This window comes from Astatotilapia calliptera, chromosome 23 (assembly GCF_900246225.1).
Source record: "Astatotilapia calliptera chromosome 23, fAstCal1.2, whole genome shotgun sequence".
Lineage (NCBI taxonomy): Eukaryota > Metazoa > Chordata > Actinopteri > Cichliformes > Cichlidae > Astatotilapia > Astatotilapia calliptera.
In genome coordinates, this window is record NC_039323.1 from 34625452 (window position 1) to 34697540 (window position 72089).

The window sequence follows — 72089 nt, forward strand, 5'->3', positions numbered from 1 at the left end:
CTAATTACCGAGAGTTATAATAGAGAAATGTCACCAATGACAACTTAAGGGTTTAAAATGATTTCTACCCTTTTTTGTCTTCTGCAATCCCTATGTGTTACAGCTTGTATGATTCATAGAAGAGGCATGGGTTTTTTCTCTTTTTCAAGGGAGTGAGGTATGCTGTGGGTATTTGAAAAAAATTTCTTAAATAGAAGAAACTTAATGTGCTGTGAGACGGTTACATACGCACCCAGATTATGGAAGAAATATAGTATCATCAGAATTCAACTATTTTTAGACATTGAATTTATAACACTGAATTTTTATCCTCCAAATTTCCCGGCAAAAATATTCACCTGCAAAAATTCACCTGCAAAAAATTCACCTGCAAAAATTCACCTGCAAAAATTCAACTGCAAAAGTGATGAACTTGAATGACCCAAGCCAGAGCAATCAGCACTAAATCGAGTCGAGCGGCTCTCAGCCAATTAAATTACTCTTCTTGATCACATGACACCGTTAGCAGGCAGTGTGTCTCCTAAAAGAGAGCTGTTTAAAGGTGAGTGATTTTTTCTCTTAAATAGAAATCATTACAGAACGCCTAGTCCTACTTAAAACCCCATTCATTTTTCTTTTATTTTATCATCTACTCGAACTAAGGAAAACGTTTGACTAACTCAAAGACAATTTCCATGCCTCCCCTGCCTGTCTGCAGAGGCAGTTTTGAATTTAGGAGCGGCAAGATGGCAGCGGCAAACCCTGGCGGTTCTCCGGTAAGTATATTGTTTTTTATCTTCAAGTTTGTCTTTTGAAACGTTAATTTTATTTAAATCCGTTGCTCACGTATAAAGTACACAGATGGGGTCTTTGCTCAACTCGTCTGAGGCGTGTCTCACTAAGCGCTACATGCTAGCATCTTGCTAACCGAGCTACCCTTTACATGCTGTGCTTTAGAAAATAGGATACTCGGTACAAAACCATACTCCGCAGATTTTGATAGATAGACGAACACTGCAAATATAATGTTGGAAATGAGAACGGCCTTTGGTGAAGGGGTAAAATACACCATGAATAAAGCCATAGAGTGAATGGCTGTCATGGTTGCAGAACGGCCTGATTTAATGACAAGAATGGGGAAGAGTGAGGTGAAGTGAACCGAACCAAAGCCACAAAACACGGTCAGACAAGGCGGGAAAAGGGCAGTGATCTGTCCGTCAGTATGAAGTTGGTGTGTGCTTTGGTGAACAAAAACTCGAGACCGGTAGCAGGAAGATGGGAGACTCGTGTTTCACTGGAATAGTGGTGAATTAAAACATCCTTTGTTGGGTGTAAATGCATCCATACAGGCGAGACAGAGGCAGACCAGACAGTGAAGAAAACAAGGCAAACATTAGAAATATTAAAACGGAAATATAGGATTAATATAACATACAATTAGGAATAAATGTAAGGAACACAATGTAAATTATATTGTAAAGTCATTAAAACAGCATACTCTGATTAAAAGAAACATAATTGAGTAGGATAATAATAATAATAATAATAATAATAATAATAATAATAATAATAATAATAATAATAATAATAATAATAAACATGTACAAGATGGGTATGTATACTTGTACCCAGAATTTAACAACTATAAAGTTGTAGCATGTCAGTACCTTACCCCATCCATTATATCCACACTTTCAGAAAAGGATATGGTCAATATCTTTAGAAATACTATCTAAACTTAAACGGGATATTCCCTCTACCTCTTGTATACACCCTCAGGGTTTGTGATCAGCCAGCGGCTGATATGATAATTAATCCTGTAAAATAATATTCTTTCGGTTTATGAATCTGTTTGTGTAACCCGTTCATGTGTTACGCCTGTTGTTCTTGCGTTGTGTTCTGGCGTGAAAGTAAGAGGCAGGAGACAGTACTGGGTGTTTGGCTCTTTACTGCACATCTGCAACACAGAAATATGTGTCTGATCTGTGTGTGTCACACACCTGCCAGTACACCTCTCCTGACGAAGGAAAAAAGAGTGCATGCTGTTAAAAAGCGAGTACGTTCTCAAGCCGCTAGCGATCAGGCTAACTTAGCATGCTAGCATTTCAGCTGCGTTCTCAGCTAAAACTCATTATAAGCGTATATTAGTGAACTCCGCCCTCCACAAAACTTATCCCGAATGAGTCTCTTAATGACAAACAAAAACGCGGCGGTTCAGCTGTATTCACATTGCAGCTTGGGGTCTGAACAAACTTTAATTCGCAGAGAGCAACGTGGCAGTGACTTACCTCCGGCCATGCTGAAAGGAGCTGTGACCGGGGCACACATGCACGCGCCTACGTCACCACGCAGCGCACACACACACGAACGCACACAGACTCAGATCACACAGGTAGGAGATTAAGATGCAAAATGACATATTTAATTTAAAAAAGGGTGTTTTGGGTGAAATTCAAAAGTATTTAACACATATGTTACATTTGCATGGATTTCTTAATCCGTTTCCACTGTTAGCAGAAGTTGTGCATGCAGTTTTGGCGTGCTGCTCTCCAAGACTACAAGCTGCGTTAAAGTTGGAAGTAACTGGGTGATGTTCCACTGTTGAAGATCAGCTGTGCCCATTTGTTGCACATTGTTGGAATGGAGAAGTTGAGGCCCTTGCAGGCTACCCACAATTTCCCCAAACTGAGCGATTATATATCTTGCTTCCATATTTGTATCTTGTTTAATTTTATACATTGATTAATGACCTGCAGAATCTCCTCATATTAAGTGATTCATAATTGTCACTTTATGCTTTCTCCATCTCTAAAGTGATGACATCCTTGCATTACATACTTTAGGTTCATTTTCTGCAGGCAGGTTTCTGACAGAGAACAGGCAGATTTACACTATAACATGCAGCATTTTATAGATGGACACATAAAGAAATGAAAAATTACATGTAACTTTCTAAAACACTTTGTTACATTTATGATGAAGTAGATTAAACACATTTATGTCGGCCTTGGCTGATAGTTCTTGTCTTTAAATGAACTTTGTGTGTGTTTCAGGTACTGCACTCTCAAAGACTGAATGAACCAGCATTGCAGCCATGGGTCACTGTGAGCATTACAGGGAAGGTTGAAGCCGCCCACTGCACCTGTAAGGCCGGAGTCGCGGAGACCTGCACCAACGTCACTGTTCTTCTGTTTAATGTAGAAGCAACAGTGTTGATGAACGGATGGTCTTTCAGGGTTGACCAAGCTGGTACCCTGGCCACCTGGACTCTGTTCTCTGCAAGATGTTGCAAAAAACAAAATCATATGGAGACAATATTGGACACAAAAAATATATATATAACATTTTAGTTAAATGTAGCATTAACTCATAAACCCATCCCTCTTCTCAGCTGTTTCTCTTTCCCTCTTTCTTTCTCCCCTTCTTTACCCCAGTCAAGTCTGTCCCGTATTCAGTAAGTGAAAATAAAATAAACAATAAAAGGTGAATCAAATGGACCATTACGGCAAGGCTGGGATGGTCAATTTGGTAAAGTAAATCCGTTGGGCATCTTTGTTTGCCTTTAGACAACAATTCTGATGGCAAAAGAGCAAAACGGGACAGGCAAAAAAAAAAAAAAAAAAAAAGCATTAACTCATAAGTCTTGCTAAAGTACCTTGTATTCTGATTCATCACAGCAGCAGTTCGATTGGATGATGTCAGCAACTGCAGCAAGTGTCTTGCTGACTGAATAATTTCATCTTACATAATCTGAAAGAAACACATAAAGACAGAAACAATTTATAAATTAACGTTCGATAAAATCTAAGAATTAATCATTTATTAGCAGTGTTGGGACTAACGCGTTATTAAGTAACGCGTTACAGTAACTACGTTATTATTGTGGTAACGAGCACGGTAACTAGTTATTATGCCAAAACCGGGAACGCGTTAATCGTTACTGGGATTTAGATAGGCTCGTTATTCGTTACTTCGTGTGGTAGCTATCGCAGAGCTTCCACAGATTCAATAACATTAGCAAGTGGTGGAAGCCAGCAGGTGCATGAAGGATAAGGGAGGCAAGAGGAGAGACCCGAAGCAGCCGCCGGTCCGAGTATCAGGTGAACTGAACTTCAGGTAAGAAGTTATGACCTGCAGTGTATCTGAGTCACATATAAATCAAGTTTAGGTGGAGTTTATTTTCGTTATGCTGACTTTTTCATACTGCGTGCTAGCTAGCATGACTGAGTTTCTATACAGCTGGGTGGGTGCTATGTTACTGATGTTGAACTTTATTTTGTTCATACGGTTAATTATTAGAGTTGCCAACTGTCCCGTAAAAAACAGAATCATCTCGTATTCAGAGAAAATATTACGGGTTTCGTATTGAGGTGAAAATAAACATTTTGTCCCGGACTTCAGCTACAATGAAAAAGACACAAAGTTATTCTGTGTTTACGCCGCACAGCTGCCTCTTCTTCTCTCATTCTCTCTCCTGTTTCTACTTCAGTCATGAAACTGATCAATGATCAGCTGATCGGCTTTTCTCTCTTGTTTATTTATCGCTCACTTTGCGCCAGAAAGAGGAAACCAGCGGATGTCGCGCTAAACAACAGCAGCACGTTTAAGCTTGATCAGCTGTTGTTAGAATTTATTTAATATTAATTTCTACTCTGGGCAACTTTGGGCTGACTCAGCATGTAACAGAGGCCACACATAATAGAGGACACACTCTCGACCTACTGATCTCCAAGAGCCTGAGCATTTCAAACATTACTGTGTCTGATGTGGGCTTATCTGATCATTACTGTGTTTTCTTTGAAAGTAAAATCTCAGCCCACACAAATATATCAACAGCAGTGATCACAAAACAGTGTATAACTGAAGACAGTAGTGAGATCTTTAACCAGGTCTTCCCATTAACACCTGACCTGTCCAAAGGTTCAGTCAATGAGCTCGTCAATAGCTTTAATGCAAAAATGTTAAATGTAATGGATACTATTGCCCCCATTAAGGTGAAGGTTATTTCTGGAAGGAAAAAGTCTCCATGGAGAAACTCCACACTAGTGAAAAATGAAAAAAGAGAGTGTAGGAAAGCTGAGCGCAGATGGAGAAAAACAAACCTCCAGGTTCATTATGACATCTATAAAGAGAAACTTCACAATTATAATTTACAACTGAGGAGTGCAAGAAGGTCCTCTGACATCATCACTAAAAACAGCCATAATGCTCGGGTCTTATTTTCTACAGTTGACAGGCTAACAAACCCTCCTGTGCCAGTGGCAGCTGAACTTCATTCAACCATGGCCTGCAATGACTTTGCCAAATTCTTCACAGACAAAATCCAAAAGATTAGACAAGCAGTTGGTACATCAACAGCAGATCCAGGATATGTACTGTGTCCACCGAAAAACTGTTTAAACACCATCAAACAGTTTCACCCGATTAACAGCAAAGACCTGGAGGACATCTTAGGTCAACTGAACTCCTCCTCTTGCTGTTTAGATGTCCTGCCAACAAGTTTTTTCAAAAAGGTCTCAAAGACTTTAGAGTCAGACCTGTTACAGATCGTCAACTTTTCCTTAATGTCAGGTGTGTTTCCAGAACCACTAAAAACTGCTGTAATCAAACCTATACTGAAAAAGGACAATCTTGACAAGACACAAATGAAAAACTACAGGCCGATCTCAAATCTCCCATTTTTAAGTAAGATCATTGAAAAAGCAGTTTCTCAACAGCTCAATTACTTCTTAAAACAGAATAACTGCTACGATGCCTTCCAGTCAGGTTTTAGACAGAACCACAGCACTGAAACCGCTCTGACAAAAGTGTTTAATGACATATGTCTGAACACAGACAGGGGAAAAATGTCAGTCCTAGTTTTACTGGATCTCAGTGCAGCATTTGATACAGTTGACCACAACATATTACTCAAACGACTGGAGAACTGGGCAGGTCTTTCAGGAACTGTACTAAACTGGTTCAAAACATACTTAGAAAACAGGAAATACTTTGTATCAATAGGTAACTTCACATCCGAGCAGACAAGTATCACATGTGGAGTTCCCCAAGGTTCCATCTTGGGACCCCCTCTGTTTAACATTTACATGCTCCCACTGGCACAGATTATAAAGAACAACAAAATAAACTACCACAGCTATGCAGATGACACACAAATATATATCACAATGTCACCAGGAGACCGAGGCCCTGTACAGGCTCTTGGTAAATGCATTGAGGAAATTAATGACTGGTTGTGCCACAATTTTCTCCAACTAAACAAAAACAAAACTGAAGTAATAGTCTTTGGCGCCAAAGAAAAACGATTACAGGTCACCAGAGAACTTCAATCTATACATCTAAAAACCACAAACCAGGCGAGAAATTTGGGTTTAGTGATGGATGCAGACCTAAACTTAGAAAAACACATTAAGACAATAACAAAATCAGCTTACTATCACCTCAAGAATATTTCAAGGATAAAAGATCTGATGTCTCAACAGGACCTGGAAAAACTAGTCCATGCATTCATTTTTAGTAGGCTTGATTACTGTAACAGCATCTTTACAGGTCTACCTAAAAAATCAGTCAGACAACTACAGCTCATTCAGAACTCTGCTGCTCGAGTCCTCACTAAGACCAAAAAAGTGGACCACATCAGTCCAGCTCTGAGGTCTTTACACTGGCTGCCTGTCCGTCAGAGGATAGACTTTAAAGTTCTGATGCTGGCCTATAAAGCTCTGAATGGTTTAGGACCAAAATACATCAGTGACCTCCTGACCCAGTATGAACCTTCCAGATCCCTCAGGTCATCTGGATCCGGTCTTTTATCAGTTCCCAGAGTCAGAACCAGACACGGAGAAGCTGCATTCAGCTTTTATGCTCCTTATATCTGGAACAAACTCCCAGAAAGCCTCAGATCAGCTGAAACACTCAGTTTATTTAAATCCAGGTTGAAGACTCACCTATTCTCAGCTGCATTTGAATAAAGCACCAAATCCACACTTTTAAGCTTAAATTTCAAAACTTACACTAACTACTGATCTTATCTATTTCTGATTTTATCCGTTTTGATTTTATATACTGTTTTGTTTGTTTGTTAAGCTTAAATTTCAAAACTGATTTTATCTACTGTTCTGATTTTATCTGTTTTGATTTTATATACTGTTTTGTTTGTTTGTTTGTTTGTTTGTTAAGTGGGTTTAGAGCTCTGGGTAGCTCCCCAGCTGGGTCTAGACTGGGTCTAGAGAGTATTTTAAATTCAGGGAATTTAAAATAGAAAGTAGCTCGTCCACAGAAGGACTGGTAGCTCCCCTTACGATAAGGGTTCAGATCGCGCGAACAGGTGTGGGATTAGAGCTCTGGGTAGCTCCCCAACTGGGTCTAGACTGGGTCTAGAGAGTATTTTAAATTCAGGGAATTTAAAATAGAAAGTAGCTCGTCCACAGAAGGACTGGTAGCTCCCCTTACGATAAGGGTTCAGATCGCGCGAACAGGTGTGAAATGTGTGTTTAGTTAGTTTGTTTGTTTGCTTGTTTTAATCAATTTTAAATCATGCTTTTTATTTTTTTTTTGTTTCTAATGTCTCTGTAAAGCACTTTGAATCACCTTGTTGTTGAATTGTGCTATACAAATAAATTTGCCTTGCCTTGCCTTGCCTAGTATCAGCTGATGTTTGCTGGAGCCACAGCTGTAAAGCTGCTGGTCAGGATGTCGGTTTGGATATGTGGTGAGATGGAAACATGAAGATGAAACCAGGAGATGTCCTTACTGGATCATCAGAGCTGAACAGGTGATGGAGAAACAGGTTTACCTTTTAGGTGACATGAATGAGTTGAAGGGAAGTTATGAACTGTTTCTGAGAGACAAATAACACCAGGATCCTTTTTTTACTTAGCTGACAGCTGGTAACTGTGCAGGGGCGGGTCTAGCAAAGTGTTGCCAGGGGGGCAGGTAGGGCATTAACAGGGAGAGGGGGGCACAAGGAAATACTTTTCTTTCTTATTCTCATTTAAAATGTCTCGCTTTTAAAAAAAATAATTATCTGAGAATTTCCGAGTTCTGAGTACAATCGAAAGCACCACTACTGCAGTTTTTGTGTTGGATGTAAAAAGCAGGGTAGAATCATGCGGCGGTCAACGACGATCCAGGCGTGGGATTTCTCTCATGGAACTGTGCACATTGTTTTTGTCCTTTCTATTGGTAGGTGGCACAGTGCACTTGTGGCAAGTAAGCAAGCTAGAAGACTGGCAGTCTGGCTGGGTAACCAGTTACGGAAGCAACACATTAACAAGAGAATTCTGAGTAAAACCAAAGTTACTTTCCCTAGTAACTAGTTACTCTGAAAAGTAACAAGTAACTTGAAGTAACTGAGTTACTTTTGATAGAAGTAAATAGTAATGTAAATAAGTTACTAATTTAAAGTAACTTACCACACACTGTTTATTAGATACCAATATGAATATGTCTACCATAAAACCTGTGTGGAGCGAAGTTATATTCAATCAAGATGGTCTGGCCATTCTCGTTTCCAACATTATATTTGCAGTGTTCGTCTATCTATCAATATCTGCGTAGTATGGTTTTGCACCAAGTATCCTATTTTCTAAAGCACAGCATGTAAAGGGTAGCTCGGTTAGCAAGATGCTAGCATGTAGCGCTTAGTGAGACACGCCTCAGACGAGTTGAGCAAAGACCCCATCTGTGTACTTTATACGTGAGCAACGGATTTAAATAAAATTAACGTTTCAAAAGACAAACTTGAAGATAAAAAACAATATACTTACCAGAGAACCGCCAGGGTTTGCCGCTGCCATCTTGCCGCTCCTAAATTCAAAACTGCCTCTGCAGACAGGCAGGGGAGGCATGGAAATTGTCTTTGAGTTAGTCAAACGTTTTCCTTAGTTCGAGTAGATGATAAAATAAAAGAAAAATGAATGGGATTTTAAGTAGGACTAGGCGTTCTGTAATGATTTCTATTTAAGAGAAAAAATCACTCACCTTTAAACAGCTCTCTTTTAGGAGACACACTGCCTGCTAACGGTGTCATGTGATCAAGAAGAGTAATTTAATTGGCTGAGAGCCGCTCGACTCGATTTAGTGCTGATTGCTCTGGCTTGGGTCATTCAAGTTCATCACTTTTGCAGTTGAATTTTTGCAGTTGAATTTTTGCAGGTGAATTTTTGCAGGTGAATTTTTTGCAGGTGAATTTTTGCAGGTGAATATTTTTGCAGGGAAATTTGGAGGATAAAAATTCAGTGTTATAAATTCAGTGTCTACAAATAGTTGAATTCTGATGGTACTATATTTCTTCCATACCAGATGCTCACTAGTGCAACATGCAAATGTCACTTTATATTGAGACCCACTGTTTGCAATTCATTTCCATTCTGGTTTTAAAGTAATTTAGCAAATCGTGTCTGTTGCAAAGTACATACAATAATAACTAGCATAATATTATAGACTTGAGTTTAAAGTACAACAAAAAACTTGGTAAACAACTACACAAAGTCTAAGTTATTATTTACCTATTTAACCCTGTGAGGTCATCATTGTATGTCATAACCTTAATCCTAACCATCGGCGTAACTTTGTGCTGAACATTGGAGGAGGGGGTGTCAAGATCTCTAAATAAATAACTAAATAAATCTGGGTAACTTCCCAGATGATCGAACATGCAGCTATTTTGCTGGTAATAACTAAAATGAATAAAGAAAACAGCCTATTTATATAAGATAATTCATAATTTTATTTGGGGGGTTTTATTGATTGGGTCAGATTATTTGGGGGGGGGGGGGCATTTTAATAAAAAAAATATTATGATTGTCGGGTTAGAATTAAAGTTAAAGTTACGGTTGGGGTCATCACTAATAATGACATCAATGATACATGATGAAATACATCATTCTGTTTAACAATGTTTATATTACACACCTTGCTAGGTGAGGAAGAAGAGGCATGCTGCCATCATGCTGCTTCAACAAGATGTGCCATGAGCAAATTGTAAATGGTGCGTCAGTTTCATTTGTCAGCATAAATCTGATTATTGAACAACATTGCTAACAAGCTCCAATGTTTCCTTAAAAACCTTTAAACCTTTACTAAATTTCATTTACTTTATCTGCTTTTTTTTTTTTTTCTTTACCTCAGTCCAGTGTTGGTGAGCTTGTGAAGTGGGAGGTGTTTTAGCAGTTTAATGTACCAGTTTAATGTAAGTTCTCTAAAAGATTTTAAATCAGTTGTGACTAATGTGCTCAGTTGTTTTTATCTGAGACTGGTGTTTGCATATGTGCCTATTTAATGTGTTTTTCATTGTAATGCCTGCTTTGATGAAGCTATTCTTCAACCCCAAGATAAGCTTCTCGTATGGGAGACAATAAGTAATCTTAACGTTAATTAAGCATTCTGCTCTGTGCTTCTAGAATTGTCTTCATTGTGTGCCCACTTGTAGTGAGAGCAGCCTCAGTCCTAATTCATCTCCATTAATGGATAAATGCTAGTACGCACAGATAAATTTGCAATCAATATATGTTTTGTGATTATTTGTAGTTCTAATAGGCCTAATACAAATCAGCATCTTCATTTTTCGTTGGTTTTTTTTGTTTGTTTTTCCGCAAGCCACGGTTCACATTAGCAAAGGCTTCTGTGAATAGCAAAATGTTTGAATTTTTAAGTCCAATTAGCATTTGATAGAACATCCAGAAGGTGGTGTGTTCCATCCAAACTACAGGCAATCATGTCAATCTGCTAATGATCAAAGCAACTCAACGAGGGAAAAATTTCCCTCAACAAATTTCCAGCAAGCAACTTCTCTCAACCACATGATAAATACATCACTGGAAGTACAAATTTTTCCCGAGCAAACAACAGTTGCCAGTGGGTCACTAGCCTTGACTTTCTCAGCAGTTGCGAACACCAATTGGGGAATACTCACTTTCCCCTGGCGTTTGGTGTTTGCCAGGTAGCTGCCAACCGGTCTGTAGGCCTATGTGACTGAGGGCTTATTAGACCGCCACAAATAAATAATTGAAAACGTGACAACAAAGGACTACTTAAGAATGGGAAAAATAACAACATTTTATGATCTACTTACATGCTAAGTTAAATCTTTAAAATATAAAAAAAACCATTAATGGCTTGTTTACAAAATGTAAAGAACTTAAAGGGAAACACTTTTCACTGTGTTTGAAAGTTTAAGACATTTGGGGAAAAACTCTATATGATATGACAACGTTAGGCTAAAAAATATCCCACTTGACCCAAAGTTGTTCATGCTTGATTAGTCTCCAGAAGAATACAATTATTATAATAATAGGAGTAAAGGAGGTGTTTTGTTTTCATCCAATTTTGCTTCAACAATGCAAATCTCTCTGGGGTGGTATCAAACAATGATAGATTTTTTTGGCATAATACAATAAAATTATAGGTGACAGCTTATCTTACATTCAGTCAGGACCACTGAAAGAAAAAGCTGCAGTGATTTATATATGCCAGCTGTCTGAGCACATCTCCCTACCCAAATGTGTGGATACATGGAAGCCTAAAGCAGAAGCAAAAACCTCCCACCCAAAGTTTAAAAACCATTTTCATGAAACAGCAGTGTTTTTTGTAAAGCATGTTTAACCATATATTATATACAGGTTTTTAAGCTGTAAATAAACAATGCCCGGAAAAGTCTTGTTTCAGCAAGAAAATGCTAAACCACATATTTCTCATATTATAAAAGCAGGACTTTGTAATAAAAATCCTATATCCAGCAAGAAGAGGAACAAATTTTGCTTTCAGAATTACAGCAGCTCCCAAGATAGTAGAGTGGTGTTGAAACAAAAGGCAATGCACCTTATTCCTTTGCATTTGTATTCTTAGTTTTAACATTTAGAAAGTCAACAGTACAGTATTCATTTGAATTAATGATTTAAATTTGGAATGTCAAAGCCACTTTAAAGTGATAGTGAAAAGAAACTACACCCTCTGTCAGTTCAGGACATAACAGAAGTCATCTGGTTTTTAGCAGATTTTAAAATTAGGTAAATATAGCCTCACGTGAATGGCACAACATATTCCACATTTCTTTATTTAATGAACAAAAACTAAGCCGAAATGCAGAATAGTGTGTGAAATACTAAGAACAGAATTACTGCTTCTATAGACAGCAGCCAGGTTCTGTTCACTTGATTAACTGATCAGTCGATTGATTAATTCACAAGGAAGTGTGAAGATCTCTATAAAAGCACAGGTTTTGTCAGTTTGTTGGTCTGGAGCATTCAGGTATGTGTTAACACAATGCCCAGGAGGAAAGACATCAGACATGGTGTGAGAGAAGCAATTGTTGCTCTCCATCAATCTCAGAAGGGTCGTGAGGCCATTTCCAAAAAATCAGAAGTCCATTATTCCACAGTGAAAAAGATTCACAAGTGGAAAAGATTCAAAAGAGTTACCAGTCTTCCCAAGAGTTGATGTCCATACTAACTTATCCCAAGGTCAGACCATACATTGCTCAGGGAAAAAACCCAAGAGCTTCTTCTCTACTCGAGTTTGACTCTACAGGCTTCCCTTAGCATGCTAATTGTTAAAGTTCATGACAGTGCAATTAGAAAAAGGCTGAACAAGGATGGCTTGTTTGGAAAGTCTCCTCTTTCTAAAAAGAAGAGGGCAGCTCAGCTTGGGTTTGTAAAGTTGCGTCTGAGCAAATCACAAGATGTTTGGACAGATGAGACCAAAGTGGAGATACTTGGCTGTGATACTGTGGTATTATCGTAAGATAGCTGTGTATGAACAAATGGCTGAAAACCTCAGTGAACTGAAGAAATGTTGAAAAGAAGACTTGCTCAAAATTCCTCAACAGCGATGTGAGAGACTGATTAAAGTCGTACATAAAACTATTACTGCAAGTTACTTCCAGTTACCGATGATAAAGGTAGCTCTACAAGCTTAGTTTTTAATGTAGTATGTCAGTCCGGATATGAATTATCTTTTCTTTTTACCATCAATTTACATCTTGGGCCACAAGCAGCCTAAGTGGGTTTCAACTGCTCCCATTTCTTTTAGTGTAATGAAGTTTAACTTGCAAACTGAATCACTGACGTGTCTTAAGAAAAGAAAAAAGAAGTGAAATAAAATGTATCAGTTCTTCTACTTTATTAAAAATGCTGGTGTAGTAAATCAAAAAAACCTGTCAGCACAGCTCACTGGACTTAAGCAATGCAGTCAGCAGACTGGACCTTTCGGGAAACTGATTCTTGCCCACAGGCCATATATTTGACACCCTCATGTTTAAATCAGTTGTAGCATTCCTGTTTTAATGTACATTCCAAACAGTATCTCAACCTTATTGGAAATTCTGCTGCACTACGACATTACAAAAAAGCATCCAATTGTCTGCAATGAAAACCTACTTGTACAAATGCATAGGTATACTTACTTACTTACCCAATTGTTATTCATGCCACAATGAATGCATTGAAGTGAACCAATGTGGCTCTTGCTCATTATGCAGTGACATGATCCAGACCACACAAAGGCTCTGCAGATTTAAACATATTCAAACAGAGTCACAATGAAAAGTTGTAAATGTGCTGCAAGGCTGTGTGAGTTAGATAGTGTCATGCAGACATCCTCAGTCCATCTGTGGTAACTAATTATGTCAGCATCAGCAGCTAATTAGAAAGGGAAAAATGTGGAAATGCCAGATGTTGAATGCCCAGATCAATCAGGCTGGAATATAAAAGTTGCTGCTGCAACTTAGTTTCAGTACTGGGTTGGTTTATTCTCTCTAGCACCCATGAGCTCATGTGGATGTGAGAGTGAGAGCTGCCTTTAGAAAATGTTTGTGCTTTAATAGAATACGAAAAAAAAATGGAGAGGGGTTTCTACATTTCTCTTCTTTTTTTTTACCCCCCTTTGGATCAATTGTGCTGAAAAGAGCGACAAGTAAGATTGCTTTTTTTTTTTTTGACTTACTACCATTATCCGAATGGAATGAGCACTGAAAGTTTCTCCCATTAATCATTACAGCAACCAAGTCGCTCTCACTTTTTTCCTGTACACGAGTGGTATGTCCTGCACACACACAACTAAAGGTGGAACGCAAACAGTGGAAAAGCTACCTAAAAATAATATGAGATCATATTGCACTCAGACACCCAGACAGGCTCAGGGACAAATAAATACACACATACTGTATAAAAGATCCCAACACTGGCATTGAATTCCCGGCCTGATCTCAGCAGGGTCGGTGCAGTTGAAAAGCTAATCCAGAGGTGTGTAGGTGGTGCAGGGACACATAAAGGAAAGGGCTGGCACGCACAGCAACACAAGTCTGTCATTAAGTAGAGATACAAAAACAAAGTGGAGCAATTTGTTGGAGATGTGAAGCTGTCCAAATTATAGACGTTCGATTAAAACGGTCAATAAAGCTGTTATTGCAGCAATATGTCAGCAAAGTCTTTTAAGAATATTTGGCTTTTATCTGTGAAGGCTTTAACGAGGTAACCCTTCTTATAGTTGTATACAGACTATATGAGAAAATGAGAATGAATACCATGCAAATGACAAGTCATTTTTGTTACTGCAGCACTTTGTTTTTTTGTTTTTCCATTTTGTTCCATGTAGTGATTATCACACAGCAACACTCAACACTCAAGCTTTTATATATACAGAACTAGATATAGATTTAGGGTTAGTATATACAGAGTATATCTATGAATATGTATGTGTATCTATATCATATATAGAGCGACACCCATTTTTTTTGGTATTTTAAGTGGTTTTGAGCAATAGTAGTTCAGAATCAGAATCAGAATACTTTATTGATCCCTGGGGGAAATTATTTTTTGTTACAGTGCTCCATTTTAAACCAACATTAAGACAAGACAGACAATACGCTAACTAAGAATAGTACAATATATACATATACATACATACATACATACATAAGTCACTCATAAATAAATAGTTGGAAAAGAAACGTGTAGTTGTAGCAGCAAACAGTGTGTTAAGTGGATGCGTTGTACAAGTTAAGGCTTTTTGAAGAACTTTCAAAGTTTTTTTCTTTCCAGTCTTTGTACCTGAACATTTTAAGGAAGGTTTTGTATGTGTGTGTGTGTCTCTGTGTTAGGAGCCTTTTTTTTTATGATTCATAGGTCAGTATTAAGTGGCCTAACTCCTAAGGTGATTCAGAAAGAGCTATTTACTGGAAATCATAGTTCATCAGTTTCCACCGACACAGTGGAAAACTGTTAGTCAGGTGTAGCCCAGATGGAAAAAAATCATACTTATTCTCTTTACATTAACTGTCCACATCAACAAGCGTCGTATTTCCTATGACCATTGAATGCACCTCTCAGTGAGGGCACCTAGCTCAGCAACCAATCAGAGCCTACCCAGGCCGCATTGACCCTGTCAGCCAGGAAGTGAAGTGGAGGTGCATGGTGCTCCCGGGTTTTTTCTCATCTCAGCAAGAGGAGTGGAGGCATCTACTACTCAAACCGAGAAATCCACGGACAAAAGAGAGGAAAACTCAGGATTGAGAGGAAGGAAAGCCAGCGCACTTACCTGCTGGAAGTCCAGAGTCGAGTGGCTGGATGAAGGAGAGAGGCAACGTTGATAAGACGAGTGTTATTCTGATGGAAAAAACTTGTAGAGACTTACCGTCGCGATCATGCTAATGCTAGCTCGGTGTCTCACAGGCTAACCACTCACCTTTCATCCGGAGAGCTGCTGCAATTCCAACGCCAGTGTGTGTTGGGCTTTTGTGAAACAGAGCAACGGTGAGCAACATGTTCTTAGCTGCTCTAAAGCTAATTTTTGTCAGTTCACTGTGAGTTTAAAGTAATCTAGAGGGTAATTTTTAGTGCATTTCTCTCTCACGAATAGGCCTATAGTGTGGAGAAATTAAGCACACTGCTTTAATGCCTCTGAACTGAACTCACATGTATATTTTGTTGCTTATTTGCACATAGTTCTGAATTTGTTATGGTGTATTGTATTTTGAGTGTCAATGGTTACTTACCATAAGTATTGTTTAATTAATGTTTACATGAATAGAGAAATATTTGAGCAACTTAGATGTTTAGTTCTCATATTTGATATGCTTGAAAATTGAATGTTGTACAATAGAACTGTGAGATTTGATAAGATTTAAGATGTTGATGCAATGAATATGAGGTGATGCAATATTTTGATTTTGTATTTTAACCTTAAACAGTGCATCTGAAACAGACTGATTAGAATGTACATTTTATGACCTGGATTATAGGTCAGGTTTTTTGGAGAGGACGGAAAAGTCCAAGGACCAGGACGATATTCTGGTTGTGATAGATGGCGAGCCAACCACTTTGAGGACGATCTACCCCAAAGAAGATACACACCACACACTCATACATTCCAGTTACATTCACAAGGACCTTTGAAGTTGGCTATCGCCAGCTTAACTCTAAATTCTTAAAGGGCCCCAACGAGTACTTTTATTTTGTTGAGTGTGCACACTATTTATTTTATTTTATACTTTATCTGTACAAATTGGACAAATACCTGTTATACTTTGTAACAATACAAGAGTGGCTACTCAAAAGTTAACATTGTGTCCAGGTCATTATTGCTGCTCAATACTTTGGCTCCATACGAATTTGGTGTCTTCTGATTCTGGCCAGGGTCTTATTACGAGCCCAAGTAATTATTGCGCTGTAATTCACCTTTATACCTTAAAGTTGGTTACACATGGATTGGCCTCCAAAGAGTCTGGTCACACCAAATACTGACTTTCAAGTTTGTTAGAATTGCACAAACTCTCTTTTTGCCTTACAATACTGTATTTGCATTAACTGTCAAATAAATTGTTCAATAAATTGCTGCACTTTCCCTCCTTATTTGTGTATCAAAATATAAAGAAATCAGATGTAACTTTAGACTTTGTGCGTTATGCATGCATACATTCGCAAATGTAGAATATAGTTTGTGGCAGTATGTAGTAGTCAGTTAGCATTTCCCTGCTGTAAGCGTCACTCCATGCTGATTAAAACAAACACCTCTAATTATCTGGAAATTGTATTTGAACTGGTACAGAGATGGAACACGATGACAAACAGGCAGGAGAAACAAAAAAGCTTTAGTGTACAAACGAAATCTTTGCAAGCAACTTTGGCATTCAGCATGACAACAGGCAAAAAAACACCCAAAACAGTGCCAAATCAGTATACAAACCTAAAACAAAGCAGTTCCATTAATAGCGCTTGTCAGATACTTTCTATTTCAAGAGCAAGTTCTAGACCCCACGCAAAGGTGTCTAGGGACAAAATTGGACACATCCTCTCCTAGGTGTTGAGCAAACTACTGATGCTAACATTTTGTGAAGCTCGACTGACACATGCACGTACACACATATACAAGCGCACCCCCTGTGGGATGGCAGGCTGGAAGGGCTTATCCAATCTGTCAGTGTGCTGCCAGCATGCTCTACTCTCCCTCCGCTTCATGACCTGCACGCAAAGAGGCATTTACCCAATAATCTCACTGTAACACTTTTCTATGTCATATACTAAAAAGAGTTCAAAGGTTTCAGTGTGCTTATTTTTTTATTTTATGCTTTATTGATTGACTTTTTGTAGTAAATAGTGAAATAAGCATATTAAATAAAGAAAAAGGTATTTCTATTGTAAGTAAAGGGTGTGAATCAAATCAAATCACTTTTATTGTCACATCACATGTGCAGGTACATTGGTACAGCACATGTGAGTGAAATTCTTGTGTGCGAGCTTCATAAGCAACAGAGTTGTGCAAAATACAATAATGTAAACAAGCAAAATACAAGAATCGCTACATCTGAAACTAATAAATATATGTACAATATATAATAGTATATGCATTTCTGGATGTGTATACTAAATATTTTTCTATGTGTGCGTGTGTGTGTGTGTGTACACATATTTTACAAATTAAATAGAGTAAACAATAAATAAAATATATAAAAATATACAGAGTTGAGACATGTGCAAAACAGTGGCATTACTGTACAGTATGGAGTGCATAATGTTAAAGTTCCAGTAGTGAAGCTGAGGTGTCTATGACGTGTTCAGCAGTCTGATGGCCTGGTGGAAGAAGCTGTCTCTCAGTCTGAATATCTTTATTCATACACCAAATACTATTTCCAATTCCAGTTAAACATATATATTACACACAGTTGAATGTAATAAGTTACTGAGTGATGCAGTGCATATTCAAAATGGACTTCCCTCTCTACTGCCTGCTGGAAATGGGGTGTCTCCATAATTATGAGGCTGGAGGACAACCTGCTGGTTAATCGGGTTTTCTCCTGAACCACCAAGCCTGAATAAATTGCTCATGAGGCCATACCTGTCGAGGATACTTAACCTCCATTTTGTCCTGGGCACCATTTGCTTCTAAAGTTATAAAGGGCCCTTCATACATTTGTCTCTGTTTTTTTTTTTTTGTAGCAAAGGCCTGACTCACTGGATTCTCATTTCACACTAATTTAACATAATTCCACAGTGAAACACACAAATATAGCTTGTCATCTATTTGCATTACATGGTGGTCTGCTTTATCAGTTTTTTATTATTTTTTTCACAGATTTTCTATTAAAATGCTTGGGCAGCTACTCAAAACAATACCAAAGTGTCATTCATATTTTATTAGCTTGAGAACCCAAATTTCACACATGCTCTTCTACTTCTATAATGCACGGAAAGACACACACACATTAATATGGCTTAGGTAAGAAATTTAGATGGTTTTGCAGTGTTTTGTTTTATCATGGTTTATCTTTTACTCGACCATGCAAGGGCGACAAATTTTAAAAGACAGATAAATTTAGTAGGACTTCATTAGAATAAAGACAGCCCCATCCACACCATAGATACTCCTAGTGATTTTGTAGTAAAGAACATACATCTACGTGTTATGAGCTTATGAGAAAAAAAAGTCTTTCATGACACAAAAGAAGATATTGGCAAGAAAGTGTGAGGGTTCTGCAGGAAGCTGCATCCTGACACTGAATACAGTGTGATGCAAGTGCTAATATTTCGGTTTTAGTCCACTAAAATTGTTTTGGGCTAAAGTATTTTGAGAGCATGCAAATATATAAGAGAGGAATAGGGGAAATTCATTAAACTGTGAGTGTCATTATTTTGTTTGAAACAATTAGCTTGCTAGAAAGCTAATGTTAGCTATGCTTTGCCAAGCTAACTTTCCTAATAGCTAAATTCATTAGCTTACCAAACTAATTGTCCACAGTTGGTTTATCAACACCATACTTCAGACAAAGAACTGTATATTAAGATGTTCATATCCTCTGTGATGTCAGCTATTGAATTTGGAGTTCACATATTGAAGCTTTTCTGTCAACGTTTTAGCTGCCATGGTAGGTCTTTGGAGCCTAAAGCTATCATGTCATACAAGGCAGAGAGTGCTAGATAATGAGCCATTACTAGATGTAGCACAGCAAAGGTTTTTATATTGTCTCTAGTAAATTAAATGGTTTCATGTAGAAGAAATATTTGACTGCAAAACTGGTTAAATTTGAAACAACAGAGATTATTACACTTCATGTGAAATACATAACATGTGCATTGAGCTATAAATGATTGCAGCCTGTTGCTGCGATTACTGCCAGATGAATTCAGACATTGACTGTGAGTGTCTATTGTAGCGACACAAACAAACATATTATTTTAAGTGGTGTCAATAAGCCAACCATTGCTTCTTGTGTTCCGCATGCTCAATTTAGTCATGTTTCCACAAAAAAAAAAAAATCCTGCAGGGCATGTGCTTATTACATGTGCTTATGTATGAATACTGATGTACTTTTCCTTTTGAGATGCTATGATGATGAGTTTGATTAATACGCATTCTGAAAGAAAACTTGTTCTCTGTCTGCCAAATGTAAGCCTTTGCTCCCAGGAGCTGCCTTCCATTAGCATATAATATAATTTCTCCTCCATGCTTCTTTTGATATGCCACTTAGTCTACCAAAAGACTTCTTGCTGGTTTCGTTTCAAAGGGAACTCTGAAAGTTAAGTCAAAATTCATTTGCAGTCAAAGTTCATTTGCAATCTGGTGCCCAAGGAAGCAGCATACCAATGTAAACTCACCATGTATCTTAATTTGTATGTAAATATAAACAGCAAAAGCTTCCAAATTTCAATTTTCACATCTGTGTCTATGCTGCATGATTCTAAATTATCATTGGGTCTATAATATTTTTTGGGGAACTTTTTTTGATACAACTTTCAAGTAACCCTTAAAGCCTATTAAAGCAGCTTTACTTTGTAATCACATTTTCATCAATGGCACCTTCAAAGAGATGCTGGTCTGTGATCACAACACCTACATGAGAATCTGCAGTTACTTTCAACTAATTATAATCACTTTTGTTTTCATATCTCCTTTAATCAACTTTGGTTACAAGAACGTCTGTGATGGTGTGGATGGACTTGGTCTGATGAATTGAGAAATGCACTCTTAGAAAATAGAGTAATCCACCCAAAAAGCTTCAAGGTAATGTTGTACCTTCTACTCAGGGTACTTTCTTACTTTTCTGTGGTTTTACCACACAAACCTTAACCTTGAACCTTGAACCTTGAACATGGTAAAAAATGTAACATTCCAAAAATACTATTTTTTTTAAGTCAAAATTATAATCATTATAATAAATTTGGACAGTTTTTTAAGCCCACATTTAAACGAATAAGAAAATAGTTGTAACTTTAAGTATCAGGAAATTCTGATTTTATTAAAAACAGCTGTGAACGTTTGGCAACTTTATGTACACGGAGAGCACAAGTATCACTAATTTTGCATCAATTTCAGTTTATTGTGGCTTCATTAACCTTCCAGAGTACCAGCACAGCACAAACAGTTTCACTGGTGTGTAGCTTTTAGTTTTTGTTCCATTGTTATTTGTAATTACTGGCTCCCATGTGGTTTATAACTTACACCCTTTTTAAGCTTGTTTTTTCACTTTTATTATTTTTTTTAGTTGTTATGTATTTCTAATGTTTTACTGATTGCTGTTACGGTATTAAATGTGCTGCATAATTCCTTCATGTGGATTTCTGTTTTTACCTCCATCCTGCGCCATAGTATCCCTCTCTTTGGATTTGTGTATATGATATAGCTCTTCTCTCTCAGTTTTTATCATGTATTGTTCAAGCCTCTCTTTTGTTTCCAAATCACCGTAGTCTCTCCAGTTGACTTCCTTGTTTGTGATTTGTTCTTATTTTTGACCTTGTTAGTCTAATAGGCTTCCTGCCATCACTGTGCTGTTTGTTGTTATTTTTCAGCAGTGATTAAAATGTGTCTTTGACTACCTGCCAGCCCGCCTTGGATTCTTCTCAGCATTTCAGTTTTTTCCTATTAACGCTATCACCAGCACGACAGTTTGTGCATGCAGGTGTTCAAAGACCTGGAAGCGTTCCTTGGATATTTTACATTAAAGCTTATTTAATACAAATGTAGCTAACTACAGCGACAGGGCCTTGGTGTCTCTTGAATTTCAGCTCCATTAATAAATAACAAGTTCTTTAATAAGCTTTAAAATGCATATTAAAATAACCTAGTCAAAGGAATAGAAAACATAGCCAACACTCATACAGATTGTGTATCCAGAAAACAACTAACAGGTAAAAGTGTCTCTGAAGTGATGTAATTGTAGACGTGTCTGTTGTCAGCTTCTGTGATGATGTAATGGATGCAGATATGTTAACAGCATGCTGTCTCAAGGTGAAAAATTGCATACTGTCCATATTTTCCTGGCAATCTGCATTTTAAAAGACCAAAGAGTGTGATGCAATATGAGGTGACTGATGGTGTACATGCAAGGGAGAAAAAAGGATTAAAAAAAAAAAAGATCTGCATACTGTAAGTATGCCTGTGTGTTTCTCTTCATGAATTGTGTGTGTGAGAATGAGCAGAGACACATGCAGACACATCCGGTACCGACTCACTTCCTCTGTGCAGTCGTATATATTAAGAAGCAGCCCAGACGGAGATCAAAAAGCAGGATCAGCAGAGTTGATCTCCATTTGACTGTTTCATATTCCGTTTCATCCTCCTCCCCCAACCGCATTCCTCCCTGCTTCCCGCAGACCTGCTCCTTTGCTGTGATCTGAAGACTGTGGCCATGGGAACTCCCCGGGTCTGCTTTGATCATGATTTTTGTTCGTTTTCATGAGTGCGATCAATGGAGATATGAGACCGGACCAGAGCTGACGGGGAGGGACAGCTCTCTGCGTGTCTTGATCAATAAGTTCATGTCATAGTTCCTGGGAGTTTGACTCATTTCCAGTTTCATCATATCTGGAGGTGGCAGAATTATACTACAATAAAGGGAACTTTTGATTTTCTGGAGGTGTCTGCACAAGTCTTCATCTTCTCAGCTAGTGACAGTTTAAAGGTTCAAAAGAATGCGTGGGTAACAATTTACTCGCTGCCTAAAATTGCCATTTTCTTTTAATGTAATCAACATGGCCACTACCCCAATTGAGTCGTTTGACAAATGATTGAAAGGTGAATTGAAAGCACAGTAGAAAATTTAAGCGTGACAGAGCTTTTCATTGCTTGGCTTCAGCTTTTCATTGCTTGGCTTCAGCTAAAGACAAATGGCAACCACTTTTAATTTTTCAAAGAAGGAAACAAAGTCATCAACTGCTTCCCTTCTTTTACATGAGAAGAATGAGGCGTTCAACTAAACATGACATGGAAAACTTTAATGTGATTAACAATAAATAGAAAAAAGTGATGGTGTTTATCCGGGGGGCAAAGCATATTAAGGCCTGGCCTGTATTGTATAGCGCTTTTCTAGTCCCTAAGGACTCCAAAGCGCTTTACACATCCAGTCATCCACCCGTGTGAATGGGTGGGGCGCACTGACAGAAGCGAGGCTGCCGGACACTGGCGCCACCGGGCCCTCTGACCACCACCAGTAGGCAACGGGTGAAGTGTCTCGCCCAAGGACATCACGACCGAGACTGTCCAAGCCGGGGCTCGCACCGGCAACCTTCCGATTATAAGGCGAACTCCCAACTCTTGAGCCACGATATTATAATTTGCTGTTGTGGGTGTCAGTTTAACTCAGCTGGTTGAGCAGATGTCTGTATACTGCAAGGCTCAAAGTCCATGTCTTCCTCACTTTCTTGTCTATTCTACACTGCTCACTATCCCCGACAAGGCAGAGCACTCTCTGGGCAATTTTTACATTTTAAAGAATTGCATGGCATTTTCTATATATACATTCATTTTGTTTTGCTTGTTGTTTTTAGGGCAGTAAAATATTTTCTCTGTTTAAAAACCATTGTAATATATTTAATTTTGAGTATAAATATTTTGTTTATTACATTTTATTTATGTGTAAAGTTCATTTCATTTTTTCGTAAAATCCATCAAAGTGCTTGATGATAAAAAAAAAAACTTAGTTCCGTCTTCCAAAAATAAATAATACTGTACTTAACGTCCGGATGACAGTCACCTGGGAGTGCTGTTTGGAACCCCGTTGACTCGGTCACAGAGTTGTGTGTTGTGTCATTGTAGTGCAGGCTGGAGTATTCACGTGTACCTCTAGCCTTGCCATGTAAATAATTGTAAATAAGTTAACCAGTGGCGGTCACTTTTTTGTTCCTTTGCTGTATAACTTTCACTGTCGCAGCCTAGTAGGCGTGAGAAGCCGTTTTCTTTTGTTGAACAAGTTTTCTCCTGTTTTTCGTTAGATAGTTAGGTAAGTGACTTGTCTTTTGTTTTGGCTTCTTTTTATTTTGGTGTAGGGAAGACTAGGGATTGTTTTATAGGGAGTTTTGTTTATTGTTTTGGCATTGCTCACTGCTGATGAAAATAAATGGCTGCTTAAATACTTAAAAAAGGTGTCGTTGTTGGGGTTTGTGCGTGGGTGGGAAGTGAGTGGGGCAACTATTTGTTACGTTTATTTACTTGCCGGGACCAGAACGTAACATATTGGGGGCTCGTCTCTTTTGTGTTCTTTTTGTGGCTTGTTTTCTTGGTTGGCGGTTTTTTCTTGTGTGGGGTGTGTGTGTGTGTGTGTTAGGATGGAGTTTAAGTTGGAGGACTTCACTCTGAGCCCGTCTGCGGAGAAGTTGGACAGGTGTAAAAAGGCTGACCTCTTGCTTGTGGCTGAATTCTTTGATGTGACTGTGCCGTTGACTGCGAAGAAGAAAGAGCTTAGGGAGCTCCTGTGTGTCCAGTTGACGGACAGGGGGTTGTTTGGTGAGCCGGGTCCTGCAGGGGGGTTGAGCTGGGGGCTGTTGCTGGTGTTTCTGCCCCACTGAAAAATCTCCCTTTTCCACCTAGCCTTTCTGTGGAGGAGCTGCGGTTAACGCTGCGCATTAAGGAGGTGGAGCTAAAGAAACAGCAGTTGGAGGTGGACGCTATGCACTTGAGGATCAGGGCTCTGGAGGTAGAGAGGGGAGCCTCTGTGTCTGCCAGTCCTCCTGTGCCTCGGTTAGCCCCGCAGTCACCATCCCCGCAGGTACCCTCCCCGGAGTCATCATCCCCGCAGTCGCCATCTCCGCAGCCACCGGCCCCGATGCCAGGTGGTGGCTTTGATGTGAGTAAACACATCAAAATGGTGCCGGCGTTTCGGGAAACTGAGGTGGATTCGTATTTCACAGTGTTTGAACGTATCGCAGGTGCGCTGCACTGGCCAAAGGATGTGTGGTCTCTTTTACTCCAATGTAGATTGGTGGGGAAAGCTCAAGAGGTATGCACCGCTCTTTCTCTGGAGGACAGTTTTGACTATGATACGGTGAAGGCTGCTGTCCTGCGCACTTACGAGCTTGTGCCAGAGGCTTACAGGCAGAGATTTAGGGATGGGAAAAAATCCGCCAACCAGACCTATGTGGAGTTTGCCAGAGAAAAGAAAACTCTGTTTGATAAGTGGTGTCATGCTACAGAAGTAAAAACCTTGGAAGACCTGCGTGAGTTGGTGACGTTAGAAGAGTTTAAAAATCAACTACCAGACACTGTGGTAACCTACTTAAACGAACAGAAGGTTACGACTCTCGCCGCTGCTGCTATACGGGCTGATGAGTTTGTGTTGACACATAAAGTGGTGTTTTCGGCTCCTGCTCACAGTTTTCCGTCTTCCGGTGGCCCGCCCCGATGGTCTCCAAGGGGCACCCGCCGTGCCATCCCCTCATCCGTTGAGAACCGCGTGTGTTTTTTTTGCCATGAGCAGGGACACCTTATTGCGGTTTGCCCTGCTCTGAAGAGAAAAGAAATGACCAGGGAGGGTACATCTCCTTCCCCAATAAACCTTCTACAGACAAACTCTCCTACTTGGGGGGAGGTGATGGCACCCGAAAATGATAAAGTAGATAAGGAGTTTAAGCCGTTTGTGTCAAACGGCTTTGTTTCCTTGATAGGAGAAGATCGGCGGACTCCTGTCAGTATTTTGCGAGACACTGGTGCGAAACAGTCGCTCATTCGTGAGGGGGTCTTACCGTTTTCAGCTCAATCCTGTTGTGGGGCGGATGTGTTAGCCTGGGGAGTTAGGATGTGTGTAATACGGGTTCCTTTACACTTGGTGCAGCTTTCGTCTCAGTTTTTGTCTGGTGAGGTTAAGCTTGGGGTGCGACCCCAGTTACCGGTTGCAGGTATTGACATCATCTTGGGAAACGATCTAGCTGGCGGCACAGTTTTTCCGTCGCCAGAAGTAGTCGATATACCACTTACAGATAACAGTGGTTTCGATCGTGCCACATCAAAGGCTGTTCAAACCGTCAGTGTAAAGATATTTAGGCAGAGGAGAGGTGCGAGTGGATCCCAGCAACAGCAGCAGCAGAATAGGAGGCAGCCCAAGGGGACGAGAAGAACAAATATTCAAACCACAAGGGTCGCTGAAGCCACCATGCAATCAGACCCAAGTAGATTCACTTTTCAGGACAGTCAGCAGCAAAATGCTGAAACCAGGCCACCTGCTAGAAAAAGACAAGGACCTCGACGGCATAGGGACCGCAGAAGAGGCCAGCTGATGGTGGCTAATGCTCCATCTCCCACCCTTAAATTTGACACAGACTTTGATTTTGATTCCTCCAACGCGCAATTCATTAAGGAGGCGCTTGAGAAGAAGTTACAGGAGGGGCTGAATCTAAAAGATGGGAATTCTGAGGGAAGGGAAAAGGAGGGGTTGCAGCTGAGTTCAGGGGAGGATCATTTTGGTCCAAAGTGCTACTATGACAAAGCAAAGTTTTTCTTTGACAACATCTCATCTGATAATGGGCTCAGACTGACGTGGGCAGGGGAGCGAAAGCGCAATCTGGAGACTTTTGGTGTCCCTGGGCGGTTCCTGAGGGGCCAAGGATTCAGAGGTGGACGCCAGTGTTTTGGGGGCGGGTGCAGTGCTCGTGCAGGAGGATGAAAATGGCATTGACCACCCAGTCTGTTTCTTTTCTAGAACATTTCTAAAACAGCAACCAGCGCCTCATGCGTTGGTCCTTACTCCTACAGGATTTCAACATTGAGATCCGATATATAAGAGCTTAGAGAATAATATGGCTGATGCCCTCTCTAGGTCGTAAATCAAACATCTTTGTGTGGGGTTGGATGTTTGATTTTTTTTGGGTGGGGGAAACTGTTATGACCCAGTGATGTGTTTGTTGGTGTTGTGCCTCCCACCGGAGGATGGTGGCGGTATTTTCCCTTTTTTCTCTCCTAGGAGGTGGACACCTGGGCGTGGCTGCTAGGTATCTGGGTGGAGTCTCTACACACCTTCCGACTGGATAATTGATGGACCACCTCCAGTACTTAACGTCCGGATGACAGTCACCTGGGAGTGCTGTTTGGAACCCCGTTGACTCGGTCACAGAGTTGTGTGTTGTGTCATTGTAGTGCAGGCTGGAGTATTCACGTGTACCTCTAGCCTTGCCATGTAAATAATTGTAAATAAGTTAACCAGTGGCGGTCACTTTTTTGTTCCTTTGCTGTATAACTTCAGGAACATTGAACATATTTTCAAAATGTTATGTATTTCAATAACAGGGTCATAATATTCATCTAATATCTTTGTTTCTCAATACAAACCAAGGTATTAGAAGTTATGAATAATTTTAAGCAGAGTTTTAAAGATAAAAAGACATTTATGGAGACATAATAGAGGTCACATTTCCAAAGTAATCCCTATATGTTGTCAATACAAACAATGGCAGTGACAAACATAGTTTTAAGTAGTATATTATAGACCATTGTTATTATTTTGACTGTTAGATTAAAGTATTAGAGATTTCAGAGGTTAAATATGACATGACACCTTAAATCCTTATACTGTACTTTCTATATGTTTAAATGTGCACCACACTCGTAAGAATCATAGTTTTGAAGTAATAAGTTTGTTTGTTTTTTGTCAATTTGAACCAATACATCATTACGCTGACCTTGAGGACCTTGGTGGATGCAAGGCAAATCTTAATTGATCTCTAGCATGACCCCCTTTTATCAGAATTCATTCAAAACATGTTTACAGACAGAATGACACGTATACTTACAATTGCTAACAAAAACATAACCTCCTTGGTGATAAACACAGGTAATAGAGGCAAAACGGAAAAAGGTTTAAAAAGAAAAAAAAATGCTAAATGAGTAACCAAAAGGCCTTATTTTATGTCGCTGCTAAGAACTGTACCAAATTGTATGATTTGAGTGGAATTTTTCATTGAATCTAACTATTCTAAAAATTCAAAATTGATTTATCATCAGTAGTTTGCATAGCTGGATATATATAAGTTAAGAAATCAGATGGTGAGATCATCATCATATAATCTCAAAAGACTATTTTTACACTGTGCCTAAAATATGTCCCACCACTGCCCCAAACAACTCAAATGAAAGTTTAAAAACCAAGCACAGGCTCTGACAAAGTTTAAACAGCTACTGAAATGTCGATTATGAAAAAAAGATGGAGTCTTGAGAATACTATGTGCATAATAACAGGCTGTTTAACAACACCCCCTGGGCAGCATGTAGTCAAAACATCCAATGACCACTGGTACAGTGACCAGTCTCTGTGCATTCATTATGCATGGAAATTAAAGTCATAGATTCTGCACACACACATTTTTTTTTACCCCCTTTCTTTTAAATAGCAATCAGCAAGAATAAGGTTGTGTTTACAGACGCTCATTAGTGGGGCCATTTTGTCAAGCAGTTCCAAGTTGTTGTTTCAAGTGAGCTTTTTGGTGTCTCTTGAAGTTGGAGGTCATGTCGGGTTGCTCTCTAATTGGGTGTCAAGAGGATTCTAAATATTTTCACACCCACACACCGGACATATGCACACACAGACACACACCTCAACACACACATGCACATACACATGGCGCAACTACATCCTGGTTTAATTGGTCAAATAGGTTTTCCTGGCAAGTAGTGCAAAATCATAACACCCTCTGCACACACACAGACACACACAAACACACACACTCACACAGACACACACACAAATTGTGGTGGTATACAGTAAAAACCCCTAATAAGGATTTGTCAGACCTGTAGATCTGCAGAGCACTGGAGGAAAGCAAGCCTTGCTGCTCCAGAGACAGGCCGTTGAAGCACTCCAACTTTGACTGTTGTGGTCTCAGTTGTTTCTAAGTACTTAAAGCTAATTAAAATGCACAGCAAAGTGGGACGGATGATCAGATGCACCGAGGCATCCTTCAGCATGCTGTGAAATTTGCGAGACAAGTTTCTCAGTTGTTTCCATAAAAGCTGCAGAGGTGTAATGGATTATTTATTATCGATGTGGAGCAATGAAAAAATGGCACCAAGCCCAGAGTTACTATTCCAAAAGACAAAGATGAAAAAACCAAGACAAAATACCGATCTTTGCCAAGTAAATTCTGACTCATTGAGTGACTTCCTTGATTTTCACTAATTCTGACCCTTTTTTGTCTGCAATGTAAAAAACTACGCAAAGGAAAAAATCCTTTGAGCAGCTGTCCTTGAAGATGAGGACTTTTAATAAGCTACCATGCCATATTCAACAGTTTTTAACTACTTACCATAAATAGTAAAGATTAAATTGTACTGTATAAAGTTTAAAATATCAATTACAGAAAAAGAACAACAAAATCGGTAAAATAAATAAGAAGCTCCTACTGTAATTACTGTATTAGTAATACAACATGAAGTTAAGACACAGTATAACCTAAACAGTCTGTTTTAATTTACAAGAAGTCTTAGCAAAAAGCTAGGTAAAGCTCTGTCCCTCCTAGTCTTTGATCTTCTACGGGGAACAACTAACTAGTTTGGAGCCCTGCTGTTTAGTGCTCTCTATGTAAGTACAAGAATGTTAAAATGCATCATAAAATCTAATGGGATCCAATGAAAGAATATAAAATAGAAGTAATAACAGCTTGCCTAGTAGGACTGGCCACAGGATTTTGTATTGCTTGGAGGCATGAAAGACATGATTTATCTAAGCCAGCAAACAGGCCATTACAGAAATCTAAGCACGATAATAATAATAACAATGGATTGCATTTATATAGCGCCTTTCAGGACACCTCAAAGCACTTTACAATACCACTGTTCATTCACGATCGCCCCGATGACACCATGCATGAATAATGTTCTCCTCTTAAGTCATGGAGAACATATGTTGCAAGACTTTGAGTGTTGACTTAGCAACTGAACAAAACAAAGAAAAAGACTGACTGATAAAAAGCCAGTCACTAATCTGGGTTAAACAGTGGAATAGAGTGCACAACTGATGAGGCTTAAAAAACATATTGGACTGAATGTCATCAGCATAAAAATTATCAAAACTATCACTAATTCCACCATCAGGCCGGGGTCTTTCTGTGTGGAGTTTGCATGTTCTCCCATGTTCTCCCCGTGTTTGCGTGGGTTCTCTCCGGGTACTCCGGCTTCCTCCCACCGTCCAAAGACATGCAGCTTGTGGGGATAGGTTAATCGGATAATCCAAATTGCCACTAGGTGTGAATGTGCGAGTGAATGAGAGTGCGAATGGTTGTCTGTACCTGTGTGTTGGCCCTGCGACAGACTGGCGACCTGTCCAGGGTGTACCCCGCCTCTCGCCCTATGACAGCTGGGATAGGCTCCAGCGCCCCCCGCGACCCTGAAAAGGATAAGCGGAAGCGAATGGATGGATGGATGGATATCACTAAAGGACTGAATGATGTAAGCTAATGGAAGAATGTAGAAAGAAATAATAATTTACCGATGACTGAACCTTGTGGAACCCCACAGGTTAAGGAGGCAAAGTAAGAGAAGAATTTGTTTCTCCGAACAAAGTTCCATCAGATAAATAGAAAGAAAAACATTCTAATGAAGTGCCAGAACTACCAGCCAGAATCTCAAGTTTATTAAGTTACATTTTACAGTCAACAGTATCAAATGCTGCACTGAGGTTAAGTAGAATGAGCACAAAACAATTCCTGGCATCAGAAACCATCAACAGATTGTTATAGACCTTCAAAAGAGCAGTCTCAGTAGAGTGCTTTCTAATAATTGTTAACAATGACATTATTGGAAAATACCAACACAGGTGGCATTAACATTAAGTTTATTTAGTGAAGAAGTTGCATCAGCATGTTTAGAGTAGGAAAGAACAGACCCTTCCCTCAGTGAACTGTTAATAAGCAACGATGCACAGTGGATGGATGGTGAATGTCCCAAACAGGACATAAGGAGGTGATATCTCTAATGGGCATCTTTCCTATTATTGTAGTTATGTAATTAAGTTGAATTAGAGAAAAATGGGTAGATGAACAGACTGTCTTTATAATGGATTTAACTTAAGGATCTGAAGTCCATCCATGTTCAAGCAGCGGTGGAAAAACTACCCTGTTTTGTTGACTCTGGAAATCCAGATTTAATAGTCAGTAAAGAATGGTAATTATATATCTGCATGGAGACAGTGCTGGACATAAAATAATAAACAATAATAAACAAAGACACAAGTAAATGATCAGTAATTAAGAACTACCACCATCATGACAGTGTGAAGAATTATCAGTGAACATGTCTTGTTCTAGAAGACAGTGTAGAAAAACAATTGTTTTAGCTCTGATTTATTGAGGACTGTCTCACAAGCAGCCTGTTTTGACCCCCCAGCTGAATCGCAAGCTATTCAGTGGGATGACTAGGTAACAAAATGACTCTTCTAGATAGGCTTTGCCCATACCAGATGATTAACAAACTAGACTGCAGGTTTACTTTATATAATTTTCTTTGTAACATTAACCACAACTTTAAGTATATTGTTTATTGAGAAAAGAGCGAGGTTGGCATGAGATTTTTAAGACTCATGATAAAATGCAAAACTATCTATAACAATTATACTAACAAATATATAAAAATCTTCACTTTTCAAGACACAGCACATAAACAGATGACCTTAGCACTTTTATGTAGTTATTTATTCATTTGTTTATGCTCTATGCAATAGGCTTGGATCAGATGGTTGTTGTTGTGTTTGTGGCATTCTGAACACCCAAACTTCCCAACAGGGAAGTTGTAGAATCTCGTGTGGTGGACAACAATGCAAAATCAACACTCATAACATGGTCAGTGGCTGTTTCACCCATTTCTTCTTCACTTTTAAAATGTTCTTTTATCTGCAGTTATACCAGTAATGTTGGTGCCAACAGATCGGGAAAATAGATAATATTTTCCTGTTAACAGTAACACAGGCCTGCTGGCAAATCACTTGGGTTACAACTGAAAACAATTAATTAAGTGAAATTAATATGCACCGTAGTCCTACTGCCTGAATATCAAATTTCTATTCTATCATAATGCTTTTCAAAAAACAAATCATAAGTTCAACCACAACAACTGGTGCTATGACCTACATCTATATCATCATTACTTCCCATAAGAGCCACCAGAGGTAAGAACCTGTATAAGTATGGGAAGAACACTCCACACAGAAGGACAAAACTTGGATTTAAACCCAGGACCCTCTTGCTATATGGCAACAGTGCAAATATAGCAACTGCTCTTCTTCCATCTCTAGTCATTTATATTTGGTGTATGGCTCTGTTCTGGGACCTCCCCGCTGTTCAACACAGCAGAAGGCAGGTGCAAGACCGCCTGTAAATAGTAGGGCTGACATTCACAGCTACATGCATGACATTAAGAAAGAAACTGCAGGATGGAGGTGGGTTGCAAAGCAGCTTGCAGTTGTAGGAAGTTAAAGAAGCTTAATAGCCCAATATTTAGTTCTTGCAATTTGCCAGTTGCAGGAACTGAAGGCCATCATTTTATTTAAGCTGTGAGTTGCCACTGAGTTCCATTGATATGCCAGGACTGAATAAGTTTGGCTCTGTGGCCTGCCTGAATGAGGGCAAACCTCAAATTACTGGGCATTCAGTAGTTTTCTCTGTTCAGTTCACTGCTTTGGTCAAGACAATTTATTTACACATGGCAGTAAAAGAGACTCACAAACAAACCTCTCTCCTGTTAAACTACTCTTATATTGGGCACTTGAGGGACTGGCTGACTCCAGCACAATGAAGCCTGGCCGTTGGTACTATTGAAGGATCATTTCAGGATGAATAAAGACACATAAGACTTAAAATTGTTGTGATGGGGGTTATTTCAAGTAGATTTCACTATATCAAGAAACCTTTCAGCTGTGATAGGCTGAATGCACAAGACACCCTTCGTCAACCTGAGGCAGTAGTAACACCTTAACAGCAAGTGCTGAACTCAAGACTGAGAGAAATCTAGTTAGCACTCCCTGAAAGAGGACTCTCTCTCAATGTGTACTATAAATATTTGTACCTAAAAGCAACTGTGGATTCTAGATGTTTCACATTTTAACACAGGCACATTTATGTCGGATAAAAAAAAGATTATAAAACAGTAACAGAACCATAACTTCAGTAAAAGCATGACATGGACATGAATAAATCTGTAATCCATGTTGGGCTATCTGTGCCATTTACTGTACAGTGTGTACAGTCAGTTGCAAATATGTCATAGTGGATTGTTTCAGGGGTAAAAACAGAGAAAAGATTCCTGAATATTTCATATAAGTTTCCTATTAGCATGTATAAAACCTTAGTAAATTTTCTGCAGGGCTGAGTGGGCACAAATCTCATCAGCCGGCGACAGCCAGAAGAGGACTCAGTGGATTCAGAGGCAGCATTTCCCTTTTTTTTTTTTGCCTTTTTTCAGAAAGAAAAAAAAATCCTCGCTTTTGGTGTGAAAACAACAGTGCTGTGACGCAGACAGCTCAAAAACAACACATCCCTCCTGGTCCCATCTGTAACTAGCATCGGCGGCAGAGTAATTTGTGATGATGCACTCGGCGGTGAGCTTCTATTTTACATTTATCATGCTCCTAATGCAATCACACACACTGAGTTATTAGAGAGCGGAGGATGAGGATGAGACAGGCCATCACATGAATATATAGCTGGGGATGAATCTGAGCCGCTCTCTGAATGAGAGAAACAAATCTACAAGTGCCCTCTGATTTCAGCTGACAGCTCCTTATGAGCACCAGGCTTATGATGTGATTTATATGAGAACATAAGAGGACAGTGGCAATGTTAAAAAGATCTTTTGGCAATTCATAATATCTTATACTTTGTCTTTATCATTAATCTCTCCCATCCTCAGCTCTGTCACTTCATTTTTATAGTCTTTGCTACAAAAGAAAAAACACACACACATGCACTATGTCAGGTCTGTCAGCAGGCAAATTAAGAGAGATAACGGCCTAAAACTTCTGGGTCACAGTGTTGTAAAAAAAAAAAAACACAAACCAGATACAAAAGTTAGAATGAAGAGAAGAAACATCTTTTGACCTGATGTTTCTTTCTCTGGCATGACAGCACAACAGAGCTCGCGCCATTATCAGAACTTATCCACTTCTCTGAAATTGCCTTCTGCCTGTAAAATTAATGACGGGCATTTGTACAGTGACAGGCGGCACCCAATACAACTGTAATCTCTCTCTAACTGTGTAGCGACACAGCAGAGGACATGAGGAAAACAAATGGAGAGACAACAAAGCTTGTCATTAGTCTTGGCAAGGACTCAAGGACACAGGAGGGTTGGTTGCCTTATAACTGGAAATGAGAGGACAATCTCCTGAATGTTTTTACTTTTTAATTATACTATTCATTGAGAAATGGAGGTTTGAAGGTGACTAAGTTCACCACAACAACATAAGCAGAGTGAATGTAATATGACTCGACAAATATGGCAGATGGGATGAAAACCTTTTTGCTATGTTAGGACGCTGCTTTGTGGTCAGTTGCTGCACAAGGTCGAAGTTTATGGAAAAAGGCATGCATCTATATTTGGCAAACGTGAGACCACCATGTTGCTTTTTTTCATGAGTTTTAAAGTAATTTAGTAGTGTAAACTTAATTTCTTACATCATATTTACCGACATTTTTTGAGCTTATAAAATTATTTATGTTTAGCTTAGTAGACGAAGTAAGCAATGCCTAAAATTGTAGTGTCTGGTGTGGGGGAACTTTCTGGGTTTGCTGTGGCAACTTGGGCCCCAGTCACACAGGCCATCTGGAAAGTTGAAAATATGTACTCCCCAACTGGTTGGTGAATCGTTGATGTTGGTTGCTAGCTGTCATATGGCAATATACAGTGAGGCACCGAAAACCTTCTTGTGATTGCTTTGGTTGTTAGCCAGTTGCCTAGTTGTATGTTTGCTTGGAGGATGTCGCCTCATCTGCAAACACTCGCTAGCTGCCCTCTGAAACGTAGTGAAAATTTGGAAAGTGTGACTCGAAGCAGAAATTGAAAAAGTCTGTCTTCAAAGTAAAAGTTGTGCCTTTTGAAACACGCCGGCTGCAGTGCTAATCCGTAACTTTTACTTTCAAGGCAAAATTTTTCAAGTTTCACTACAGCTCTGCTAACAGTTAACTGTGGATGATTATGGCTTGCTACCAAATGCTAGCTGACTAACAAACTACAGACTGGCGCAATGTTCTAACTAGATGAGTTACTAAGCCTAGTATTTTACTAGTAACTCCCCAAAACTGAAACTTCTTGGATGGGCTATATCATACAGAAGGCCATATAATATTTGTGAGATAGCGCCAGTGAAAATAATGACAAGTTATACAAGGGAAAACAAATCCTTGAGAGTTGGTGTGAATGAAGAAACTATCTATTGAGGCGTTGTAGTCTTTTGTATGCTGCAAAGTTGATCATTTTGACATGGCACTTGTTATAACCTCAGCCTTTATCAGGACGTTTAATGACCAGGTTCTGAGACATCCACAGTTAGCCACATCATATACAGGAACAAGTTCCCAACATAACATTCCGACGGGGATAACCCTGAAAATCCCCTGAAGGTTCTGGGGTACAACGCCCCCAAAAACACACATTAACACTAACACTCTCTACAACAGCAATCAATGGAGATTGTCTCAGGAGTCAGCCTCAAGTATCCATTACCGGAACTGTAATTTGTGACATCTCAGCCTTCTGCTTTATTTTTATGTTATTACCCACAATCATTAAGTGTGGGTAATAATGCCAGTTTTAACGCAATAAAATAAAATAAATATAAATAAACACTAATTACTAATAAATAATGACTTAATTTAAATAACTTGGAATTTGGGAAAGTGTGGTTGTATACATTACTTTAGGACACATATCTCATGTTAAAAAAAATGTTTGACTTACCTTAATGCTATTTTCTATGTATAGCATGCCATCAAAAAGGTCACCAATAACAGAAAACCTAAGAAAAGGTTCAGGGCCATCTGATCTGGCTTGATGACAAAAAGGAAAGTTGTAAGCCTATCTTAAAAGTAGAAAAGGGTTTCTACTTCCTAAACCCAAACTGAGAGCTTACTCCACAGGGGATATAAGAGAAGTCAGCCTTGACACTAAAAGTGTTCTGCTGGGATAAAACGGTACTATGAGGTCTTTAAGATATGATGAATCTTGATCATTGAGGGCTTTGATCTATTAATCTGTAAGCTAAACACACTAAATTGTTGAAACAACCATTAAACCCACTGAGTGAACAATTAGCTTAGTTACAACTTCACACAGATATCACTGTTATGAATAGCTTGGCTATCTTTGGGCTTCCCAACTCTGTCAAACAACAAAGTAGGACTGAGCACCTGTATATCTCTGGACAGTTTGGGGGGAAAGCGGTCTATTGGATCCCCCCTCCCCTCAAACAGCTGCCATATTTCCCCAGATTGGAAATTAGATCTGGAGACCTCTGACAGCCCAGTGAGCGGTGCATTCATCCATTCATGTGAAGGCTTTATGTTGATGTCTGTGAGCGAACAGCCCATTGAGCTGTGCCAGACCACAATGACAAATGTGAAATTATGGGCTGAAGTTGTGAGCCTCAGTTATGTGATTTTCACACTGATGGTGTTGAACCAGAAAGCAGAAAAAAAGAAAATGTCTGTTTCCACTTTCGAAAAAGCCTCAACTAACAACATATTTGTGCAGGCTTTGAAATAGGCATGTTTAAAAAAAAAAAAAAAAAGAGCAAGTAATAAGTATAATGACAATATAATATAAAAAGCATCAGAACATTATAAGACAACACATACTTTCACATGGACAACAGAAAAAGGAAGTACTGCTTTTGCTTGATCCTTTCCCTTCTTTTCACCTTTGATAGCAGCCACAGAAAACAAAGATGTAATGAAAAGAAAAGGCGGGGGGGGGGGCTGCTTCTTGTTGCCTGGCAACATCTCTCCCGAGAGATATGTGTGCGCATTCGAATGTTCGTGTGATGTGCGCGAGGGCATCCCCACAGGCTAATGTAAGAGCAAGTGAGGTGCATTTCTTTGTTTAGTTGGTAACATGGCGCGCCAGATTTCCAGTGTTTACGGAGAAAAGATGCAGGACAAGCTTGGCTCCGCATCAAGGCAGAGCAGCGGTGCCTGGCCATTAAAGCCCTTCAGACAAAGGGGATGGGTATTTCAAAGATCCAATTAGACCTGGATGTGTCACCCATAAATCATTAGCACTGAGGAGCCTCCAACAGTGAATGGGGTAAGACACTCTTGAGCTTATGAATCAGTGTCTTTTTTTCTTTTCTTTTTTTTCCTATTGGGCCCCTTGGGCAAATTTTCATCCAAATATTAAAATTAGGTAAACCAGGTGAAATGAAAAGCTTTCAGTGGATGAACACTCATTTACTGGCCTTTGAATCCAGCTCTGAAAGTGACTGGACGGCATATTTATAGCGCGGCAGTACAAATGAGGGTAAAGTCAAAATGACTTGGTGCTCATCTTAGCATAATGGACAGAGCAATCCTGAAAAACATAGGAGTGCGTCTCTGGATTTTAAATTTAATGTTGGGAAATTCTTGCCAACCTGTTTTTCTTTTGAGCTAATATTTTATCTTACCCAACAATAAAATGAGAAGAGTGCTTATCAGTCAGTGTCCGTGTTATTTTTCATATTTGCCAAGAACCTGATGCATTTTATACATTTTCCACTTCCACTTAACCAATTCAGAGCCTAACCCACCTGTCATAGAGTGAGAGGCACATCATACCTTGCACCTGACACATTGTTAAATAAAAAGTTTGTATGTTTTGTTTCATAGCCAGTATACTTGATCACCATATGTATTGTATTACACTTTAACCCTTTAAGACCTACCACAGAACCAAGTCCGCCAGAGCTTATATTATATTTTTACATGCTGTGGTGCCATTTTTGGGAGCATTTCAAGTTGCTACACATCAATACAACAATTATAGCCCAGATTTTGATAATATGTATTCATTAAGTGCATAGTAATTACATAAATTGCAAAAAAGTGCAATAAACTACAAAAAAATTGAAAATCGTTTTTGTTTTTTTAACATGTATTTCTAGTTAGAGAAACTGTAAATACAAAAAAGTTGCACAAAATAGTTTCCCACCACAGGAAATTTATTTTGAGTGTCTTCATAGTTTTATTTTTGAAATACACCAATTTTTATACACTGCAGGAAAAACGAAAAATAAATATTATACTGCAAATTTGCAAAAAAGCAACATATGCATCAAAATAAACTATTTCCAGCAGTGCAATATGAGTTATAAGCATCCCAGAAACGACACAGAAAGTCATAAAGTCAAACATAACTTTTAAAAACACCAGTATAGGCCCTGAGGCCCTGATGGTAAAAAAAAAAACTACATTTCCGCGAAAATGACGTCACTTCCGGTTTCGAGCAGGTAATGGCGGACATGCAAAAGTTCGCGCTGACGTCTATTCCAACGTAAGAAGTGTTATGAACAGCTGATCGGATCGGCAAAGCGTGTTTCTGGAATATTATGTTTTTGTTGCTGCAAGTGCTTTTTATGCAGTTTTTGCAAAGATATATGTGGAAGGAAACTGTGACCTAGGACAAGCTGATGGCATAAGATGTAAGTACAACTCCTCCGGTTTCATAAGCAAGAAAAATTATTGCGCTAGCTCACGTGGTTGCAGAGCTACCGGGATTTAAAAATAGTTACGCAAAACAGAGCGTGCCCGCTCCTATCGGCTTTAAAGGGTTAAATTAGATTTTACGACCTTATAGAATTCTGGTTGCACAAATCAGACAACATAGCAAGTTCTAGGGCTGAAATATTAAGATAATGTAAAAGTGCAAAAAATAATAACAGCGCCTCCACCATGCTTTGTATTTGCATAATGCAACAATGACAATGTCTTGAACCCAAATTGTGGCTTTATCATTCTGTAAGATTTGTTACCATTGATTTTTAGTCATCTTCTTGTGTAGTTTAGTATACCTAAGCCTTTTTTCTCCAATTGAAGGGTGCCTTTCTGATCAGGCTTCAGCAAACAGTAGATGGATCAACTGAAGTTGCAGCTTTCTTCTGTGTCAGGTCTTTTCTGGACTTTTTTTTCTTCTGGAGGTGACTTTCAGATATAGTTTACCTGATGTAAACATTTCAAAGTCTAAAGACACCAATTTAAAATTAGCAACAACAACAACAAATCCTATTGTGGCGTGGGTGTGGTCTCTGGCCAGCTGCAGAGGAGGGGTGACGCAGTGAACTCCCGGGGCGGCGCAGGGGCGGGGTGAACAGGTGTGCTGGGATCTGACAGTGATTGTGTCTCTTTATATGTTGGCAGTGACAGTCGGAGGAGGGAAGCGGACGTGACAGCAGAGAGAGAGCGGGAGTGTCTGTGTCCCAGTAAAAACCACAGTATTAAATAAAAGTTCTGCTGTCATCATATTCGCTCCAGCATATGTTTCTTGGGTCCAACGTTACACCTATCAAAATAGTCAGGTACAAGGACCAGACTGGGCGTGAGTGAAAAATGCCAATGTCCAGAGAACTATTACAAGAAAGTCTGCCTCCTGTACATGAACTGTACTGTATATGAAGACAGGAAATGCATCTATGTATATAACAAAGTTGCAAATCATACACATTCCCTCTCCCTTTATACTTCCTTGGACAGACCTTGTACAGTATACAGTGTATTGTGCAAACATTAGCTGATTTGATGCCCTTTGGCTCTGGGCTGAATTGTCTATGAACACCTGCTGCATGTTCACAGGAAAGCTGATGAGCATTTAAGATGTGTTAAGTCCAAACAGGTTTGTGACAAATGCTGGGGGGTTGCAGAGTGTCACTGGGCATCAGCTCAAATACTCAAAACTTTCACACCCTAAGATGAACTGTGGTATTGGAAACAGCTTTATATCTGGTAATCTGCTGCTTGGAAATATTTTTGTGCCACATTTAATAATTACAACTGTGAAAACAGAAAAAGCAGCAAACCACTCGTAGCTGAATACTTTTCAACTTCAAAGTAACAAGGTGAAAGGGGGGCTGATTAGGGACTTCAACAGCAGCCAAGATAAAGTTCTTTGTGTTTGAAATTTCTGCCATCAACTGTGCAGTATGACTGGCATTTATGACTGACCACAGAGAACAAAGACAGGCGCTCAGAGCAAAAAGCTCAAAGTATATAGGAAAAAAGGATTTTGTTAATCTTATCTACAGGTACACACACAGCACAGAAAGGTCGAGGGGGAGGAACATGTTTGATTTGAGATTTTAAAAACATTCACTGTAAAGGAATGTGAACAAAAACTCTTTTGAAGCTCTGCTTCATTAAATTAAGTTAAAATGGCCATTTGATTTTTTTCCCCCTCATTTATTTAGTCCTCATGTAAGCTGAGACTGACATTTATTTATTTAATAAGAATCCTGTTGTTTACATGGTTTTCTAGAGAGGTATCTAATTGACAAAACCATTTACACCTCACCCACAGATGTCTCATCATGCAAAACCATTTCTTACTCAGTTGTCATAGTGACACTGGTATATATACTGAACCCTCCCAGAAACTATTTCTTCTTGGAAAACATCTGCAATGCAGCACTTGTGGGTAAAAATGAAAAATCCTAATCAGAACTACAACAATCTTTTCCCACTTCTTTAGCCCTTTGTAAAATTGAGCAACATGTCTATGACCATCATTTTTTATGTACACAGTGCAACAGACTGTGATAAACCCAGCATACAAATCATCAGAGTAAAAGCATAAAAACACTAAAGTACTACTGTTTTTTACTGTCTTAAAAGCAGCAATCAAGCAATCAATCTAATAAATTGCTGAACTGTGGTGCAGTGGTCTACAACAGTCTGTTTTCATTTAGGTATATTGTCCCTTAAAGGGTCTAGTGATAATGGTTTACAGGAAAGGAATGATCAGCCTTTTCTCATGAATTCTGTGCACAGCTTTTATGGATCAAATTTTTAGGAGTTGGGGTGTCTAGGATGCAGTGTTGGGAAGGTTACTTTTAAAGTGTATTCCACTACAGATTACAGAATACTTGCCCCAAAATGTATTTTGTTACTTTCATTGAGTAACGTATTCTGAATACTTTGGATTAATTAATATATTATCATGCTTTTTTACAACTACATGAATGTACTATTGCTGTGTGATTTATTACTATTACGGCTCCTAACCATAGTAAAGGGACCTCTGGCTAATACGTCGGGTTCTGTGTCGGGCTCGTAGCCGAAAACTAGCTTTACTTTGTTGTCTGGGTCAAGTTTTTTAGCCAGAGACAGAGAGAGGCGTTGAAAGGCTGCTCCAACGGAACTTAGTGTTTCGGAGGAAAACACGAACACGGTGTACAGTCGAGTCTTAATACCTTACTTACAACTGGGCTCGTCAGGCACTCTTTTTGTCTGCAGTGGTTATTATAATATTTACATGCTTCCAGCTCCCGTTTCTGCTCGGTGACAACTCATACTTTTCTATTCTCCTTTTTCTCCCTCCCTGGCGCTCACAGACAGATAACAGGTATGGCAGTCCATTCTCCCTGCAGAACGGACTACACTGCCCACGAGGCAACATTCTTTAGGGCTATGCCTGTAGCATTCTGCCTATTAGCTTAGCACAACAACAACAAAAAGGCGGGCCCTTTCTCAATTCTAAGTACGCAAGTACGTACTCGCGTTCTCGGCAAGTCCGAACTTGCCGAGAGCGCGAGCACGGACTCGCAATTTGTACAATTGGAACACCAGCGTACTTGATGATGTCACAGGTCCAGAATTTTTACTGCCGTCCCCTCTTAATTTAACTTTGGGTAATATGTTATGAAGCTTAACTTTAATCACAGCCAAACCGGTTTACTCAGGAACAAATAAAACACTGAAATAAACCAAACATTAACATTTAGAAGTGATCAAAGTGACTTATATATCATGTTTAACCTCAGTAGCGAAAGCTCTATTAATAAAAATAGTGTACATGTATGTCTTAATAAAAACAAGCACGTGAGATGTTAGAACGCCTTTATTTTTATTTTAGTACAATAGACAGCTGCTGGGGTTTGTTTAACCTGAGTAGCGAAAAAACCGCGGGGGGGTTGAAAATGATGTGCCGGGAGTCCGCTGTTCTCGCCAGCTCTAGTGATCCTCCACCTCACTGTCTGCTATGGAGCTGGCGGGTCACAGACGTCTCCGAAAACGTCGGAGCACGTTTGGAAATATATGATATCTTGATAAATCTAGCAGATATTTGAAGCTTACACAGCTACATTCTCACTTGAAAATAACAAAAGTTTATTTTGTGATGCAGAAAGAGTGATATTTAAAAGTTTTCAGCCCCGCTCGTCCGCCATTGCCGCGTTTGAGTTTTGGACGAAATGCATTCTGGGATATTTAGCTGTACCAAGTCCACACAAGTCACCACCAATGCATGCTCGATAAAACAGGCGTAGCGAGAACACATCCGGGACTTTTTCGCGTTCTCGGCTTGATGCGTACTCTCTCCAATCACCCCCAACAGGTCAAGACAATTGGCTCCACCCTCCCTGAGCCTGGTTCTGCTTCTTCCTGTTAAAAGGGAGCTTTTCCTTCTCACAGTAAAAACACAACAAACTTTTACACTTTATATTTTGGTCAACTGAATTTGTTATAGATTTAGTCTAATATAATTAGATCCAGTTAACAGTATAAACCTTGAGCTACAGTCCCACATATTAACAAATCCCTAAGCTAATAAGGATTACCACAGCGATTCGAACAGGTAGAAATGCTGGTTGCAAGCCTGACTGCTCATCACTACCTTTGTTACCTGTTGAAGTTCAGGCTCTGGCTGCTGGACTGGGGGTCAGCATACAGTACACGTAACTTCATCATCACTCTGGGTTCTTGGCTGACTGGTGTTTCCAAGCATCTGCACAGACAGCATGCTAAGGACGGACGTTTTGTTTGCAGTATATTGCAGTTGTTTCTCTCCCGGACACAGTTGTCAGCTGAGCATTGCACTGTTTGCCTTTTATGCAATAAAAATAAAAGCAACGTCTGTATCTCTGTAGCGTGCTCCATCATGTTCCTCGAAGTGAAATCTGTATTTTGTAGTGCAGATTTGAGTTTCTATGCACCCAGCGTGCAGATAACTGAAGAATCTTTGTAACACAACTAATGACAATTGTACTTGTAATTAGAGATGGACCGATCCGATATTACGTATCGGTATCGGTCCAATACTGACCTAAATTACTGGATCGGATATCGGAGAAAAATAAAAATGTAATCCGATCCATTAAATATCACGAAAGCACCTCACAAAACTTGCAACACGCCGTAACTCACCTCAGAACGTTAGCACGTCGGAGCAGTATGCATCACGTGATAGAGCGGCTGTGGCATGCGGGACCTGTCGGTGGTCTGGATAGCATTTGGAGCTTCGCTAGCAACCCGGCATTTCATCTCTGACAAAGTTATCCCCGAGAGAAGTAAAGCAAGTGTGTAAGTCCATCTCTGAATGTTTGTAAAGCATTCCTGCGTTAAGCTTAACAAGCGACTGCCTCTTCTTGCTGCTACTTCAATCATGAAACTGCTTAATGATCAACTGATCAGCTTTTCTGTCGCGAGTCCGTCTCTCTTGTTTGTTTTTGGTCCACTTTGCACCAGAAAGAGGAAACCAGCGGCTGAACAACAGCAACACGTTTAAGCTTGATAAGCTGTTGTTAGAATTTATTTAATATTACTTTCTACACCAGGATCTTTTTCAACGTAGCTGACGCTGGTAACAAGCAAAACTTTGCGGATCTAGCAAAGTTTAGCCAGGGGGGGCCGATAGGGCATTAACAGGGAAAAGGGGGCACAAAGAAATACTTTTCTTTCTTATTCTCATTTAAAATTTCTAGCTTTTAATAAATAATTATCTGACACCCAAAGTTTTAATTTGATGTAAAAGGAATAGAAGTCAATTACTGTATATAGTAACTATTAAGTCTAATATATATACCCTAGTAAGCTATAGTATTTTTTTCCTTTGGGAAGGTACCATCTGTGCAGTCTGCAATTTTGTTGAAGAAAGATGTTGAATCTATTTAATATTCCTTGAAAAATAATTGATTTCTGTGCATTTTTTTTCACACTGCATCAAATTAAGGTTGATTACGTCGATTAAGCATCATGAGGTGGAGCGTGAGGGGTGGTTCCCTATTTTTTATTTATTTATTTTTGTTGTTGCTGGGAGTTGGAACCCTATTAGTTAGGTTGCTTAATATTTACGCTAAGTACTCTTTAAAATACCAGAATAGGGAGGATGGTGTAAGTTTAAGTTTATTAGATTGATCAGTATTGCTGAACTATGAAATATTTTTTTTTGCATACAGGTATAACAGAATAGCTTTAGTGTAGTTGTTGTTTTAAACTTGAGTATGAACTTATACAAAATGCAGCAAGATATTAAAAAAAAAACAGTTTTGTTCATCTATGTGTCAGTGGATCTCCAACTTCCTAACTGGCAGACCACAGGCAGTAAGGATGGGCGGACATGTCTCAGCCTCCATCACTCTCAGCACTGGAGCCCCCCAGGGGTGTGTTCTGAGCCCCCTGCTGTACTCTTTGTACACATATGACTGTGTGGCCACTACCAGCTCCACCACCATCATCAAGTTTGCTGACGACACCGTCGTGGTGGGCCTGATCTCTGATAACAACGAGACGGCCTACCTGAAGGAGATTAGGAATCTGGAGAACTGGTGCCAGAGGAACAACCTCCTTCTAAACGTCAGTAAGACAAAGGAGCTGATAGTGGACTTCAGCACTAAGCAGGAGAGGAACTACCAGACCCCCGTCATCAACGAGTGCCCAGTGGAGAGAGTGGACAGCTTCAAATACCTCAGAGTTCACATCACGCAGGACCTGTCATGGTCCTGTCACATCAACACCGTGGTGAAAAGGCCCGACAGCGTCTCTACCACCTCAGACGCTTGAGAGACTTCCAACTGCCCTCCAAGGTGCTCAGGAACTTTTACTCGTGCACCATAGAGAGCATCCTGGCGGGAAACATCTTAACCTGGTTCGGGAACAGCACCATGCAGGACAGACGAGCTCTACAGAGGGTTGTGCGGTCAGCTGAGCGCACCATCCGCTCCGAGCTCCCTGACCTGCACTCAATCTACAGCAGGCGGTGCTGGACCAAGGCCAGGAAGATCGTGAAGGACCTCAGCCATCCCAACAACAGACTGTTCTCTCTGTTGAGGTCAGGAAAGCGATTCCGCTCCCTGAAGACCAACACAGAGAGACTGAGGAGGAGCTTCTTCCCGCAGGCGATACGGTCTCTCAATCACACCACCACACAGTACTGACCCACACATATGGTTCTTACACACACACTGGACTTTCTGGACTTTGGTTTTGCACAACACTGGTCACTATATTCTTCATTTCCGGTTAATACTTGTACAGCTGCTGTTATTGTGTATATATTTATTTATATTTAGATTTCTTCATACATTCTTATATAGTTCTATATTGTGTATTGTGTATTTTGTTGTACAGTTATTTTATTTTCAACTTTAATTTATATATTTATCTTTATCTTATTCTTCCCAGTTAAATTTACCCTTCATTCTAATTTGTGTTGTACAGTTATTTCATTTTTAACCTTAATTTATATTTTATTCCTTCCTAGTTAAATTTACCCTTTTTAATTTTTCATATTTATTTCCTATCTTATTCATAGCCTTTTCCTTTTTTGTTCTCTTTAGGTCACGAGCAGTTGTCCAAGCATTTCACTACATATCGTTGTCACGGCCGGGCGGATCGCACACAGTAATTCGGCGTGCCCGTGTGGCGTGCTGGCTAGACCCAAGCGCGGCGAAGGCTAGCGGTGGGTTTGGAGCAGACACGCAGTTATTCTAGTAATGACCTGAGCACGAAGCGTGGCTTCGGAACGGTCGTTACAGACAGAGAGCGAGCGGAGCCGGGAAGAGAAAAAGGATTGAAAGGGATTGTAACTCACAGTTGCTGAATCAGGCGGAGACTGACGTCGGCAGAGTTTCGGAGCTCCTGACACGAGGATACTGATGTCTGAGCGGCGAACAGGTGGGTGGCGTCTCTCTTTTAACCCCGGCCCCGTGATCAGCTGATCACAGCCGATCACCGGCTGACAATCGTACTGTGTATGACTGTTCACGTGACAAATAAAATTTGAATTTGAATTTAAAAAACACTATATCGGATTCATATCGGTATCGGCAGATATCCAAATTTATGATATCGGTATCGGTATCGGACATAAAAAAGTGGTATCGTGCCATCTCTACTTGTAATGTGATTACTGAATTTACAGTAACGCATTACATTTACTGCATTATTGAAAAATGTGATGTATTACTTTCTAACACCTTAAATCCAATGCTGGCTGTAAGCTAGAGAAAACAGATGGATTAATGGATGGAGGTGTGCCATGGTTTCATCACGCCACAAAAAACCTCTAGAAAACATGTATATTAACATAAAGCAAAGCAAAGTAGCAAATTAATATTGACAAGCAGAATCCAGTTTGGTGATTCATTAGTTATAACTGACTTGAGTTGGGAATCACTAAGAGTCTGCAAATATGTAATTCAGATAATAGTAGTGTGAAATTAATTAATCAGCCAGTGGAACAAACAGACAGTTGTTTGGTGTTTCCAGCAGGAAATGACACGACAATACAGCGCAGCATGACTTTACATTTGAACTTAATCACATAATGGCTTCCCAGACGAGCATAAACAGATCAGTCTGAGCTTCATTATTCTGGGGGAATGTCAAGCTCCAGTTTCACCCAGATACACACATTCACACCTGGAGGCTGCTCTCGGCAGCCGAAGAAAATCTAACTGTCGGCCGGCTGAGCAACTGTACAGAAACAGCGGGGAGTCTGACTTGAGGGCAGCTCCATGTTAATTGCAGACATTCAAGTGTCATTCACGTGTTCAAACTGATGCTTTTTTCCAGCCCAGGGATCACTTTGTAAACAACGAGCATGCAAAGCTTGTGGGGTGTTTCTGCTACTAACTGAGAGAAAAGCTTATATCATTACAGTTTCCCCTCACGTGGCATCTGCTCGTCAAGCCTGTTGCCTTTTTTTTGCTGTTAGCAGCTTAATTAGTCCTTTGCTGAGGCTTTTCAGGCAGCCACTGCTTGCCTCCGTACACTTTATGCCATGATCACACACTTGGGCACTGGGCAGCTGGTATACTCTCAAAGCAATGACTCATAGCAGATGAAAATGTTTCACACTCAAACAAGGGCACGCCGAGATAATGGCCGACTCTGGTGCAGAGGACACGGACAAAGATGAGCTGCAGAGTGGGTGTTTCTGAGCGTACAGGCGCCCGGATGTTCATGGGTGATGAATGAGGTAAAAGAAAATTACAGAGCTGAGTTTGCTAGTCTTTTCTTATGGGAAGGCATTATGCATATGTGTGTGTGTGTGTGTGTGTGTATGAGTGCTCATGTAAAGTTTAATGTGTATCTGTTGTTGTGTACAGTATCCTGAAGGGACTCAGCCGTCATTGCTAGTGCTCTTTCTTAATTTGTTTATGCCATGTGTCTCCAAAACCTGATTTGCCCCCACCCAACATACACACACATACAAACACACTGATATACAGAAAGCTACATTTATAGCCTTGTTAAACTCCTCTAGGTTATTTCACATGAGGTGAGCTGTGCATTGCTTGGCATAACCATCCCTTATTTATGCTACACCTCAGGCTAGCTGTCAGCCAGCACAGCTTTCCCCTGTGTATCCACTCTGGTACTCCTAACAGTGACACACGGTATCTAAAGCAGCTCCATCCAAATCCTTTCTAAAACACCCCCCCCCCCCAAAAAAAAACAAAAAAAACAAAAACCTTCAACCCCCATTCTCTGTCTTGCTGGATATCACTTCATTAGACTCAAAATTAACGGCTAAGTCTTGGCATTTCAAATCATTTGCCACCAAATCCTCCTGACTTTATTAATATTGACTGCACTGCATGCGACAAATGGAATTACCACTTGGCAGTCGCATGGCTCTGCCAATCACTCGAGTTGCTTTTTACTTCCATGTCTTTTCAGATTCATATATATGTCTCAAACAGTTCTTCAACTTGGCAAAGAAGGTTTGTGAAATCATAAGACTTGGAAGGCCCATATTAGTGTTATCAGTTCAGTGTCCAATCAAACATTATACAATGCCATAATTAAAAATGAATTCTTGAGTATTAGAAACTAAAATGTTGCGTGAAATTGCAGTGGTGTTTGACAGCATTCTAATCAGTGTTGTATGTAATCGGATGTATTTCCCAAATACAATGAAAGAATCAGACTGAGAATAATCTAATAATCCCTAATTAAATTACAGTGGGGCAAAAAAGTATTTAGTCAGCCACCGATTGTGCAAGTTCCCCCACCTAAAATGATGACAGAGGTCAGTAATTTGCACCAGAGGTACACTTCAACTGTGAGAGACAGAATGTGAAAAAAAAAATCCATGAATCCACATGGTAGGATTTGTAAAGAATTTATTCGTAAATCAGGGTGGAAAATAAGTATTTGGTCAATAACAAAAATACAACTCAGTACTTTGTAACATAACCTTTGTTGGCAATAACAGAGATCAAACGTTTACTATAAGTCTTTACCAGGTTTGCACACACAGTAGCTGGTATTTTGGCCCATTCCTCCATGCAGATCTTCTCGAGAGCAGTGATGTTTTGGGGCTGTCGCCGAGCAACACGGACTTTCAACTCCCGCCACAGATTTTCTATGGGGTTGAGGTCTGGAGACTGGCTAGGCCACTCCAGGACTTTCAAATGCTTCTTACGGAGCCACTCCTTTGTTGCCCGGGCGGTGTGTTTTGGATCATTGTCATGTTGGAAGACCCAGCCTCGTTTCATCTTCAAAGTTCTCACTGATGGAAGGAGGTTTTGGCTCAAAATCTCACGATACATGGCCCCATTCATTCTGTCCTTAACACGGATCAGTCGTCCTGTCCCCTTGGCAGAAAAACAGCCCCATAGCATGATGTTTCCACCCCCATGCTTCACAGTAGGTATGGTGTTCTTGGGATGCAACTCAGTATTCTTCTTCCTCCAAACACGACGAGTTGAGTTTATACCAAAAAGTTCTACTTTGGTTTCATCTGACCACATGATATTCTCCCAATCCTCTGCTGTATCATCCATGTGCTCTCTGGCAAACTTCAGACGGGCCTGGACATGCACTGGCTTCAGCAGCGGAACACGTCTGGCACTGCGGGATTTGATCCCCTGCCGTTGTAGTGTGTTACTGATGGTGACCTTTGTTACTTTGGTCCCAGCTCTCTGCAGGTCATTCACCAGGTCCCCCCGTGTGGTTCTGGGATCTTTGCTCACCGTTCTCATGATCATTTTGACCCCACGGGATGAGATCTTGCGTGGAGCCCCAGATCGAGGGAGATTATCAGTGGTCTTGTATGTCTTCCATTTTCTGATGATTGCTCCCACAGTTGATTTTTTCACACCAAGCTGCTTGCCTATTGTAGATTCACTCTTCCCAGTCTGGTGCAGGTCTACAATACTTTTCCTGGTGTCCTTCGAAAGCTCTTTGGTCTTGGCCATGGCGGAGTTTGGAGTCTGACTGTTTGAGGCTGTGGACAGGTGTCTTTTATACAGATGATGAGTTCAAACAGGTGCCATTCATACAGGTAACGAGTGGGGGACAGAAAAGCTTCTTACAGAAGACGTTAAAGGTCTGTGAGAGCCAGAGATTTTCCTTGTTTGAGGTGACCAAATACTTATTTTCCACCCTAATTTACGAATAAATTCTTTACAAATCCTACCATGTGAATTCATGGATTTTTTTTTCACATTCTGTCTCTCACAGTTGAAGTGTACCTCTGGTGCAAATTACTGACCTCTGTCATCATTTTAAGTGGGGGAACTTGCACAATCGGTGGCTGACTAAATACTTTTTTGCCCCACTGTATATGGGTTTCTGCTGCTCCAACACAGTAACAGTCTCTGAGACACCACCCTAAGGGAGTCCAGCTCTGTCCCCACAAAATTACTGGCCTTGCGGATCAGTTTATTGAGTCTGTTGGCATCTGTGACCCTCAACCTGCTGCCCCAGCATGCAACAGCATAGAGGATGGCACTGGCCACAACAGACTCGTAAAAAATCCTGAACATTGTCCGACAGATGTTGAAAGACCTCTGCCGCCTTAAAAAAACAAGAGCCTTCTGCCCTTCCCGTAGAGCGCAGTGGGGTTTTTAACCCAGTCCAGTTTAATGTCTATGTGTACTCCAAGGTATTTATAGTCCTCCACAATGTCCACATTGACACCCTGGATTGAAACAGGGGTCTAAGAACCTTCAGATGATATATGTGTAGTACTGTGCAAAGGTCTCGTGGCCCTCATTTCTTTATATTTTGCTTCCAAGGAGTATTCCTTGAGCAAACGCTGCCCAGGTTTTCTGAAGTTTTTCTTTTTACATTGGCTCCGTTTTCACTCAGTCCAGTCCTTGTACCTAACCATTTTCAAAGGAAGGTTGTTTTTTGTTTGTTTCTTTAATAAGTCGTTTAACACCAATCTATGAAACCTTCAAGCATAAAAACGCCACCTAACTCAAGTTATTAACCAGTGTTATATAAGGTTGCAGTGATTTTTGATGACCAAATTCTAATAAGTTCATCATTTAATCCAAGTGGATATCTTTGCCAAATGCAATGAAAGACCCTCCAGGTGTCCCCGATATACTGAATATATTCATGTATATGTACCAGAATATCTAAAAACATTATGCCTCCAGTCACAGCTGTCACTGGCAGCGATGAATAAAAAGGTGCTAACACAGATGATTGACATGTATGTGCATATATATAGATAATTATACATCTGCTAGATACTTGACAGCTCTAAGGCCCACGTGGGAACACTAGCCATGTGGTCCATACATACATATCTTATATATGCTAAGTTAATTGGGTGGCACCAAACTTTCTTGATGTGCATGCATGTTTTCACAAACCCTAAATGCTAATTGAACACTAGGAATTGGCAGTTGGTGGTCATTACCAACCAGTGTTGAAGCTGTTACTTGAAAAAAATGAATGTGTTCCACATGGGTTATATAATGTGAAAGAAAGTAGTGTGTTACACTGTACATTACTTTAATGTTAGTCCATAAAATCAAATGAAATACATTGTCAATTTCATGTTGTTTTAGTGTTTACATATCAAAATCTGCAAGAAAAATTGCAACAAGTACAAAGAGACATCAAAGTCGCCACAGTGGTTCTACTGTAGAAACATGGAGGCTAAAATGCTGTAAGCATGACTGCTCATTACTTAAATACCTGTTTAAATTCAAGTTCTGGATGCATGGCTGGGGTAAACATACACTCAGATTTTTCACCACTCTGGGTTTTTGGCTAGCTATGTGTTAGCATAGCTAGTCTAAAGTTGCTTGTCTAAAGTTGTGCTTGAAGTTGTATCCATTTAAAAGTGTCAAGATTACAACTTGGTGAAATATTAATTGTCTGCTGCATCTTCTCATCAAGTGAAAACTTCCTAATCTCTTCTCTTTGCTGCAGATTCAAACTCTATTCCCTTCTCACCTCTTCTTCTTTTTTTAATTCCTTCAGCTTCTCTTCCTCATCTCATTCTTAGAAGAAGATAAGTCAAGCAACTGTCAGATCACCACTGCACTGAAATTCAGAATTGAAACTCAGCGCTTAAAATGGCCGTCCGTGACTTTTCTCGCCCCCGGTTTGATTTGCAATATCATGCTCAGGAATAAATAGTTTTTCAAAATTGTGTTTACCACTTTTAAACTGACAGGTTCTTGGCCTTATATAAAATCTGCTGGCTTTTTTTCTTTTTCAGCACGCCACCGCTTCTCTCATTTTCTGTTTTCATTTTAATGTTCCTCTCTCTCTCTCCATTCCTACTGTCACCTTATCACAGCAGGCATTGTTATGTTAAACAGACGCTTAGAACCTGCATGGCACCAAAATAAAAGCTGAGAGCCACTGTCTGCCTCAGTGTGAAATGGAGCTTATTATCTTTCTGATATCAGTTCAAAGTAGTTTACAAAGCTGTTAAAAGTTTAATTTTAGCCTGGCAAAATATTATGAGAGTAAGATTGTTTTTTTTAATTTTGCCATTAACTTGTCCAAGTCCTGCAGATTCACTGGGCTTTCTCCAGCACATACACACATGTAGAGATTCTCTATTCTCCTGCTATCCTCCTGCTTGTTCCCACCATCTGGAGCCGATGGGAGTGATGTGCTGCGATCAGCTCCCTGGTGTAGGAGCACACAGGAGCACAGAGCACAGCAAACTCTCGCCTCCCCCCCTGACATTTTGGAAAACCCTTGGCGGGCTTGACTTTAGTTGATTAATGATCTCGAGGGCTGCTGTGTTCACGGATGACACAGTCTTGTACAGACACACTAGCTTGCATAGGTATGATGCAGGGTGATTAATGGAAGGGTTAATGTGATGAGAAAATAAAAACAGCAGTTTATTTGGTGCAGCGAGCAACATCTAATGCACGCTTTGGCCTTATTTATGCCACGCTGAAACTGAGACCAAAAGCGGAGAGTTTATTTATGTTTATAATTTATGTGAATTTTTTATTTTCTTTAAAAAAAAAAGAAGAAATGCCTGCACAGTGGAAAGCACAAACTATACATCTCTGCTTTGTATAGTATATGACTTATTATTAGCTAAAATAATACTGTAGGCCATTTTACACAAGTAAATATCATGGATCATAAACTGATACACACGCCCCGAGAGTCCATGTTTGCTAAATTAGCTGGTAAAGAAAATTGGCAAGTTAGCTACTTCCACTCATATGATTTTGCTAGCGATAACATTAGCAAGCAAGACACATGGGTTATTCAGTTAGCTGTGACTTAGCAACATTAACTCCAGCTTTCCCCCTTCATAATAGGTGTTGAGTGCCTCACTGATAGGACACCTGAAAACTTACAGTGGGGCAAAAAAGCCACCGATTGTGCAAGTTCCCCCACCTAAAATGATAACAGAGGTCAGTAATTTGCACCAGAGGTACACTTCAACTGTGAGAGACAGAATGTGAAAAAAAAAAATCCATGAATCCACATGGTAGGATTTGTAAAGAATTTATTCGTAAATCAGGGTGGAAAATAAGTATTTGGTCAATAACAAAAATACAACTCAATACTTTGTAACATAACCTTTGTTGGCAATAACAGAGGTCAAACGTTTACTATAGGTCTTTACCAGGTTTGCACACACAGTAGCTGGTATTTTGGCCCATTCCTCCATGCAGATCTTCTCGAGAGCAGTGATGTTTTGGGGCTGTCGCCGAGCAACACGGACTTTCAACTCCCGCCACAGATTTTCTATGGGGTTGAGGTCTGGAGACTGGCTAGGCCACTCCAGGACTTTCAAATGCTTCTTACGGAGCCACTCCTTTGTTGCCGGGCGGTGTGTTTTGGATCATTGTCATGTTGGAAGACCCAGCCTCGTTTCATCTTCAAAGTTCTCACTGATGGAAGGAGGTTTTAGCTCAAAATCTCACGATACATGGCCCCATTCATTCTGTCCTTAACACGGATCAGTCGTCCTGTCCCCTTGGCAGAAAAACAGCCCCATAGCATGATGTTTCCACCCCCATGCTTCACAGTAGGTATGGTGTTCTTGGGATGCAACTCAGTATTCTTCTTCCTCCAAACACGACGAGTTGAGTTTATACCAAAAAGTTCTACTTTGGTTTCATCTGACCACATGACATTCTCCCAATCCTCTGCTGTATCATCCATGTGCTCTGTGGCAAACTTCAGACGGGCCTGGACATGCACTGGCTTCAGCAGCGGAACACGTCTGGCACTGCGGGATTCGATTCCCTGCCGTTGTAGTGTGTTACTGATGGTGACCTTTGTTACTTTGGTCCCAGCTCTCTGCAGGTCATTCACCAGGTCCCCCCGTGTGGTTCTGGGATCTTTGCTCACCGTTCTCATGATCATTTTGACCCCACGGGATGAGATCTTGCGTGGAGCCCCAGATCGAGGGAGATTATCAGTGGTCTTGTATGTCTTCCATTTTCTGATGATTGCTCCCACAGTTGATTTTTTCACACCAAGCTGCTTGCCTATTGTAGATTCACTCTTCCCAGTCTGGTGCAGGTCTACAATACTTTTCCTGGTGTCCTTCGAAAGCTCTTTGGTCTTGGCCATGGTGGAGTTTGGAGTCTGACTGTTTGAGGCTGTGGACAGGTGTCTTTTATACAGATGATGAGTTCAAACAGGTGCCATTCATACAGGTAACGAGTGGGGGGCAGAAAAGCTTCTTACAGAAGACGTTACAGGTCTGTGAGAGCCAGAGATTTTCCTTGTTTGAGGTGACCAAATACTTATTTTCCACCCTAATTTACGAATAAATTCTTTACAAATCCTACCATGTGAATTCATGGATTTTTTTTTCACATTCTGTCTCTCACAGCTGAAGTGTACCTCTGGTGCAAATTACTGACCTCTGTCATCATTTTAAGTGGGGGAACTTGCACAATTGGTGGCTGACTAAATACTTTTTTGCCCCAGTGTATGTTATTGAACTGGATGTCTTGAACATGTTTGCATTGCTGGTGCCTTTTGAAGCCTTTTAGATGGAACTAACATAACATGCTGTGTGGCTGCTTTCATCCAAGAAGTTGAGTTCCATTAACTAGCAGGTATGTGAGTTTTTGTGTTACACCTGTATCTGTTAATGCAGCTTGCTAGCCAAGCTTGGTAGCCTTGGATGATAAGGTAGCACCTCACCCTTCTGCCTCCAAAAATTACTAAAATACTAATGTTGAAGCCTTTGAATGAAGAGTCCAGAAACCATTGGGTGACATAACATTTGCTAAATGCATCTGTCATGCAATGTTTTTTGGTAATATCAATGGTTCGAAAATTGTACTGAGCAGATTCTTGGTTAGAAGCCAATGAATGAAAATGAGTGAGCTCATAAACTTGGCAGGAAAATGATTACAGAGGCTACATTCGTCTTTTATACTGTATGCTTATATTCTGATTCTGATTTTAAATCAAGTTATATTGCCAGAGACTTTTTTTAAAAAGGGCCTTATTTCATATTTCCCTCACCTTTTAAAGTTGATTTTAAATGCTAGCTGTTTTTTGAACTGAATTCTGTAACATATGGAGCTGCTTCCATGTAGAGGTCAAGCTGTTGGGTCACAATTCAGTGATGTAAAAATAGTGTTTGTGGACTTTTGAAATAGCCCACTCATTTATAGCGATGTGGTGCTGTGCCATTATTATTGTGTTTACACCACTCTTGGAAGGGTAATACAAACATGTGTTATCGCTTGGCATTGTTTTACTTCACACATAATTCAGCTTTAGGTTACAACACATAACAACATTAACAATACGTAATGTAACACATATCTGCGAAAACAGATGCACTACCAGATTTTAATATTATCATGTAAAAATACATATATAGTGTAGATATGTGTTTTTTTGAGTACATTTTAGAAAAAATGGAACACTTGACATTTCTTTTGTTATATATTTTTAATGTATTTATCTGTGTGACTATGACCCTTGGCATGTTAAAACTGTATCTGGATAATGCTGCTTCTGTTTGGTTTCAGTCAAGCTCACTGTATGTCAGAAGATAACAGTTTTTATTTAGCACCAACACTTTCATACATACACAGATCGGTTGCAAAGTGGCTTGCAGATGTGTAGCAAATACAAGCAGACTAAAGCACTGAGATCAGCTTCACTACTGGGACTGTGGCTCAGCTTCACTTGCCCCAAATATGTGTTTAGTAAGAAAGAAAATGAATGATTGAAAGGAAGAATGACTTTACTTATTTAAACAATATTGTTTTTATCTTACAGATTGGAATGCCATGGCAGATTGATGACCTGTGTACCCTGCCTCTCGCTCTATAAGAGCTGGGACAGGCTTTTGCAAACAGCTACAGGATGCATAGCTCACCAACTATGTGTCTAACTATACAACTATGCTTCAAATAAGCTAAGAGCATCCCTTAAATGCGCATTTATGCATTAGCAAAATATATATTACTGCATGCTTGCACACACTTGACTCCTACACGCACAGGCAAATAAAATCTGTGGTCCAAAGTCAAAAGGTCACAGAGGCATTTAATGTCAAAAGTCCTAAGCCGTTTCATCTGTCTGAAAGAGCGAGGTCTTTCCTGAATAATATTTATATAAATTAAAATCCCTGATACATTGTATGGCCTTTTAAACACCCTGCTATGCAAAAGCAACATCAATCAACAGAAGCGACATATCTATCCAACTATAATGGGGTTTGGTGTTGCGAATAGACTGGGAAGTGTAATAATTCATTGGCGGGGAGGTGTTTTGCTTCTTTACGACAAAAGAAACCAAGCGTGAAACGAGATAACCTTATTAATACTTTGTGATATTAGCCAATGTTTTTGTGTCCTTCTTAAGTGTTGATTGTTATGTTGCTTTGACAATGAGATCATCCGTGCATTAAGCCTTCAAGACCTTCTGAGGTGAGCTTTTAAAAAAGCAGCAATTAGAGTGCAACAAAGTGTTGAAAGAATTCACTCGATTTTTTGAAGAAAATTAGCAAGCTGCGATTTAAGGCTTACACTTGAGAATTGCAGTTAATCCACTATCTTTCTCATTAGTTCAATGCTTTTTACTGTACTTAACTTCTCTGACATTTGCAGCCCTATTAGGTTTCCTCTTCATATGACTCTAGAGGTATTATATAAGGGTTAAAACTTTGCTGTAAGCACTATATAGAATCACCCAAACCTCCTGATCATACTCCTCTGCTCCCCAGCCTCCCGCAGACAGCTTTACCCTGGGGCTAACTAACAAACAGCCTGTTCGATGAACCAAAACGACTAAATGACTTGTTGTTGTTGCGCTGTGCATCAAAGCCAGGTACATTCATGGCAGCCTAGACGATGGGGCTGAGGAGATAGGAAGGCATGCTGCTTGTTAGTGTCAGCCTAGCTGTGTAGAAAAAAAAAAGAAGAAAGAAATACCAAGGTGAGAGGATCAAGCGCCTGTCACAGGGTAATAAAAACAAACCGGAACCCGGCTTGTGCAAGAGGAAAGAGCGGGACGCCGGCACGACCTTAAGGTTTCAACACTGAGGTAATTTTTATTGTCGCTGTTACTGATAGCAAGGTAAATGTCATGTTTTGGAAAAGAGCTGCCATTATCTCAGTCTTAAGGTTAACAGCAACAGTGTGGCGCTTAAAGAGGAGAGTGAGTTCAGCAGCAGTGTGATGGTGGTCCTAATGGTGACGCTTATTTTAAAGACAGGCTAGATGTGGATATTTGCCTGAAGATGCAGTAGTAAAGCTAATTAGGCTGAGTAGTTTGGAGTTGCTGGAAAACAGTCGGTAGCAGGAGCCCGACAATTTCCCACCAGAGTGAAGTCAACAGTAGCCTCATCAGGTCGACCGTATCGCCAGCTGCTCCAATCAATTCTTCCTAGTTAACACCCACAGCGGCACATAATGAAATAATTATAACTAGACGGGGAGAGTATCTTGTTGATTTGCAGAATTTTCAATCTCATTTGAAAAAGGGGATTAGCTTTGTCAGTCGCAACCGAAGCCTACACTAGCTCAATTACGCCAATGTACGACATAAAAAAAAAATGTATATAAAAAAAGATTTTTAATTAATTCAGAAGATTAGTTATGATCTTTGAGATTGCATTTGTTAATGGAGTTATGGCACAGTGTTAGAAAAGCTCTCAGTGCGAGGGAGACCGCTGCTCTGCTGAAGGCCTGCCTTTGTAAAATCCACCCTCACTTGATCCAATCAATTCTGGATGCAATGCTGAAAAAATAATGTCACCCATGCCAAGTGGGGAAGCTGAGTTTATTTAAATGCCTGATTTTGTTCCTGAGATTTTTGGACTAATTTTATGTAAAAAGAAACAAAAATCACAGAGCATTACTAATCAGAATCATATTAAAATTCCAAACATCAAGTTTTTAATCTTCAAATTGTGGGGCTCAGGTATTTCAAAAAAGAAAAATAACTAGCTCAAAGGTAGCTTTTAACATCAGCCCTCTTTAGAGATTCCTGAGCTTTACTGTCAAGTACAAAGAAAACATTTGAAGCTTTACAAGTGTTCTAAGCTTATATTTCTAGTGTTTTCTAAATTATCAAGTTTTCTCATAATCAAGGTAAGTTTTTGTTTTCCTGTTTTCTGACAAAGTTATTCGCTTGCATGCATTAATTTACAATGGATAAAACATGAAAAACAAAAATAGAAAACTAGCCTGGAGACACTCATGCATATATAGTAAAATCACTGAGCACACTAATCAAAGCAAATCACTGCTCTCTCCATCCTCTAAATTAAGAGTAATTAGTTAAAATTGTTGCCTTGCCTTTGAGAAGATGGAAAAACCAAAAGGCATCTTTGGCTGCTCCTTTATTTCCCAAGGGGTCACCACAGTGGATGGATCCACATATTTGATTTTACAGATATTTTACACCAGATACCGTTCCTGATGCAGGCTTTATCAACTGCTAGTGGGAGTGCAGTAGCTTGTGACTCCTGAGGCTGGTTTGTGCCTCTTCCTGGAATTGAATTGGAGATCATCAGGTTGTAAGGTGAATGCGTTAACCACTACACCACAGAGCCATGGAAAAACTGTTAACTGTACTTGCTTTCATTCCTGTATATTGTTAGCATCTGGATCTGCCTTTCCCTCAGTGGATTCAAATTATCTTCACAGGAAACAATACAAGTGTGCCTGATTATATCTTTGTCTCTGTTCTTTGTCGACTCTCTTTACACTGTGGTACAGTCGTGTTGAGTTACACCCTACTGCTGCTGCTTCACACTTAAGGTGTTTAACTGATAACACATAACGCATGTTTGCTTTAGTTATTTATTTATTTTTTAGGTTGTAGAGAAGAGAAAGTGCAGTTTTTAAAGAAAGCACATCAAGTAAGGGAACTTACTGCGTGCTAAGTTCAGTAGAGGAACTTACTTGGACAGTCACAGTGAGCTGATAGAGAAAGAACTGCAGGATAATAGCTGAACTACTGAATAAGCCAATCAGATTTTACTCTGCCTGGCATCTGAGTAGAAACCTCGACAAAAATGAAATTGCAGTTGAGCAATGACCACTTGAGACTGACACAAAAAGTAGTTAAATTTGAATAGACTTCCAAGATAAAATGCCCAACAGAAATAAACACATTTACAGTGCAGTGAAATTTAATATTTGGGTATCAAATTAGATACAAGAGGGAATTTTAGCTAATGCTAGCATAAAGTCAATGTAAGTTTTTTCTTTTGTTGTTTTTTTTAGTCAGGTGTCATTATTATATCAAAACAAAAAAGTTTTAAAAAATGATTTTCATCAATATAATGTTTACAAGTGTTATTTTGTCTTGTTAGCATTCATCTGTATTAAAGACAATTGAACTAGTTAGCTGGCTGAGTTTCTTTTGCTGCAAACTTCTTTTTTGTTATTGTTCTTTCTTTTTTTCCCCAACAGATGATATCAGCATTCTATTTAAATTGCCACTGGACTTTGCCAACAGTGCATTAGCCAGAAAAAACTCAGTGCTACCCTGTCATCTAAATATAGCTATGAAGTCTGGTTTTGAAAAATGACTGAAATGCTAAACTCAACGCTTCAAAATGGTAAATCACAAAAAAACTAATAATGTCTCGTTGGCTACATCCATCTTTTATATAAGATGGATGTAGTCAGAAACTTAGTAGGAGCAGTAGAAAGGGATGAAAAGGGACAACAGATTCTAAAAATGGAACGAAGAGGATGAAGTTGCTGTAAACAAATTATTCTACTCAGTTGTTTTACATACTCTGCTGTATGCCCCCCATATTTTTCTTTTCTGTTCTGTTTTCTTATGAAAAGTCCTTCACAAACAAACCAGATTTTTTTTCTTTCCTCTGTTTTGAAATCCCCTTGAAGATCTCTCCCACCAGAACTGCCCCGGCTGACTCACCACATTGCTGCGGCGTTCCTGAATTCATTAATTCCAACTGGTCTCTTCTCAAACACCCTGCCCGAGCCTGCGGAAGCCTTTTATTGTACAGCACATCCGCTGCTTTGTTTCTTGGCGTTGTCCGATGACTATTGTGATGGAAGGTATTTGATACTTACAGCTGCTTTTATGTAAAATGGCAGGGTTGTGCATGGCATGTCTGTCTTCAGAACAAACAACAGAAAGCCTCTGGAGCTTCAACAGTTTGACAGATGCTTTTATCAGTCCACTAGTATATGTAACCAATTCTTCCTTACAGCTAGAGCTAAAGTACTTTTTTTTACAATTATTAAATGTTGAATTTATGGAATATTTGGACAACTGTTCCTGCACAGTACAATTTGCACAGAAAACGACAGATGTCTGACTGATCACACATCTGGGGATGCTGAACAAGGAAGTGAGAGTTAACAGATGAATCTATAAGTGTGTTTGTGTGTGTGTGTGTCTGCCCATGTGTTTCTCTCAGGGAGCATCAGAGTGCTTTATCTGTCATCATAAGGACAGAGACAAAGGCTGCCGCAGCCAGGATACTCAGAGATGCAGTCAACTGTCTGTTTTGGGGTTTAGGGATGTGGTGACAAAATATAATATATCGCCAGTATGAAAAATGTTGGAGAAGATATTTACAAGTGTCAATCAAATACGAATCTTGAGATGTGACTGAATTTTCTTACAGTGACGTCACTTTGTCTTAAAAAATAGTTGGGATTGTGTTCCACACAAATCTCTTCAGTCTAATTTCAGCATATACAGGGAGTGCAGAATTATTAAGCAAGTTGTATTTTTGAGGAATAATTTTATTATTGAACAACAACCATGTTCTCAATGAACCCAAAAAACTCATTAATATCAAAGCTGAATGTTTTTGGAAGTAGTTCTTAGTTTGTTTTTAGTTTTAGCTATTTTAGGGGGATATCTGTGTGTGCAGGATGCGAGAAATCGTCAACTTAACGCGAGAAATCATCAACTTAACGCCCAACCAATGTGGCTTCATCAGGGGGCGTGGCACGACGGACGCCATCCATGCTGCCCGCCTGCTTTTGGAGAAGCACCGAGAGAAGTCCAAGACCATCCACATGGCCTTCCTCGACTTGAAAAAGGCGTTTGACCGTGTCCCACACGATCTCATCTGGCACTCCCTGCGATCACATGGAGTTCCTGAAGCCTACGTCAACTGGACAAAGCTCCTCTACCGACAAGTCACCAGCGTGGTCAGAAGCCCAGTGGGAACATCGCCGCCCTTTAACATCAATGTGGGCGTCCACCAAGGCTCGGCACTCTCCCCGCTGCTCTTCATCCTTTGCATGGACACTGCGACGGCGGATCTCCAGTCACCCCATCCCTGGACACTTCTCTACGCCGACGATGTCTTCCTGGCCGATGAATCGCGAATAGAACTGCAATACCAAACGCAGCAGTGGAAGACTCGCCTAGCTGACTTCGGCCTGAGGCTCAACACCAACAAGACCGAATACTTAGAGGCTGGCCCCCAGACCGACGGCACGATCAGCGTCGATGGAGAAGATCTGGCGAAAGTACCTCATTTCAAATACCTCGGATCGATGATCAGCAATGACGGCGATATCCTACTAGATGTACGAGCCAGGATCAACGCAGCGTGGATGAAATGGCGCCAAGTCACCGGCGTCCTGTGTGACCGAAGAATGCCCAATCGCCTCAAGTCAAAGATCTACAAGAGTGTAGTGCGCCCCGTCGCCCTCTATGGATCCGAGTGCTGGCCAGCCACCGCAAAGCACGAACAAGCCCTTCACACGATGGAAATGCGGATGCTGCGATGGTGCCTAGGCCTGACACGATGGGACCACGTCATGAACACCGACGTTAGAAAGAGGATGGGAATCGCGCCAATCACAGATAAGATGCAAGAAGCGAGGCTGCGGTGGTACGGACATGTGGTACGGAGCGATGAGAACTCAGTGGTGAGAACAGCACTGCGGCTCAGCCCCCAAGGATGTCGACCTAGAGGCAGACCAAAGCGGAGATGGATGGACCGAATCAAGGACGACGTGAAGAAGATCGAAGCCGATCTGACCGACGCCCTTGACCGACCCAAGTGGAGACGACTTTGCAGAAAAGCGGACCCTGCAACCGAGCGGGAAAAACGCTAGGAGGAAGAAGATCTGTGTGTGCAGGTGACTATTACTGTGCATAATTATTAGGCAACTTAACAAAAAACAAATATATACCCATTTCAATTATGTATTTTTACCAGTGAAACCAATATGACATCTCCACATTCACAAATATACATTTCTAACATTCAAAAACAAAACAAAAACAAATCAGCGACCAATATAGCCACCTTTCTTTGCAAGGACACTCAAAAGCCTGCCATCCATGGATTCTGTCAGTGTTTTGATCTGTTCACCATCAACATTGCGTGCAGCAGCAACCACAGCCTCCCAGACACTGTTCAGAGAGGTGTACTGTTTTCCCTCCTTGTAAATCTCACATTTGATGATGGACCACAGGTTCTCAATGGGGTTCAGATCAGGTGAACAAGGTGGCCATGTCATTAGTTTTTCTTCTTTTATACCCTTTCTTGCCAGCCACGCTGTGGAGTACTTGGACGCGTGTGATGGAGCATTGTCCTGCATGAAAATCATGTTTTTCTTGAAGGATGCAGACTTCTTCCTGTACCACTGCTTGAAGAAGGTGTCTTCCAGAAACTGGCAGTAGGACTGGGAGTTGAGCTTGACTCCATCCTCAACCCGAAAAGGCCCCACAAGCTCATCTTTGATGATACCAGCCCAAACCAGTACTCCACCTCCACCTTGCTGGCGTCTGAGTCGGACTGGAGCTCTCTGCCCTTTACCAATCCAGCCACGGGCCCATCCATCTGGCCCATCAAGACTCACTCTCATTTCATCAGTCCATAAAACCTTAGAAAAATCAGTCTTGAGATATTTCTTGGCCCAGTCTTGACGTTTCAGCTTGTGTGTCTTGTTCAGTGGTGGTCGTCTTTCAGCCTTTCTTACCTTGGCCATGTCTCTGAGTATTGCACACCTTGTGCTTTTGGGCACTCCAGTGATGTTGCAGCTCTGAAATATGGCCAAACTGGTGGCAAGTGGCATCTTGGCAGCTGCACGCTTGACTTTTCTCAGTTCATGGGCAGTTATTTTGCGCCTTGGTTTTTCCACACGCTTCTTGCAACCCTGTTGACTATTTTGAATGAAACGCTTGATTGTTCGATGATCACGCTTCAGAAGCTTTGCAATTTTGAGACTGCTGCATCCCTCTGCAAGATATCTCACTATTTTTGACTTTTCTGAGCCTGTCAAGTCCTTCTTTTGACCCATTTTGCCAAAGGAAAGGACGTTGCCTAATAATTATGCAGACCTGATATAGGGTGTTGATGTCATTAGACTACACCCCTTCTCATTACAGAGATGCACATCACCTAATATGCTTAATTGGTAGTAGGCTTTCGAGCCTATACAGCTTGGAGTAACACAACATGCATGAAGAGGATGATGTGGACAAAATACTCATTTGCCTAATAATTATGCACTCCCTGTAAATACGTCAATTCTGTGCTTGCAGTGCTGTGACTTGCGGGTGTGAGTCGGAATAGAAAGAGAAGCCCTGGAGTTACACAGATTTGAAGGTTTCAGGATCATTTATTTAAATTTTACGCAGCTGCTATACAAGTGTTGGTGAAAAAAGAAGCATAGCTTGTTTCAGCCAGTGGGGGAAAAAAATATTACAGGCTGGCTATAGGTTTCCCACACTGCTCACCCCAGCAGTGTAATCAACAGAGCATTGTGTCTCCCAGAGCTCTTGTCTGACGGTCTATAGGACACCTGTGTGTGTGTGTGTGTGTGTATTTTAACTTTTTACTTATATTTGCATTTTGTGTTGAATTGTTATTTTTATGATTTATGGTAGCGATGCTTTGAAAGGGCAGCCCAGCAGAATATAAATGTGCTCCTTGTAAACACGAGCACTTAAGATTTTTTTTTTAGCTGAAGATATGTTTATATTTGCATTTAATGTAATGTAAAGACATTACTTTTTTCATTGAATATTAACTTTACACATCATTTGCTTTTGTTTTCACTACAGCTGCTGCAAAGGTGTTAATTATAGCGGTGCTTGTAAGTCTGTCCCTGTGTGTGTATGAACAGTGTTCCTGTTCCAGAGAATAAATGTGCAGATGGTGATTGGTTTGGTAACCGCTGGTCTTCAGCAGCAAAAATGATCCTATAGCAGCTTCATATGGAGTGGAACAAACGTGAATGCACCATAGTCTGATCTGTTTTTCTTTATTATGCTTATTAGATCATGTACAGAAGCAATCACCTTAGAATCATCATGCTGATATCTTCCATCAGTCCACATAATGAGTAAAAACCTGAAATTTGGAAATTTTTAAGGTTTGTCTTTGCTTCAGTAAATGTGCAAAAGTCTTGAGCAATAACACATTTCTTTATATTTTGATTAATTTTGAGTGATTAATATATCTGTATTAAGCAAAAATACAGTTTGTACAATTCTATGAAGCTTCAAAGTCATTATTTAGTATGACCACCTTGATTCTTCAATTAGTAATTCTCTTAGGCAAAGTTTTATATTATTTCTTTAAGTAGTCTTCAGCAATAGTTCTCCAAGTTTATCTTGATAGACATTCAAAGCTCTTCTTTTTGGATGTTGACTGCCTTTAGTTTCGTTCTCTGTCAAGACGATCCCACACTGCTTCAATAATGTTGAGGTCCAGGCTCTTTGGAGGCCAATCCATGACTAATACTTTCCCACTGTGAGCTTTTCTATTCAGATATACTTTTACCGTATTGGCAGTGTATTTGGGATCACTGTCATGCTGATGATGGCAGATCAAAATCTGATTGTCCTTTTCTGTGATCATAATTCAACAATCCACACAGAACCTCTAAAATCTTTTAGAGATGTGAGTATTAAAAATTTGGATTAATTCCTCAATAAGACCTGTTGTTACCGATTTGCATGCCAGTACTTTTGTAATTTTACATACCTCAGCCTTTTCTCCCTTTTCCTTGTCAATGGTTTATTGACAGCCACCTTTCTGTTAGAACCATTTCTGATGAGATTTCAGTGAACAGAAGATGGTCAAATCTTGTATCGCTTAAGTCCTGCATCAGGTCTTTACTGGATTTTTTTTCCTATTTTATGCATGAGCTTCAGGTGACTTTCATCTCCTCCAACCCTGGGTTCACCCGAAACCTCTGGTTACGTCTACACTAGCCAGGATAAATCTGAAAACGGAATTTTCGTCTGAAAACGCTCTGCATCCACACTATCGTTTTTAGTCGTTTTCACAGAGTTGTGTGTCCACGTTGAAATGGCCAAAAACACTTGCGTTCCAGTACTGTGCATGCGTGAAATGCAAGACGATTCGACCTACCTCATTTCTGTCTGCCGTTTATTTACTTGAAACGTCGCGGCAAAATGTTGAGGAAAAACACAGAGGCCCTTTCTCAATTCTAAGTACGCAAGTACGTACTCGCGTTCTCGGCGAGACTGGACTTGCCGAGAACGCAAGCACGGACTCGCGATTTGTACAATTGGAACACCAGCGTACTTGATGATGTCACAGGTCCGGAGTTTTTACTACCGTCCCCTCTTAATTTAACTTTGAGTGATATGTTATGAAGCTTAACTTTAATCACAGCCAAACCGATTTACTCAGGAACAAATAAAACACTGAAATGAACCAAACAGGGTGGCTGTAGCTCAGGAGGTAGAGCAGGTCACCTACTGATCGGAAGGTCGGTGGTTCTATCCCTGGCTCCTCCAGTCTCTATGTCAAGTATCCTTGGGCAAGATACTAACCCCAACTGGCTCTCCGCTGCATCCATCGGAGTATGAATGTGCATGAATGTCGTTAGAAAGCACTAAATATAGATAAAGTGATTGGGTGAATGAGGCGTGTTGTATAGAGCGCTTTGAGTACGTGAGAGTAGAAAAGCGCTATATAAGAATCAGTCCATTAATATTTAGAAGTGATCTAAGTTACTTATATATCATGTTTAACCTCAGTAGCGAAATCTCTATTAATAAAAATAGTGTACATGTATGTCTTAATAAAAACAAGCACGTGAGATGTTAGAACGCCTTTATTTTTATTTTAGTACAATAGACAGCTGCTGGGGTTTGTTTAACCTGAGTAGCGAAAAAACCACGGGGGGGTTGAAAATGATGTGCCGGGAGTCCGCTGTTCTCGCCGGCTCTAGTGATCCTCGACCTCGCTGTCTGCTATGGAGCTGGCGGGTCACAGACGTCTCCGAAAACGTCGGAGCACGTTTGGAAATATATGATATCTTGATAAATCTAGCAGATATTTGAAGCTTACACAGCTACATTCTCACTTGAAAATAACAAAAGTTTATTTTGTGACGCAGAAAGAGTAATATTTCAAAGTTTTTAGCCCCGCTCGTCCGCCATTGCTGCGTTAGAGTTTTGGACGAAATGCATTCTGGGATATTTAGCTGTATCAAGTCCACACAAGTCACCACCAATGCATGCTCGATAAAACAGGCGTAGCAAGAACACATCCGGGACTTTTTCTGATGAGGCATGAGGCTGGACGGGCTCCTCGGACCCCAGAGGGTATTGGGACCCCTGGCTGAATGTGTAGCTGACCAGGTGGGTGAGTGTGCAGCAGACTAAGGGACTGAACTGAAGACTGAACTGGAGGTTTAGGAGACTGAGCTAGTGGCATTGTTTTACTGCACTCCTGGCGTGTCAGCCAATCGTTGAAGCTGTAGGCAGCTCTTGCCCCTCCTTAGTACGAGCTCCCAAGTCTTCAGTCTCTTGCTTCTACAGCCAAACAGAGCAGGCAGGCTAAAACTTTGTTATCGGTTAGCTGGAGAAATTAATCTCTAACAACTTAAAATACCATTTAAACTGATATTGTTCACAAAGTATGGTTTTGCACTTGTTGTCGTAGAGGACAGAGTGAAAACGGAGATTTTACCAAGCTGTGGCGTCACGTAAACACTGAGCATCCCACTTCGCAGTGGTAAGCTAAATGTGGCTAATTAGACACATGATGTACAGAGTGCGGTTACAATTGTTTGGTGTCTCTGAAACATACGGTTAAGCTAGTTAGATTGTTAACCAAGTCATTAACATGTGAAAAGCTGTAAATGGTTAAAGCAGCTGAAAATAAGTTTTATGGTAATTGTAATTAGACTTTATGTTGCTTCCTGATACTGTTTTGATGTCAATCAGTTATTTTACAATGCTCAGTATTGAATACTTGGAGGTAATTTTCAGTGTATTTCCACTTGTACTAGTAGGCCTATGGTACAAGCGGGATTAAGCACATCTATTTTAATACTCCTATTTGTAGACTGAATCCTTGTGTTTTGCTACTTTGGGGGGAAATTTTTATACTTGAAGTTCTGTTAAAACCTGTTGTAATCCTGTATTGTTTACAAAATTCTTTTAAAAGGCTTAACATCACTAAAGTACTTTTAAGCCACACAACGGTGTTTTGTCTGGTTTCTCTGTCGTTCATGTACCAGAGCTCTAAGAGTCGTTCTTAATCTTCTGATACTAGCCCAAATTACTCATTACCTTGGTTATTATTGGTACTGTAGCATGTACAAACTGATATTAAGATTTAATAGAGCTGTCAAAATTGAGAGCAAACAAAACAACTGCTGTATAATGCCCTCCGCTATCTTAGTTTAATTGGTCACATGACTGCATCATATGAATGTGTCGTCATTTTCGAAAAGGCTCTGGGTTCACTGTCCACACTGCGACACGAAATGTATCCGCTTTGGAGAGTGTTTTCAAAACGCTGTGTTTTCCTTGACCGGAAACACCGTCTCAGTGTGGACGGAAGGCCAAAATGGAGAGAAAAAGATGCTTTTTCAAACAAAAACGTATTCGTGTGGACACGGTCTTGGCTTGTTGTGACCCCCACCCATTTTCACACCTTGGGTTGTGTGATTAGGCAGAGGATCAATAGGAGGTCCATCACCCTCTTAGGGACACTCCCAATAGGGCTTAAAAATCTGGGACTCTCCACCATTTGCTCTTAGAACTGAAGAAGCTCCTCAGATGAGAAGTGAAATGTCTTCAAGAAACTTCAAGAAGTCCAGACGAGTATGATGACCTAGATGACGAGAAGCTTCACAGACATACTGCTCAAGACAACTTCTAAAAATTACTTCTAAAAAATGGCTTGAGACTTTTGCACAGTATCATATAATAATATACTGCAAAATGTGTGAGACTGTTATGCTGTGCTTGCCGCCACGGTACAAGAGGCATATTTGAAGTGGATCAGATGGACAGATGTTGAGAAACCCAATCAACACACACCTTCATTTATCAGAGAGTTAGTATCAGTCTCTTTTGTAGAATAAAAGTGCATCTCTACCAGGTTGTTTGTTTTATTGACTGCTGTTTTCCTGGGGTACTGACACCAGCCTCAAACAAACAAACCGGCATGCTCAATAGAAGCCAAAAAGGCTTTCAGTGTGTGTTATCCTGAACAACTTTGCTTTTCTCTAATCGGGGAGACAGTAGTGGCAGATGAGTGAGCAAACAAGACAGCAAGGTGACAGCTGAGGCTTAGCTGGGTAAGAGATGCGTGTTGCTGAAGTGCACAGACTCATGTATGGAGGATAAAAACTATGGAAGTAAAAATAAACGTGGGAGTGAATGTGCTGTCAATATCATTGTCATACAGACCCTGAAGCCCACCAGCTGGCTTTGTTCTACAGTAAGCCACCCATTCATGCAAGGCAAGATGATGACCACTGCTCTGCTTTATTGCATCAGCTGACTTTTTCTTTCCTATAATGACCATAAAGTTTATTTTTATTCATGAAACTAAACCCCAGTTATTGCAATGATTTCCAATTTTACTCTTTTTTATAGGCTGTAACCACAGTAACTCCGCTATGCTGAAAATCATAAAACATTCAACCATAATTTACAATACTATAAAATACACTCAGAAAACAATTTTGATTTCTTCTTCCTACTGCTGCCATACACATCTGTTGTTAGAAGGTAGAACTATTTTCAATAGGGTTATTCTCTCAAAATACAAAAATAACAATATTCTCAGCTAATTTATTTAAATAAATCACTTTTTTAGCAAAATTTTAATCAGTTTTCACTAAATTAGACAATATTTGTAGATTTCTAAACAAATTTGCACTCACTACAGCACATTATGCACAGTGATTTACTTAATTAACAGTAATTAAATACAATTATAACACAGATGTTATTTGTTAAAGGTATGTTTTATACATTTCTGTGTTTTAAGAATAGTTTAAATTTTCCAAAATTAACCAAAGCCATCTACAACATATTATAAAACAACTATTGTGAATTCATGTCTAAAATATCTACATATTATGTTAAAGAGCTATCAATAAAAGCCAGGACTGGACTGTGCAGTACTGTAATACCATCTTATGCCATAAGACGGTGCAGCAATAAAGTCCTCTTTACAATGCTAGGCTAACAAGAAAAGGGCTAGAAAGAAAAAAAAAAGTCAACAGCTACCGTGCTGTAAATGTGTATTAAAAGTCAAAAGAATGACATGAAAACATCTCAAGACATGCACAGGAAAACAGAAGTGAAGCAAAAAAGGCAAAAGATTCCTTCACAACAATGTGACAGATTCATAAAGACATGGAGGTTACTACTGTTGCCTTACAGCAAGGTCCTGAGTTCAATTCCACCATCAGGCCAGGGTCTTTCTATGTGGAGTTTGCATGTTCTCCCCGATTTCTCCCCAGGTACTCCGGATTCCTCCCACAGTCCAAAGACATGCAGCTAGTGGGGACAGGTTAATTGGCCCTGTGACAGACTGGTGACCTGTCCAGGGTGTACCCTGCCTCTCACCCTAAGACAGCTGGGATAGGCTCCAGCACCCCGCGACCCTGAAATGGATAAGCGGAAGAGAATGGATCGATGGATGGATATTTTGTTCTGTATTTTTTCTCATACCAGTGAGGTGAAGTGAAAAATTCAACATCACACCACACCACCACAATAATCTACACTAAACATAGTAATGTTTCTGTAAAACAACTGCACATCCACTAGTCGGATAGACAATGCCACACTAATGTAAGCTACATGTAAATTTGCCTCTACTACAACAAAAAATATGAACAGTAAGTGACTGCAATGGCTGACCCCGGGGTGATGAAGCAACCTGCTCACAGTAACATTTTAACAAACAAACAAACAAAAGACTAAAAGAAGCAAACGGCCCCGACCGGCATGGTTCAGAACACACACACACTGCACCCAAAACATACTCAACTGTGCAGCTAATCAGACGAGTGTAAATATTCAGTCCTCTTGCAAAGCCATGTAATAAATCTGTTAACATTAGGATCAGTAATGCTGGTTCATAAATGCCTGACTTTTTAAATGCCTTTACCGTGTTAGTTTCTATATCAAATACTAGAGATGGACCGATCCGATATTACGTTTATAATATGATACTGACCTAAATTACTGGATCGGATATCGGAGAAAAATAAAAAATGTAATCCGATCCATTAAATATCACGAAAGCACCTCACAAAACTTGCAACACGCCGTAACTCGCCTCAGAACGTTAGCACGTCGGAGCAGTATGCATCACGTGATAGAGCGGCAGTGGCATGCAGGACCTGTTGGTGGTCTGAATAGCATGTGGAGCTTCGCTAGCAACCCGGCATTTCATCTCCGACAAAGTTATCCCCGAGAGAAGTAAAGCAAGTGTGTAAGTCCATCTCTGAATGTTTGTAAAGCATTCCTGCGTTAAGCTTAACAAGCGACTGCCTCTTCTTGCTGCTACTTCAATCATGAAACTGCTTAATGATCAGCTGATCGGCTTCTCTGTCGAGAGTCCGTCTCTCTTGTTTGTTTTTTGGCCCACTTTGCACCAGAAAGAGGAAACCAGCGGCTGAACAACAGCAGCACGTTTAAGCTTGATAAGCTGTTGTTAGAATTTATTTAATATTACTTTCTACTCCAGGATCTTTTTCTACGCAGCTGACGGCTGGTAACTGTGCACGGGCAGATCTAGCAAAGTTTAGCCAGGGGGGCCGATAGGGCATTAACAGGGACAAGGGGGCACAAAGAAATACTTTTCTTTCTTATTCTCATTTAAAATGTCTAGCTTTTAATAAATAATTATCTGACACCCAAAGTTTTAATTTGATGTAAAATGAATAGAAGTCAATTACTGTATATAGTAACTATTAAGTCTAATATATATACCCTAGTAAGCAATAGTACTTTTTCCTTTGGGAAGGTACCATCTGTGCAGTCTGCAATTTTGTTGAAGAAAGATGTTGAATCTATTTAATATTTCTTGAAAAATAATTGATTTCTGTGCATTTTTTTTCACACTGCATCAAATTAAGGTTGATTACGTCGATTAAACATCATGAGGTGGAGCGTGAGGGGTGGTTCCCCATTTTTTATTTATTTATTTTTGTTGTTGCTGGGAGTTGGAACCCTATTAGTTAGGTTGCTTAATATTTACGCTAAGTACTCTTTAAAATACCAGAATAGGGAGGATGGTGTAGGTTTAAGTTTATTAGATTGATCAGTATTGCTGAATTATGAATTATTTTTTTTTTGCATACAGGTATAACAGAATAGCTTTAGTGTAGTTGTTTTAAACTTGAGTATGAACTTATACAAAATGCAGCAAGATATTTAAAAAAACAGTTTTGTTGATTAAAAAACACTATATCGGATTCATATCGGTATCGGCAGATATCCAAATTTATGATATCGGTATCGGACATAAAAAAGTGGTATCGTGCCATCTCTATCAAATACATGCAGAAATGCTAGAAAAGAGCAAGTCTGTTGTGTTTAGAACCGTTCTGCTAAACACACAGATTGTTAGCAATACAAAGAGGAGACAAGAAAGAGATAAAGCGACTCACAGATGGCATTCAGCAGAGAATATTTTGCTTGGGGCCAATGTTTGAGACCTCTGTATGCTCGATTCAAAGAATGTCATTTGTCTAGTTACTCAACAGAGCGCTGTAGCAACAGAACATTCTGTAGAGCATGTGTGCGTCTGTACCTCAGCCCACCCTTGATATTTTCTTCCCTGCCACTCAACAGCTTGGCACTAAAGGCAAAGTCCTTGACCTACACCCACCCGGCAACAATACTCTTTTGTAGCTCAAAATATTTGGTTTAAAAATATATTTGACACGCTCTTATTATTGTACTTTTCCATTTTGTTTTGTTTTCTTCTGTGTGAGCCCAGTTCACCAAAATGCCCACAATCTGAAGTTTGCCTTCAAACAGCCTTCTGTCGTTTTGAAT

The 72089-nt window shown here is 40.0% G+C and overlaps 1 protein-coding gene and 1 long non-coding RNA gene across 3 annotated transcripts; both read left to right on the forward strand.

Moving 5' to 3' along the window:
• The first annotated feature begins 15308 nt into the window (after positions 1–15308).
• Positions 15309–16533, forward strand: LOC113016449 (uncharacterized). Its single transcript, XR_003271248.1, has 2 exons — positions 15309–15725; positions 16214–16533. It is a non-coding gene; the product is annotated as an uncharacterized LOC113016449 (long non-coding RNA).
• An 8227-nt stretch (positions 16534–24760) lies between these two features.
• Positions 24761–26453, forward strand: LOC113016363 (protein LSM14 homolog B-like). Of its 2 annotated transcripts, XM_026159148.1 has the most exons (2): positions 24761–25913; positions 26076–26453. In XM_026159148.1, the coding sequence occupies exons 1-2, from the start codon at positions 25199–25201 to the stop codon at positions 26336–26338; spliced, it is 978 nt and encodes a 325-aa protein (XP_026014933.1). In that variant the 5' UTR covers positions 24761–25198; the 3' UTR covers positions 26339–26453. The 2 variants fall into 2 exon arrangements, with proteins under 2 accessions (XP_026014933.1, XP_026014932.1); XM_026159147.1 differs by having other exon boundaries at positions 24762–26450.
• Positions 26454–72089: the final 45636 nt, after the last annotated feature.

Excerpts from the sequence above, each read along its gene's own strand:
- LOC113016363 (XM_026159147.1), top strand. The coding sequence starts at position 25,199 with ATGACCAGGGAGGGTACATCTCCTTCCCCAATAAACCTTCTACAGACA.